The sequence below is a fragment of the Eurosta solidaginis genome, chromosome 3, assembly GCF_040869045.1.
Source record: "Eurosta solidaginis isolate ZX-2024a chromosome 3, ASM4086904v1, whole genome shotgun sequence".
NCBI classification, from domain to species: Eukaryota; Metazoa; Arthropoda; class Insecta; order Diptera; family Tephritidae; genus Eurosta; species Eurosta solidaginis.
This window is the reverse complement of record NC_090321.1, coordinates 22,051,345-22,123,433: the sequence shown is the minus strand read 5'-3', so window position 1 is coordinate 22,123,433 and position 72,089 is coordinate 22,051,345. Positions and strand designations below refer to the sequence as shown.

Sequence of the window (72,089 nt, the reverse complement as noted above, 5' to 3'; positions counted from 1 at the left end):
TATGCAGGTTTAATAATTTTTACCTCCACTGTACATAAAAGGCATTCCTGTCATATAATTAGTTATATGTCATGGAAGGCGAACACATTTAGAGCATTACAGCAAAATAAGAACGAATTGCATACAATTTTAAAAGTGACGCCTGATTAACGTTTGCTTAGACTCAAGCATTTTGTTCGAAGTCGTGCCAAAGAACACATCTTAGTGTAAGAAGTTTCAATAAATAATATATTCTAAAGTGGAAAGTTTTTAAAGTGCACAAGTAAAATTTTTTAAATTGTTTGCAAGCAAACAAACGCTATATATATTCCAAAAAGGAAGTACAAATAAAGTGGCGTTAAGTAATTTTCAGCCGAATATGGCCAACTCCCTTATGAGGGTGGTTCGCTGAAGAAGGTGCTCCAATTCAGCCAAATTTAGTGGCTTCACCTACCATATATGTACTTTTTCCTCACAATAACTCGTGCATTGTACAATACCTTCTTGGATTATCTACAAGTTACCTCAGCTGAATACTTAGCTTTACAACTATACACATCTGCATCAGTTTAAACCATAGCAATACCTAACTTACAATACGGATTTCCAAAATTATTCACGTATTTATTTACAGCTATATTGACTACCAATTTACAACCAGACATACAACATAAATCTCCGGCATTTCATCATACTTATATTTCTATATTTCTTCATTTTTATAAAATTACGTACATAGTATCAACGTAGATACATATATGTACATGTATCTATTTCTGTAAGAATTAATCTTTCTAAAATAATTTTTTTTATGTTCGTAATGTAAAAACGCCTTTGCGTAATTTTTTTTGGAATAAGCTCAAACAAATTTCGAGTTCGGCTCTTTAGTCTTTTTTTTTTTTTTTTTTTTTTTTTTTATTTTAAATTCTTGAATATTTTTGCCTAAAAAGTACATAAGTATATTCACAATTGTCATGGTGTAAAGCGGGAATATAGCGTATACATAACAAAATTCCACCAAATTTCCAGTGAGGACCTGCTGTTTGCGCAAACAACGTGGGATCATCAAGGGTTAATAAAGGTACGTACATAAGGGTTATAAGACTGGTTGTGGTGTATGTGTGTTTTGCAAAATACAAAATCTCTTTGCTGAGTTTTCATTGCCTCTGTCGTATCGCTGTATATTTGGCGTGTTTGTTTTTGTTGTCGTTTGTTCCTTTTGGTAAGTGAACTGATTGATTTTGCACATCCATACATATACTTCAATAAAATTGTTCGAAAGTGTTATAAACGGTTTTATTCTCGCTTGCTCTTCGGTAATTTTCCTGTATTTAATTTGCATGTGTAAGTTCGTTTACACATATGTGTTCGAGTTCGTTAAATGTTTGAATTCGTTTTGCTTAAGTGTTAGTGCATTGAGAGAGAATATTAAACGATTCCTCTCACTGCAAACAAAATACTTTGTTATGTAACGATAATGAATTTTAATTAAAATGAATAAAGTGTAAGTGGTATAAAACTATGTGATCTCAGGCGCTGATTCTTATATTAGGTTGGGACGGGAGAGATGGTGTACTCTCGTAGAATGGTTGGGAAGGGAGAGAGCGGAGACTGAATAACATCTGAGTCTCCATGATGCAGTTCCATTCTTGTCGTTCTGTTGTCGTCTTGTTTCGCTACAATTTACGTTCCCCGTAGGAAACAATTTTCCATGCGTCCGTCCGCTTATCTGGTATTCTGTGTTGTCTGTGATTATTGTCCGACGTGTAATTTGCTGTTGTTTATATTAGGATTTTATATTAAAAGAAAATCAAGTGCATGAAAATTATGTTTATGTATGTATGCAGTGTGAATAGTTTATACAAGTATCCACCCCAGCCGAAGAGCTTAGACCAGGTCCAACTAGCATGCACGCCCGTATAACATTGCACTGCCGCTGTAACATCTGGCGATCCGACATGGTACATTACAGGGTGTAACCGAACATTACATACTCAGTTGAGAGCTATGGTGACAACATAAGGGAAAATAAGCAAGTAGGAAAATGCACCGAGGGTAACCCTGGAATGTGTTTGTATGACATGTGTATCAAATGAATGGCATTAAAGAGTATTTTATGAGGGAGTGGGCCATAGTTCTATAGGTGGACACCATTTAGGGATATAACCATAAAGGTGGATCAGGGTTGACTCTAGAATGCGTTTGTACGATATGGGTATCAAATTAAAGGTATTAATGAGAGTTTTAAAAGGGAGTGGTGGTAGTTATATATGTGAAGGCGTTTTCCAGATATCGACCAAAATGTGGACCAGGGTGACCCAGAACATCATCTGTTGGATACCGCTAATTTATTTATATATGTAATACCTGCCAAGATTTTAAGGGTTTTTATTTCGCCCTGCGGAACTTTTTCATTTTCTTCTACTTAATATGGCAGGTGTCACAACCATTTTATAAAGTTTTTTCTAAAGTTATATTTCGCGTCAATAAAACAATCCAATTACCTCACCATGTTGCATCCCTTTTTTCGTATTTGGTATAGAATTAAGGCATTTTTTTCATTTTTCGTAATTTTCGATATCAAAAAAGTGGGCGTGATCATAGTCGGATTTCGTTCATTTTTCATACCAAGATAAAGTGAGTTCAAGTAAGCACGTGAACTAAGTTCATTAAAGATATGTCGATTTTTGCTCAAGTTATCGTGTTAACGGCAATGCGGAAAGACAGACGGACGACTGTGTATAAACACTGGGCGTGGCATCAACCGATTTCGCCCATTTTCACAGAAAACCGTTAGCGTCATAAAATCTATGCCCCTACCAAATTTTAAAAGGATTGGTTAATTTTTGTTCGACTTATGGCGTTAAAAGTATCGTAGACAAATTAAATGAAAAAGGGCGGAGCCACGCCCATTTTGAAATTTTCTTTTATTTTTGTATTTTGTTGCACCATATCATTACTGGAGTTGAATGTTGACAAAATTTACTTATATACTGTAAAGATATTAACTTTTCTTTTAAAATTTGAATTAAAAAAATTTTTTTTTTAAAAAGTGGTTGTGGTCGTTCTCCGATTTTGCTAATTTTTATTAAGCAGACATATAGTAATAAGAGTAACGTTCCTGCCAAATTTCATCATGATATCTTCAACGACTGTCAAATTACAGCTTGCAAAATTTTTAAATTACCTTCTTTTAAAAGTGGGCGGTGCCACGCCCATTGTCCAAAATTTTACTAGTTTTCTATTCTGCAGCATAAGTTCAGCTCATCTACCAAGTTTCGTCGCTTTATCTGTCTTTCGTAATGAATTTTCGCACTTTTTCGGTTTTTCGAAATTTTCGATATCGAAAAAGTGGGCGTGGTTATAGTCCAATATCGTTCATTTTAAATAGCGATCTGAGATGAGTGCTCAGGAACCTACATACCAAATTGAATCAAGATACCTCAAAATTTACTCAAGTTAACGTGTTAACGGACGGACGGACGGACGGACGGACATGGCTCAATCAAATTTTTTTTCGATCCTGATTATTTTGATATATGGAAGTCTATATCTATCTCGATTCCTTTATATATGTACAACCACCCGTTATCCAATCAAACTTAATATACTCTGTGAGCTCTGCTCAACTGAGTATAAAAAAGAGTTTTAGTTGAGCTCGAAGTGATGAAAAATACTAAAGAAATCTTCTGAAAAAGTTCTAAGAGTACTTTTACTTATAATGTTTATTTACAATTTTTCATTTTCAATTAAGTAGATCCTACAGGCTGCCAGATAACTGCAGTGTCTTTCAGGCAGAAATTGTAGCCGTGAATAAAGCAGCAGATATTCTTGAGAAAGCGTCTTAAAAACTTCAGTCGCATCAATATATACATATTGATAACCAGGCGGCGGGCAAGGTAATAATATCACACAGTACTTCATCAGGGAGTATCTTGGAATGCGAAGAAGTATTAGAGGGACTTCGTTCCGGCTGGACCCTACATCCATACTGTGTTCCCGGCCACAAAGGGATAGGTAACGAAGGGAAGGCAACGAAAAGCCGATGCTTTGGCGAAGGAAGGTGCAGCACTCCATAAGTCCACGGTGTATGTACCAATTCGTTTGAGAGAAATCAAAAATAGACAGAAATTGCATCTGATCCATCAAACAGGAAAGGCGCGAGCGCGGACGGCGCTATTAAGCTTGGTTCTAGAAAACTTTTAGTATTCGCCAAGAGAATAAGGTCGAACACCTTGAAGTATTCAGAAGAAATCAGTCTTCCGTAAAAAGAGAGTAAGTAGACTGTCTGCTTTAGATGTATATGCTGGTCAGATTGAGGTGGACACTGTTGAAGATTATTTTAACGGTAGGAAGATCGTTGCCTCCAACTATTGAGTGAGTGAACGCAGAAATAATCGAACAACTAAGGGCGGCTAAGACTTGTAGAAAGCAGCGAGAAATATCTGGAAAGGTGGATGACAATATGATAAAGAAAAGCACCACTTGACTAGCGCGGCGACCAATAGCGACGGAGAATACCACTTACGGAGTCAGAGCGAAGAAAATTTTGGTTATGAAGCAGAAGCTCCTTTCCGTTATGTTTTAACTTTTACGGTGGTTTCTCCTCTTCGAGTTTTAATAGGTACATACACGTTCAGCGAGGTGGTCATCTGAAAAATTGAATTGCAGGGACTCAAGTTAGTACTGACTCGTTCGCAAGATATTTCCGGGCGTTAATTGAAAACGGCATTCTACGGCGACTTCGTAGGCTGAGGGAAAATGTACGAACAACTGTTGCCCATTGGGCTCACTGATGCATCGGTCCACGGTCGAAGTCAGAAATGAAGAGAAGGAGTTGTGTTGTCTCCAAAATAATGCGCTCTTCTACAGCCTAGCAGGGCTGCTAAATAGCGACTGATAAATATCTTAAATAATAAATATCTTTGACAAATATCTTTAGCATTCCCGAGGGCATTTCCTTTCACCGGCTCACCAAGCGAACTAGCTTTGTTGATGAACACTTCCAACCACACGTATCGTCCGAAATATATTATGTGTCAGCATGGCAAGCCTTGATCAATTAGGTCCGTTCGCAAAGTGAACGAGGCATTGTGTCTGAAGGGCACAGCTTTTTGTGCTAACTCATACGAAACGGCCGAAGCCAGAGCTCAGTGAAAGGGGCCATATGGTAATAAAACCAGCGAGACCTCTTTATTTTCTTAGAGGGCGACCCAAATTAGTTGTGACCGTCTTCGTGACCGTACATCTACCACTCAGCTATTTAGCATGAAAAAAATATGCTTGCCGCAAAGGTATTTACTTGCGGGGACTGCAGTTCCGTGAATTTACTTTGGCTGCTCGCCATCAGCTGATGCTTGCTCTGCTCAGCTGTTTGTTGCGGCACGCTGATCAGCTGGTTTATGTTTGTCATGCTGCTGCATTATGGTGTAATTTTAGGCGCAGGTAAAGTTACATTGAAGGTTTAACGCTATATTACATATGGTATTTCAGATACATCCCAGACTAATCGCATTTTTTACAGGGATATGCAGTTATGCATGGGTGCTAGTAAATATTTGCAACATTTTCAACGTAAAGTCGATGTATTTGAGAATTGATTTAAGTGAAGCTAAATTGCCAAATTGAGTTAGCCAGTAGTGGCCAGTGCAAATATTGTGCTTGTTGAAGGATTTAGGACAAACCAATGATGGTTGTGCACATGTTTCAGAGTACATAACTACATGTATATAATGAAAAGCAATGTAAAGAACAAACTGGCAAGTCAATGACCGATGTGAGATATTCGATTGCGATTGCTTAAGTTTTAGCTAGCTTTTAGGCGCACGTGCTTAGGTGTAATAAATTGATTTGCTTAAATACAAAATAAACGTGTACATAAGTTCATCTGTGAGATTATATATCTATTTATGTACATCGTTCTTATAATTTGAACTTGCATCCCGCAACTCTAGTTTTTAGCTTTCGCTAAACGAACTGCTGCAATTAGCTTTTCAGTAGAAAGTTACGAAAAAAAAAAACACATAGATGCATTGCTGCAACTATTCATCAAATACAGGAAAGCACGCGTTCTAGGATTTCACTAGAAGTGCTAGTATGTAAGTACAGTGATATTCTTACATATTTTTCAATTTTGTTTCACTTTGTCGCTTATTCTCGCCTTTTTTTATTAGATTTTTTTAGCTTTGCTTTAAATTTTTGCAATTTTTTGGTTACTTAGTTTTTGGAACTCTTTACTTTTTTTGCATTTTGTCTCTCCTGCTCTTGTTTATTTTTTTGTTTAAATTCTTTTTAATGAAATATTGCCAAACGCCTGCCTGTATACGCTTCAAATACTGACAGGAATGCCTATTTTACGCATCACTTAGTTGCAAATATTTTGGCACTCAACTGTTAATTTATTCTCTTCAACTTTGTTTGTATTTTTGGTATTTGTTTTTTGTTTACGAAATGGGAAATAGTAATATTTTTTATGTGTTAGGGAGGTTTTGATTGTTTTAGCTATTAAAAAGAGTTATGATACATTGAATCCTGGTATACATTTAGGCGTTTTTTTTTTTTTTATACTCAGTTGAGCAGAGCTCACAGAGTATATTAAGTTTGATTGGATAACGGTTGGTTGTACATATATAAAGGAATCGAGATAGATATAGACTTCCATATATCAAAATAATCAGGATCGAAAAAAAATTTGATTGAGCCATGTCCGTCCGTCCGTCCGTCCGTCCGTCCGTCCGTCCGTTAACACGATAACTTGAGTAAATTTTGAGGTATCTTGATGAAATTTGGTATGTAGGTTCCTGAGCACTCATCTCACATCGCTATTTAAAATGAACGATATCGGACTATAACCACGCCCACTTTTTCGATATCGAAAATTTCGAAAAACCGAAAAAATGCGATAATTCATTGCCAAAGGCGGTTAAAGCGATGAAACTTGGTAGATGGGTTGAAGTTATGACGCAGAATAGAAAACTAGTAAGATTTTGGACAATGGGCGTGGCACCGCCCACTTTTACAAGAAGGTAATTTAAAAGTTTTGCAAGCTGTAATTTGGCAGTCGTTGAAGATATCATGATGAAATTTGGCAGGAACGTTACTACTATTACTATATATGTGCTGAATAAAAATTAGCAAAATTGGATGAAGAACACGCCCACTTTTTAAAAAAAATTTTTTTTAAATTCAAATTTTAACAAAAAAGTTAATATCTTTACTGTATATAAGTAAATTAAGTCAAAATTCAACTCCAGTAATGATATGATGCAACAAAATCCAAAAATAAAAGAAAATTTCAAAATGGGCGTGGCTCCGCCCATTTTAATTTAGTTTGTATAGAATACTTTTAATGCCATAAGTCGAACAAAAATTTACCAATCCTTCTCAAATTTGGTAGGAGCATAGATTCTGTGACGGTAACTGTTCTCTGTGAAAATGGGCGAAATCGGTGGAAGCCACGCCCAGTTTTTATACACAGTCCACCGTCTGTCCTTCCGCTCGGCCGTTAACACAATAACTTGAGCAAAAACCGATATATATTTACTAAACTTAGCCCACGTACTTATCTGAACTCACTTTATCTTGGTATAAAAAACTTTATCGATATCGAAAATTACGAAAAATGAAAAAAATGCCATAATTCTATACCAACTACGAAAAAAGGGATGAAACATGGTAACTGGATCGGTTTATTGACGCAAAATATAACTTTGGAAAAAACTTTGTAAAATGGGTGTGACACCTACCATATTAAGTAGAAGAAAATGAAAAAGTTCTACAAGGCGAAATCAACAGCCCTTGGAATCTTGGCAGGAATACTGTTAGTGGTATTGCATACATAAATAAATTAGCAGTACCCGACAGATGATTTTCTGGATCACCTGGTCCACATTTTGGTCGATATCGCTAGAACGCCTTCACATATACATCTAAGGGCCACTCGCTTTTAAAACCCTCATTAATACTTTTAATTTGATATCCATATCGTACAAACACATTCTAGAATCACCCTGGCCCACCCTAATGGCGATATCTCGAAATGGCGTCCACCTATAGACCAAATGCCCACTCCCTCTTAAAATGCTCAGTAACACCTTTCGTTTGATACCCATATCGTACAAACATTCTAGAGTCACCCCTGGCCCACCCTAATGGCGATATCTCGAAAAGGCGACCACCTATATACCTAATGTCCACTCCCTCTTAAAATGCTCAGTAACACCTTTCGTTTGATACCCATATCGTACAAACATTCTAGAGTCACCCCTGGCCCACCCTAATGGCGATATCTCGAAAAGGCGTCCACCTATAGACCTAATGCCCACTCCCTCTTAAAATGCTCAGTAACACCTTTCGTTTGATCCCATATCGTACAAACATTCTAGAGTCACCCCTGGCCCACCCTAATGGCGATATCTCGAAAAGGCGTCCACATATATACCTAATGCCCACTCCCTCTTAAAATGCTCAGTAACACCTTTCGTTTGATGCCCATATCGTACAAACATTGTAGAGTCACCCTTGGTCCACCTTTATGGCGATATCTCGAAAAGGCGTCCACCTATAGAACTAAGGATTACTCCCTTTTAAAATACTCATTATCACCTTTCATTTGATACCCATATCGTACAAACACATTCTAGAGTCACCCTGGCCCACCCTAATGGCGATATCTCGAAAAGGCGTCCACCTATAGACCTAATGCCCACTCCCTCTTAAAATGCTCAGTAACACCTTTCGTTTGATACCCATATCGTACAAACATTCTAGAGTCACCCCTGGCCCACCCTAATGGCGATATCTCGAAAAAGCGTCCACCTATAGACCTAATGCCCACTCCCTTTTAAAATGCTCAGTAACACCTTTCGTTTGATATCCATATCGTACAAACATTCTAGAGTCACCCTTGGTCCACCTTTATGGCGATATCTCGAAAAGGCGTCCACCTATAGAACTAAGGATTACTCCCTTTTAAAATACTCATTACCACCTTTCATTTGATACCTATATCGTACAAAAACATTCTAGAGTCACCCCTTTCCCACCCTAATGGCGATATCTCGAAAAGGCGTCCACCTATAGACCTAATGCCCACTCCCTCTTAAAATGCTCAGTAACACATTTCGTTTTATACCCATATCGTACAAACATTCTAGAGTCACCCCTGGCTCACCCTAATGGCGATATCTCGAAAAGGCGTCCAACTATAGACCTAATGCCCACTCCATCTTAAAATGATCAGTAACACCTTTCGTTTGATACCCATATCGTACAAACACATTCTAGAGTCACCCCTGGCCCACCCTAATGACGATACCTCGAAAAGGCGTCCACCTATAGACCTCATGCCCACTTCCTCTTAAAATGCTCAGTAGCACCTTTCGTTTGATACCCATATCGTACAAACATTCTAGAGTCACCATTGGTCCACCTTTATGGCGATATCTCGAAAAGGCGTCCACCTATAGAACTAAGGATTACTCCCTTTTAAAATACTCATTACCATCTTTCATTTGATACCCATATCATACAAACACATTCTAGAGTCACCCCTGGCCCACCCTAATGGCGACATTTCGAAAAGGCGTGCACCTATAGACCTAATGCCCACTCCCTCTTAAAATGCTCAGTAACACCTTTCGTTTGATTCCCATATCGTACAACTAGAGACACCCCTGGTCCACCTTTATGGCGATATCTCGAAACGGCGTCCACCTATGGAACTAAGGATCACTGCTTTTCAAAATATTCATTAACAGCTTTCATTTGATACCCATATCGTACAAACATATTCTAGAGTCAGCCCTGGTCCACCTTTATGGCGATTTCTCGAAAAGGCGTTCACCTATAGAACTAAAGCCCAATCCCTTTTAAAATACTCATTATCACCTTTCATTTGATACCCATATCGTACAAACACATTCTAGAGTCAGCCCTGGTCCACCTTTATGGCGATATCCCTAAATGGCGTCCATCCATAGAACTATGGCCTACTCTCTCTTAAAATACTCTTTAATACCTTCCATTTGATACACATGTCATACAACCACATTCCAGGGTTACCCTAGGTTCATTTTCCTACATGGTAATTTTCCTTATTTTGTCTCCATAGCTCTCAACTGAGTATGTAATGTTCGGTTACACCCGAACTTAGCCTTCCTTACTTGTTTTTTTTTGATTTTATATTTATGAAGCAACATTTTTTTAAGCCACCATAAAAAATAATGCGGGAGATTTTAGGCCGAGCTTCACTTCTAATTTGCGTTATGCTCCTTTTTTTCAATTTTTCATACAAATTGGCGGGCCGGGACCTACTTTTTTTATGTCGACTCCGAACGGCAGATGAGTTTTCACGGCAGAAATACACTTGGAGTGCTTGCCAAATACCGCCGAAAAATTTTCTTATAATTGAAAAAACTTGTTTCTAAAATTTTGGTGTTGTTTTGCGCGGGGCGTGAACCCGGGATCTTGGGTGTGGTAGGCGGAGCACGCTACCATCACAACACGCTGGCTGTTAATACTTGAATGTTAAAATCCAGATTCGTGCATTTCAAAATTTGATCTACAAGTGCTTGAGAAGAGTGGATGATAATCTATAGATGGGCCCCACAGGCACACTCAACTTTATTTCGCTAAGTAGAAATGGGCTATTCACCATCCCTTTCAATAACTTCACCATGAACAGCACACCTAGAATTTCACTGCGGTTGGCAAGAGAAGGTAGGTTTATAAGCTTCAGTATTGTAGGATGGAAGATTTCTTGTCGGATCTCATAATAAATGACTCAACTCCAAAAACATGAATGGGTTTTGAACATATTCCACTTTGTCACGATAAATCTGATATCGCGGGTTCCAAACGTTTGATGCATATTCTAATATCGGCCTTACTTGGGCAGTAAAGTGTGATTTCGCGAGGTAAGGGCCATACAATTCTTTTGATCACTGTTGAATGAAGGCTTAAACACGGCTAGATCGAGTTAAGCAAGCTTCAATATGAAATTTGAAGTCGACTTTAGAATCCATTGTAACACCGAAGTTGATGAAGCTAGTGACTTGCTCAAGGCGATAATCTCCAATCATAAAATTATGGAGCTGATATGATGTTCTAGTGAAACTCATAAATTTGCTTTTACTTAGGTTTGAGGTCATATCATTGACATTCCACTATCTAACTAAGCTATCTAGGTCATTCTGAAGAATAAATCTGTCTTTAGGAACTCAAATAGGTCTAAAAAGCTTGATGAACCTAGTGACTTGCTCAAGGCGATAATCACCAATCATAAAATTATGGAGCTGATATGATTTTATAGTGAAACTCATAAATTTGCTTTTACATAGATTTGAGATCATATCATTGACATTCCACTATCTAACTAAGCTATCTAGGTCATTCTGAAGAATAAATCTGTCTTTAGGAACTCAAATAGGTCTAAAAAGCTTGATGAACCTAGTGAATTGCTCAAAGCGATAATCACCAATCATAAAATTATGGAGCTGATATGATTTTATAGTGAAACTCATAAATTTGCTTTTACTTAGGTTTGAGGTCATATCGTGGACATTGCACTATTTAACTAAGCTATCTAGGTCATTCTGAAGAATAAATCTATCTTTAGGAACTCAAATAGGTCTAAAAAGCTTTACATCATCTGCGTTCTCTAAAATCTTGGAGTGAGTAAGCGTACTTGGAAGATTATAAATTAACAAAAAAAAAAAAAAGAAATAATTGCGGCTTAAGATGGCTTCCTTGAGGTACGCTAACGTAACACTGATGCATTGAGATAAATATAACTTTTTGCTTCCTTCATATTAAGTACGAGGAAATCCATCTTAGAAGTGTTGTTGAAAATACCATACATTCAATCTTACGAACAAGCATTTTAAGGGAGACTTTATCAAAAGCCTTGCTCAAATCCGTGTAGATTACATCAGTTTGAAGGTTATTTCTAAAGTTCCTAGACACCTGCGTGGTGAGCTCCAGCAAGTCTGATTCGGTAGATTTAACTGTGCAGAACCCATTGCTAATCCTCAGTAGTCCGTGAAGCACGATTTATTTTGTATAGCGGTATTTTAAAGGTTCCTTTCCAGAAATTAAGAAATACTTATTGCTTAGAGAGGCGCTAAATATATTAGTCAAGAGCACCTTCCTTTTGTTAACTTCACTTTTCTGACTTCACTCCAACTTCTTCTAGTTTTTCTTACCATTTTCGTTTCTCATTTTTCATGTTCATGTTTGCAATGCCTTTTTCCACACATTCCATTACTAAATTAGTAAAAAATAGTACAAAGAATTTTCTCTGCCTATACTTCAAAGTTCATTACCGAACCGACCCTCATAGGCCCTTACAATTTTTATCGTTGTATTACTTACTTCACCTGCGTGGTTATATTTCGGATTTGAAGCTAGGAAACATGATAGGGTATATGAAAGTAATAAACAAATTCGTAGGAAATCCCACATTACCACTGCGTGACGTAATGTCGCCTAAGCTCAGAATCTCACCGATCTTTGAAGTGTCCATTGTGGATAGAATTCACTGGGAAACGGGGAATCCATAAAAGGACCCCGATTCAGAGGTCTGGTTAACAGATGGATCGAAATTCGATGACGGAAAAACGGGAGCTGGCATCCATGGGCCGAACTTCAAGAAATCTATACAAATGGGATGCTACCTCACCATATTTCCGGCAGAAAACTATGCAATAGTATTCTGTGGTAGAGAATGTCTATGGAGAGGCTCATCTTCGAAGAGCATTTACATTGCTTTGCAAACGTACACAATTACATTTGAGTTAGTGAATGGCTGCTTTGAAATCCTTAATGACTTGGGAGCCAAAAACAAGATTTTGTTAAGATGGGTTCGCATACATCGGGGCCATGTAGCCAATGAACATTACCTAGGAAATCAGGGTACTATAGCAACATTCTAAGGTCTAGAACCCTTTTGTGGACTCACAAAAGCACACGCCAGAGAAACAATAAGTAATTGGCAAACAAAACAATTCAGACGTCACTGAATTAACTGCCCAACGGAAAGACAGGCCAAACTGTTTACACCTCCGGAAGTGAAAGTATAAGCCACGAACTCTCATTGGGTACTATACGAGACACTGTGGTCTACGATATCACCTAAGTAAGTTAGATCTATCCGATACTTAAATTTTCGTTGTGAGCTGGAGGATGAAACGCCGCTTCACATTCTCTGCGAATGCATCGCTCTGGCAAGGCAGAGACTTTCCCATCTAGGTGCTGTGACTCTTAGTTCACATGTGATTTTAACACATCTCCCGAGTGTGGTGAATTTATCGATGCATGGATGATAACTTTCATTAGCCCAGTTTTCAAGAGCGGTAATAAAAATAACGTCGCCAATTATAGACCCATAGCAAAGTTGCCGACTATTTCTAAACTTTTTTAGTATATTGTGAAAAAAAAAATATAAATTTTGCGGTAAAACCTTAAATCAGTAACAATTAGCATAATTTCATGTCCGGTCGATCCACTGGGAAAAATTTAGCAATTTTTTCTGACTATTGCCTATCCGCGTTTAATAATCGCTTACAAGTCGATACTGTATACACTGATTTCTCAAAAGCATTTGATAAAGTTAGTCACTCAATCCTAATTTCTAAATTGATTTCTTTGGGTTTCCACTCAACATTTCTTTCCTGGATAAGGTCATATCTTCAAGAGCGATGTTGTGTTGTCGTAATTGATAATACTCACTCTAACTCTTTTATTGCCACCTCCGGCGTGCCGCAAGGTAGTATTTTGGGGCCATTGCTTTTTGTAATCTTTATAAATGATATTTCGGGCTGCTTTCAGCACTCTAACTTTTTTTTGTACGCATATGATTTAAAGGTTTTTGGAAACAATGAACGAATGGCACTGACGCGGAAAGGATTTAATCTGATCTCGACAATGTCGCTGTGTGGTGTAATACCAATAATCTGCCGCTAAATGTTGGTAAATGCTTTCGTGTTACCTTCTCCAAAGCCCGCGATAATCTCCCCACCTCTTATTTTATTGGAGGCATCCGCCTCTCAACCCTTGTTGAGATAAAAGACTTAGGGGTAGTATTCGACTCGACATTTTCTTTCGCTACTCAGTTAAATGCTACCATTGCTAGGGCATATTCAGTGCTCGCCTTTATTCGGCACTTTAGCTCTGACTCTGAGATCTCTACACTTTAAAATTATTGTTCATTGCGCTTGTTCGCTCTAAGCTTGAATATGCTTGCTTTATTTGGCCATATCACGAGTGCCATATTAAGAGGCTCGAAAGTGTACAAAAACCTATTGTACGTTTCGTATTGCGATTGTTAAATTTCTCTGATCCGATTACCTCGTATGAAGACAGGTGTGCACTTACTAGCCTACAGCCTCTTCAATGTAGAAGAACCATTATCTCTCTTACTTTTGTCTATGACATTATTCGCGGAGCAGTTCACGCACCTTGCTTCCTCGCGAATATCCGTTTTTGTATCCCGAGCAGGCCGCTTCGTAACATAGTTACTTTTTATACGGACAATGCCAGGACCCTCTATGCCTCTAATGCACCTTTGTTTAGAGCCATGAACGGGTTTAATCTGTTCTCAAATTCTTTAACCATCGATTTTTCTTTGCCAAAGCACACTTTTAAATCAATACTCAGTGATATTTGCTCTGTGTAATCTGTAATTTTATTGCATTATAAGTGGTTTGTAATTATCTTAGTTTATCATTAGCAAAGCTAAAATCTGTTAAATAGTCTGTAAGGCCTGAAACACCATATACTGTAAATAAATAAATAAATAAATAAATAAATAAAAAGCCTGAAGGGGTAGTGAGATACATTAAAAGACTCCACATACGAAATTAGGGTCATTCACAATAATCTACACAAAGATCGCAGTGTTTCCAGGCCCAATAATAATAATAATATTGCGTCATGATACATGCCGCAGACATTTTTTTCTTTTCTCTACAATATGCAGTAATTACATCACATTTTTTTTATAAAATATCTTTACAATACATTTTATAAACGTCAAATTTACCTCATTATGACGCCATCTTTGAACCTAATGAACGTGTAACTGCCCGTATTTGTATTGCAATCAGCTGCTGCTCATTAAGGCTCTACGCTTTTCATGTTGAATACAGAAAAGATAGCATAGATTAATGATTACCAAAAAGGAAGTAAGTAAGGAAGATAATGAAAACGTCGTGAAGAAAAAACATAAATATTATGAAACAAGCCTTAAAGCTTTAATTAATATTAATTGCTAAATATTTATATACAATTTTATATAAGCTCTAATTTGGTTCGCATCTGTCTAACTGAATAATAATAAAGAAGATTAAGTTTTGTGCCACGCAGCTAATTGTTAGTGAAGTGTTAGCTAACGCAATTTTGCGCTTAAACAAATTCAAAAAACTCCCACTTTATCATGCAAAAATTATGGTTAAATTAAATTTATTTCTTTCATTCAGCAAAATTGTTTGCAAGTCATATATAAATTTTTACTTGAAACGCCCACAAAACATGAAAGCTCATTAAAGCTTCATTAATATCAATCTAACAAGCACAAGCGCACACATTCTAGCCAGAATTGTTGTAGCACGCAAAAGTATTGCGTAATTTTTAACGTAAACATGACATTTTGCATGCTTCACATATGCGCATAATGAAGCGTGAAATATATACAAACAGGCATTTAAATATATGCGTCTTATAAACACACAGCAAATAACTTGAGCTTTATATAACACTTATTGTCATATGGCCAAAAGCTTTATGGTATCAGGCCTTAATTCCATAAGGAATATTAATTGTATCCCGTATTTCTTATTATACTCTCTTATTTTTCTGTACCTACATATGTGATCAGGTATGAATAGTAATAGAACGATACGAGTACTGAGTAAGTAGTATCGATACTTTTCCAAAAAATACTCGAGTATTTCGTACTCGATACATTTTTCCAGAAGCGACAATTTGAGTATCAAAGTAAAGTATCGATACTTTGCCTCGATACTTTTCCCCGATACTTTACCAAGTGTCCATGGTCTACATGTTTGAGATCAACAAAGTTCAGTACATTAACACTCAGCATAAAATGAGATCGTCGACGATGCGATAAAAGCTCCGCACTCAATTTAAACCGATGGGGTAAAAGGAAAGTACGTGTTTATTGTCCAAAATCACTAGCCCTAAAAAAATAATAAAAAGCTGCTAGCTCTATAAAATTTCAATACATTTAAACTTGTCATGCAATAGAGCTTTTTCGTTCTTCTATGAAACTTTAGTGGATGGAGTTAGCAGCTTTTACAGCATAGTTGACGATATATTTGTATTGAAAGTGGTCGAAATCAGACTATATCCACGCCCACTTTGGGAAATGGAAAAAAGTAACAATGCTTTAACAAATACTGATGAAGTGGGGGAACTTGGCGAATAAAATACAAGTTACGAGGTACAATATAAGTTTATTACAATTTTGTAAAATGGGAGTGGCTCCGCTCTGATTATAAATAAATAAATGTAAGGCATGATAACCTCCGAAGAGATCTAAGGCCGAGCTTGTCTTCCAATTTGCGTCGTGCTCCTCTTGCTTTTTCCTACAAATTGGCCGGACGGGACCTACATGTTTTATGCCGACTCCGAACGGCATCTGCAAGGCAGATGAGTTTTCACTGAGAGCTTTTCATGGCAGAAATACGCCCGGAGCGCTTGCCAAACACTGCCGAGGGGCGACCCCGCTTAGAAAAATTTTCTTCTAATTGAAAAACCTTATTTCTAAAATTTTGATGTTGCTTTGCCCGGGGTGTGAACTCTGGGCATACGGTGTGGTAGGCAGAGCACGCTACCATCACACCACGGTGGCCGCTCTGATTAAGCAGAAGAAAATTTAAAAGTTTTAAAAGCCGTAAATCAAAACTATTGATATCTTTTTGCAATTTGAAGGAAATGTGATCCTTAGTATTATTATAGATCCGATCAAAAGCGGATAAGGACCGCGCCTACTTTGAAAAAGGGGGCTTATAGTTTTCATCTTAAAGAAATTTCAAATATATATATATATATATATTTGGTACATAACACTATCTCCAGTAGAGATATGGTAGTACAAATTACAAAAGTTAAACAAACAAAATCATTCACGCGATTTACCTCCGAGGAGAGCTAGACCCAATTTCTCCTACAATTTGCGTCGTACTATTCTTTATTTTTCTTACAAATTGAGAGGAAGAAACCCACAGATTTTATGTCGATTTCGAATGGCAGATGAATTTTCACATGGAAGCTTTTCATTGGAGAAATACATCGGAGTGCTTGCTTTTTCTAACTGTAAACATTTTTTTTGAATGCCTTAAGTCGATCAAAAATCTTTTAAATCATTTAAAGTTCTTATCGTTTATCTTTAAATGTTTCCTTAAAATATATGTAAGAGCACACAAATGGGTATATAATGTACGGTTTGGTCCAAACTTAAACTTCCTTACTTGTTTTCTACTAAATTCAAAACATACGATATTATTTAAAAAGGTTTTTCACCTTTGGTGAAAATTCCGAAGTACTTACTTGGATCGATTATACTCGATACTTATTACTGTGCAACAGTACCAGCATTGATACTATGATCCGAGTATTTTATATGAGTACCGGTATCGATACTTTTTTTTTAAAGTTCTATCACTAGATAGGAGAATTTTCTGAAAAATAACGTATAAAACTTATAGCTTATACAAAATAAGAATTACATAAGCAACCAGCCAGGCATCTGCACCAATCCAATTCAAGGAGTGGACGTTCCAGGTGCATGCCCTCAAATAATAGCCTCATTATAAGGTTCATGGATCAAATCAAATAAAACTTACATTATGCCTTATTATAGGGCACTGCTTGCTGTATTAGGACGTATTATGTAAGACTTATAACCCACTAAAAATCAGTCTTATATAAGGCGCTAATTAAGGCGTGATTTTAATAATATAAATGTGAAAGTTTGGATATCTGGATGTGTGGATGTCCAGACATTTGTCCTTGTGACTCAATCACGCAAGAACCGCTAAAAGGAGTCAGAAAAATTTATCACACATATAGCCAATAATCTAGAAGGATCTACTAGCTATATGTTTCTGAAAAAGGGGGGGGGGGGGGGGGGTCAACGCCTCCTAGGAAACACGGGTTTTGATAAAATTTTGGACACATATAGAGAATAGTCTACTGGCAAATTTTTTTTTCGAAAATGGAGAAGGGGTCCCACGATCCCTTCGAACATTACTTTTTAAAAATTTTTACACATAACTTTAAATATACTGACCTTCACCAATACTACAAATTCAATGGGTCAAATAAGTCGAGGGCTTAGAAAGTGAGCAGTAACATCCTATATTTCCTGGATGGTGTTCGGGATCTGTTTAGGTTCCCCGCGTCGTCATTACCAGACTTTTTCGGTACTGTTCCGGAATCATTTGGAGACCTTTCGGGGAGCATTTCTGGATGGTTTTCGGGATCTGTCCGCGATACCGTCGGGAAAATTTCTTGGCCTTTTCCGGATGATTTCGGGATCATTTGGGATCAGCTTATCAGCTCATTTAGTTCTTTTTTTTAATCTATTACAAATATAAAATACATTAGACAGAAAAAATTTTTTAAACAGATAACTTGATAAGCAAGATAACGTGAATAGCCCATATATTTTATTTTCTCCTTGCGGACGGGGCCACGGGTAAAAGCTAGTAAGGTAATAAATCCAGTAGAATAACCTGAATATAAGGTTTATGAAGCCAGTAGCATAAGGAATAGTACGCCATAAGAAAAATAAAAAGAAAATCCAGTTTCCTTAAAAATATTAAGGAAAAATTTCGACTACAGCTTAATTATATTTATAATTTTTTATATTTTGGTTTACCTTATAATTAAGAGGCTTATTTATAGCGCAAATTAGCCTAAAATAAGGCGTTACTATTTAGCGTATTTTTTGCTGGGCATATCCATACAATATATCCACACTCACTATATGCAGGCATATCGTAAAAAAGATAGATTTGTCAAAGTGTTGGAAGCCAAATAGCTCTAATTAATAACATGACATTTAATAAATCTTCGCAATCTGCCTTTTATAGATCAGCAATAAGGTAAATGCTATTATTAGCTTGTTGTGGTGGGAGAACTGTCGGTGATACATCAGTTACAGATTTATTTGAGCGTAAAAGATAGTCAAGCCTATGTCGTTTAGTAACATCTATTCGATTTTTGCTTCTTATCGAAAGTTATATTCACCTTCATTCCTCACCTACTTTTCTGTATGCTTATGAGTAGGTAATAACATCCAATATGGCGGAAGCATTAGCAAGTGTACATCTACATTGGAAACGCAAAATAATCTTAGAACAAGTGCAAATTTTATTCAAATCTAAACCCCATTAGGATAATAAATTACACTTCGATTGGGGGTACAGAATTTTGTTCAGCGCACCTTTTTTTTCGTTCTTCATCATCCGTATCTGTTTCATAACTTACACTTGAGTCGAAGGTAACAAATCGCTAACAGATTTCAATAAAAAATCGATAGAACCCCGATAAAAAATTGATAATACCGATACAAATCGATAACAAGTTGGTAACATTTCGATAACAAATTAATACTTTTTTGATAACATATCCATACATTTATGATTAATTATCGGTAAATTTCGATTAGAATTTTCGATAACATATCCACTACTTTTTGATATTAAATAGACAACAAATAGATAGATAGCTTTTCAATACCAAATGCGATACACTCAAATAAATTTTCGTTACCAAATCGATCAACTTTTTCATAGTCAAAAATAAATACTGCGCGCGATTTTCCTCCGAGGAGATTTAGACCGAGATAAGCTCTTCATATTTGTATCGTGCTTTTTTTAATTTTTTCTACAAACTGACGTAACGGGATCTACGTGTTTTTGCCAATTCCGAAGGAGAATTTTTTGACTGAGAAGCTCTTAATGACTGAAATACATTTGGAATGTTTGGCAAATTAGTGTCGAGAGGCGAACCTGCTTAGAGAAACTTTTTTCTAATGAAACAATTTTTTTCAAGATTTTCGATGTTGCTTTGCCCAGGACTTGAACTTAGGTAAGCGGAGTACGCTACCACCACACCACGTCGGGTTTTCGATAATATATCGATAAATTACTGTATTTTAGTGGACCTCGAAGCCAACGGCGGTGCAGTGGTTTTTTTTCTGCCCTGAAAAGCTTCTCAGAGAAACTGTATCTGCTTACTGATGCCGTTAGTAGTCGGCATAAAATACTGAGGTCTCATCCCAACAATTTGTGGAAACAATTAAAAAGGAGCGCGACAAAAATTGAAATAGAAGCTCGGTTCAAAGCTCTCCGGAGGTATATCGTGCGTTTTATTTTTAATAAGATCTAGTTCTGTTTAGAGAAGATCTAAGATGCTTGGCTTAAGGGTATATTCGTTCAGGTGAGTAGCGCCGGAAAGTAATATTAGCTAATTTACTGACAGCTTTATGTGGATGATCGTGCTAAAGAGGTCTCAACTGCTTCTTATATGGGGGCTTTAGCTTTTCTTAAAGGTTAGTACGTTGGTTATCAGATGCTAATATATGTTTAGCGCAGAAACTCTGGCGCTGCTGGAAGGCTAAAATCTGTAGAAAAGTCTGATTTAGTTGGGATAACGGAGATCTTTGCATGACGTCCACTTAGGGCTGTTACCTGCTTCTAGCCTTGCCATTATTTCAAAGATAAGGGTTTATTCTTGGCCCTTGAATGATTTCGAATAGAGTTTTTTATGTGCAGTGCAATCTACCAGGTCAAGCGCTTGCCACTCTTAAGTAGCAAATTGAACTTGGCTGACCTCTTTAGTGATTTCTAAAAATTTACAATATTATTTAGTGATTTTTTGATAGTCATAGAACCACGTAGCAAGTAAAGCAATGGGCTAAAAAATGATGTGGCTGAGGCTTGTCTGGGAATCACTGACCTTGATTTCGATTATTTCCTACTATTTTAGGATGGATTTTACTCGGGCAACTATCTTTCGAAGACTTGAGATCAGGCACGGGTCAGTGATGGTTGGCAGGCGTATAGTTGAACTCAATGATTTCGCTAAGCATAATTCATACCAGGTGGTTGGTTTTTAACGTCGTTATTTTAGTACATATGGTGTGACTCAATCTTCTGGGAAATCCTTCTTTCGGCAACTGCTTGATTGCTAGGTTTCACCAGTGAAGTGCAAACGTACATCAGATCGGCTCCCTCTACTCTATGAAGGACTTACTCAAGGGAATTATATTTTCGTAAGGGAGCGATTGGTTTATTTTTATTATAAAATCATACATTTATGCTCTCCAAGTTAGATTCTTCAACTTTATTCCGCAACTTGCAATAATGTGGGAAAAGTTTCAATTTTCCTATATGCAAAACAGATTTTCTCAGCATGAAAAACCTAGTAAAAGTAAAGCGTCATATTTACACACTACCTCACAGTAAAATGTAAGGACAAAAGAAAATAAAAGCTCCTCCGACCTAAAAGCAGTGAAAAGAAATTATCTAACATTACAAATATGTAGTAGTATGTGTTATTCAAATTTTATGCGCCAGCTTAGTCTACGCGCTTATATAAATCAACAAACATATATAACCTTTCAAAAAAATCGTGCTAATAATCCGTAAGAAGAGCGGTCTCTGATTGATCTCTTTTGTCCACATTGGGGTATAATTGATCCCTTCTAGTCCCTTTTAAGTATATTTGGCACCAGTCAGTTTGAAATTTATGTAGCCAATTGAAAAACAAGTAAGGAAGGCTAAGTTCGGGTGTAACCGAACATTACATACTCAGCTGCCAAATTACAGCTTGCAAAACTTTTAAATTATCTTCTTTTAAAAGTGGGTCGCCCCACGCCCATTGTCCAACATTTTACTAATTTTCTATTCTGCGTTATAAGGTCAACCCAACTACCAAGTTTCGTTGCTTTATCCGTCTTTGGTAATGAATTATCGCAATTTTTCTGTTTTTCGAAATTGTCGATATCGAAAAAGTGGGCGTGATTTTAGTCCGATTTCTTCCATTTTAAATAGCGATCTGAGATGAGTGCCGAGGAGCTTACATACCTAATTTCAATAAGATACCTCAAAATTTAATCAATTATCGTGTTTACGGACAGACGAACGGACGGACGGACATGGCTAAATGAATTTCTTTTTCCGCCCTGATCATTTTGATATATAGAAGTCTATAACTATCTCGATTAGTTTATGCCGTTACGGGGTACCATTATGCGAATAAAATTAATATACTCTCTGAGCTCTGCTCAGCTGAGTATAAAACAAAATTGAGAATATTGTATTATAGTTTAAAAAAATTTTAAATCCTTACGCGTAGAATGAGCACTTGTACGCCAGTACCCATAGGCGAACGAAAGAGACTTGGTTGACTCTGGTTGTAGAGACACATAGAGAATATGTCCGACACTACCCGTATGGAGACAAAAAGGGTCTGTTGGACACTTCCCATAGGGGTACAGAGAGGAAGTGTCGAACAGTATAGAAAATATCTGTCTGACAGTACCCGTAGGAGTACAAAGAAACCCAAAGGGGTACAAAGAGGAAGTGTCCAACATAACAAAAAGGATCTGTCCGAAAGTACCCGTAGGGGTATAAAGGAGACCAGTCCAACACGACCCGTTCAGGCATAAACACGTACAATTATTATCTCCATAGGACATGCTCAAACAAAAGCGAGCACTCCAACCCATATAAAGAGATCACAACATACTATAGTTGCATACTCCTTTGTGACTCATACCGGATTCATCCTAGACTAGTCGCATGTTTTGCAGGAAAACTACTCGTATTTTAATAAGTATTTACTTATGTATGTGTGCACGTGTTAACAAAAATTGGCTGACTTTAATACTTTGACTACTTAGCATCTACTATGAGCTTAAAATATATGCCTGCTACGTTGTATATATTACAAACATGTGGCAAGTATGTTACGTAACTATTTGCCCCATTTGCCTACTTTTAGGCGCTCGCACAGGTCGTTCACATATGCTGCAATAAATTTGGCTTAATATTTTTGTTGACTATGAATTTGCGCCTAAAAGCGCGCACATAAAATACATAAAGACTTGGTTTTTTTAGAAAATAAAGATTTTGAACTCGTGAAAATTAAACAAAAAATAAACTGCTGGCAAATTTGAACCTCCTCGCAATTTCTGAGCTCATTGTTCCCTCGCATGGTGTTTTTTTTTTGTGGTACACACTGATTACTTATACATTCATAAAATATGTGAATGAAAGGAAAATATAAGAGCAGGAAAATGAAAGTGCAGTAAGATATAAACATTTTTTGCTTGCTCGCTTGATTTGATGTTGAATGGATATGTGTATGTATATACAGATATATAAATACACATGTTTAGAAAAATATGCGTATGTGTGTGTGTCTACTGGCATTCAATTGACGGATTTTTTAATGTGCTGGCAGCTAATGCTGGCTACAAATGTTTAATGAAGCAAAGTAGAAAGGTGGGCATGAACTTTCGAGTAATCGAAAACTTATGGAACTTATGAAATCTTCATATATTTTGTTGGTACATACATCAAAATACTTATGCAATTTATTTATTATGTCAAAATGGTTTTTTAAATATTGTGCTCAATCAATTAAGTTGAATGTGCGTGTAGCAACTAAATTTCATAACAAAAGCAGCTGTTTTGGCAGCAAAGTTATACGAAAAAGTTATATTATGGCTATAGAAAAATTCAACTTTGTGGGTGAATGTTACATTTAAAGAGTCTTTACGTAACATTTTAGGGTCATTGTGTAAGAGCAAATTGGTCAAAGAAGACCTAGATTCTTGAAGAAAACCCTTCTTATTTTTTACTTTCTTAGTTTACATTTTTTAAGGTTTTATTAAATTTAAAATATGCTTTGTTTTGAGTGTTTGCAGAACCAGCGAGAAAGTGCAAAAATTAATATTACGAAAAAAACTTCAAACATTTGTTTTGTACAAAAAAAAAAAAAAAAATTATAATAAAAGCAAGGCGCGATAACCTCCAAAGAGAGGTTTTCTTCCAATTTGCTTCGTTTTTTGTTTTTCTAAAAATTGGCGGCATGGGAGATGCAAGGCAGATGTCTTTTCACTGAGAAGCTTTTCATGGCAGAAATTCACTCGGAGTGTTTGTCAAATAACTAAATATTTGATGTTCCCTTCCCCGGGGCGTGAGCGCAGTATCTTCGGTGTTGTAGGCGAATCACGCTCTTTAATATACCATACTAACCAGCGGAATAGGGGGTTCACCTACCCCTGGCTAATCCTGTTTCTTTAAAAGCTTAGGAACTGGCTATCCTAATTTCCTCATGGATCTGGAGGTTGGGAGGGTGGGATGGCCTAGAAGCTTTCATGTGGTCATACGAAATCGTTCCCGAGATAGTCCGGCTAGAACCTTAATGGTGCTTGCTACCGGAACGTCCCGGATGTGCATCCAGCAAAGGGATAACAACATACATAATTACCCCTGAGTTTTGGGGTTTAGTCTTCGAATATACTCGCCTGTTGTAAGATGGGGAAAATACCCAAATGATAAAAGGTGCTGTGCAGCTCAACTCTTTCAAGGGGCTTCCAGCATAATTTGTAGCCTTTGCAACACAATTTTCCGTTACTCAATTTTCTCTTTATTCAGTAATTACAAGGACATATGTCTTAATTACAAATTTGACGTCACTTAGCTTTTAGGTTCCATGTTGCGAACCTACGTACCTCAAGTCGTGTTGGTGTTGAAACAAGTTAGCCGCTCAGTCATATGACTGTCCCGCTGTTAGTTTTGGGAATTTGTCAATAAGTATTGCTCATTTTTAACACGCTTTTATTACCTTGGCCTTTATCTATGTGACGGAATCTTTGAGCTAATTTTCACCGGTTTCTAGAAGTCTGATTATTTTGAAACTTTGCACATTATCAAGGCTCGATGACAATGCATTAATGTGATGGTGTGGTGACATAAGGTCAACGGTAATAAGGTCAATTGGCCTTATTACCACTTTGAATGGCCATAACTTTGATTGAAACTTTGCACACGTATCAAGGCTCGATGACAATGCATTATTGTGATGGTGTGGTGACATAAAGTTAACGGACATAAGGTCAATTGAACTTATGACCACCCTAAATGGCCATAGATTTGAAACCTTGCACATAATGCGAAAAACGTATTCCTTTATTAATGATAGAAGTGGATGCATGGCACATCTACGAAAGAGCATACCGGAGCCCTGTTTAACACGCTTTTATTAGCTCGGCCTGTATCTATCTATGTATCTATGTATCCATGTATGTATGTAACGGAATCTGGAGTGGAGTCGAGAGCCCCGGTAATGCAAAGCTCCGAACTCCGTTGCACCTTTTGAAGCATTTTAAGATAGGTACTTTTAGCTAGTGCAGGCCACCAGACCAAGGAACCATAAAGAAGAATCGGGAGCACAATGGCTGTGTAAATACAGTAGGTCACTTTAGGGGAGAATCCTCAGGAGGTGCCAATTGCCCTCTTGCAGGTGAACAGCTCTGCTGCTGCCTTCTTGGATCGCTCCACTATACAGTCACTCCATAATAGCTTCCTATCCAGAATGACTCCCAAATACTTCACTTGATCGCTGAATGCTAAGAACGTACCCCCAATTCTTGGCGGTGTAAGATTTGGTACTTTGTACCTCCTCGTGAAGAGAACAAGCTCGGTTTTATCCGGGTTGACTTCCAAACCTGTGGCGGGTTGTACTCCTGAAGTAGCTCCAGGATGTCAGCTGGATCCGTTGGCGTCACTGGAACCCAGGCTGTAGCCCTTGGTCTTGAGGGGATTTCACGCGCCTCCACTACCTTGAGGCGCACGCCCGGATATACCACCCCTATCAGCGTGACGGTGGCTCTATAGAGGTTTACCGATCTGTCGTCGTCACAGGCAATTAGCTTGACATTGCCCTGGAACCACCGTGCATCGGTGTAAGATGGCGGTGGACCAGGGTTGTTTTTCTTAACCTTAACGGCCACTGTAACGAGCGCGGGCTCGATCCACTTCCACTGTTTTTTCGGGATCCTGCCATCTTCGCTGCTCTCGTCTATAATGCCAATGATCTGCCGACCCTTGGCAATTTCGGCGAAAGACCGCGTCCAGCCTCCCTGCGTCTTGGCCCTTTTCGGTGCCGTGGGGTTGGATTCATCCATGGACCGCTGGCGTTTCGAGGTTTCATCACTCTTACTTTTAAAATTACTAGAACTAAAATATTAAAAATAAATAACAGTTAAAAAAAAACTAAAGGAGCACGCTTTTATAGCAAACCGAACTAAAAAATAGAAAATAGTTTTCAATTAATATAACAGTAGTAGAAGGTCAAACAATCGTTTATAGTTAATCACCTCAAAAAAAATTTTGTTATTAACAGAATAATTTAATTCAGATTAAAAAGCGTGGGGTGCATTCGACTACATTTCATATCTTTCCTCTCAGATAGTTGCCAATAGAATGATTGTAACATTCAAATTCAAGCACCCCACGCTTTTTACTGTGAATTAAATTATTCTGTTAATAACTTAAATTTTATTTTGTGGTGATTAACTATAAACGATTGTTTGACCTTCTACTACTATTATATAAACTCTTTTTAATTGAAAATTATTTTCTATTTTTTAGTTCGGTTTGCTATAAAAGCGTGTTTTTTTTAGTTTTTTTAAACTATTATTTATTCTATCGTAATATCAAAATATATTTATAAATAAAATGTTATATTCGAATAATCAACAATGAAAGATAGGTGGAAATAACATAACGTACAACGGGAGAGTCAAATGGAGCAGTAGGTATTTTGGTCTCTTCCCGGGAATACTTACATAGTAATTACCCAGCAGCGAATACGTGAGATAAAGACGCAAATTAATAGCTTCGAACTGCAGGGTTAATGACTACTTCCGAACTGGTTCTAATCGGATGCAGAAGAGGACAGTTATTAGCCACATTTATAAAAACAACGTTGAAGTCTGAGGTATTTGTATTTAAGTTAATAATGCAAAGACTGCGAATATTTTGAAATCATCTAAACGTCGGAAAAAACGATGAAACAGATATTTCGTAGGACATCACAATATTAAAAGTATCAGCGTAGTTCTGGGTAAGTTTCTCTATAAGCTTTATTCTCATTAGCTACGCTTTAGACTTATAGGCACAAAGCAACTGCAGGCAAGTTGTAATCCTTGCAAATATACGCTGCCAACAGCAAGTTGTCAAAAGCTAACTTACTAAAAGTCATCTCAGATATCTTGAAAATCATATACCCAGTGATCCATTTTTAGCTGGATACGTAGACTGCACAGCCGAATTGCTGCTCTTAACAAAAAAACACATACAAACCTTCCTGGAAATTCCGAAAGGCATCTGCTAGCAAATGAATTTTCGCTGAGAAGCTTTTGAAGGCAGAAATATACTTGTAGTGTTTGCCAAACAACTGGCGAGGGGCGACCTGGCTCAGAAAATTTTCTTCTAATTGAGAAAGAAAAACCTTTCTCAAAGGATTGTCATGTTAAATTTCACTGACCTTGATCACAGGACTTTCGGTGTGACAGGCGAGTACGCTGCCACCAAATTGCAAGTCCAGCAAGCGATAGACAACGTATCTAAAAAGGTATTGCTTTCAAACAGTTTGATGATATAATCGGAGGAAAAAGCTTTCGATAGAATAGCTACTGTAAACGAACTATAAAACCTCTAGTTATCGCAGCCTATCAGAACAAGTCGTACATAGGATAGCCAAAGATATACATATTTAAAATGCAAAAGGTTGAAGACCCCATATGCGTTTGTCCTGAAACATATGAGACTGACGCTTAATAAATTTACTTAAATGCGCTTTGTGAACTCGAAGTGTTTGTCAAACCACTGGCGAGGGGCGACCATGCTTGGAAAACTTTCTACTAATTGAAAAAAAACAACATTTTTTTTAAGATTTTGATGTTGCTTTCCCAGGACCGTCGATGTTTTAGAATAGTATGCTACTACAAGTTCAGCATGCATAAGACAAAAGAGGTATTTCTTCTTAACAGATTGATGGTAGGTGAGATACTCGGAGGATAAAGCTCTCAATAGAAATGCTGCTATAAACTGTAAACATTGCAACAAACTATTGAAAACACCCTTTGGGAGAAAATCTCTAATTATCGCACCCTATCAGCGCATACCGTACCGATTTCCTTGGATCTGTTAGCACTGGACAGTAGAAACCTGTAGGTAGAAGATCCCAGACGTATCAAGGAGGCATAAAAGCCTAAAAGGGAAGAATGCAAGGAAGATTATTTTAGGATGTGGTAAGACCGTAACCACAGGTGTTAAAATATGAACCAACTGAATCTTCGACTAGTAAACTACTACGACTTCCAAAAAAAAAAAAAATAATAATGCATATATCAAATGGAAAAGGTTGAAGATCCGATGTGTGCTTGTTGTGAAATAGGTGAGGGTGACGCTGCACAAATTCCTTCAATTGCGCTTGGTGAACCCAGAGACGACACATCCTTCTACAAAGTGCTATCCAAATAAAAGTCAACAATATTATCGAAAAAATGCAGGGGAGGGCGCAGAGCAGCGGCGAAGTATCAGTAATTTCGTAGAAGGCGCGCTTAGAGAAAAAATGGGTCCTGGAAACAGGGAAATAGAAGTCTTTTAAAACATTAGATATAGGCAATACGTAAGCGGTCCCGGGGTGTGCGATGATTCCAAAAAGTAAGTGCTTTCAAGTTCGCGTGCATAGAGTTGGTGCATTTTTCTATACCAGGCGCGTCTAGTTTGAACATAGCTGAAGAGTTTCTTTGGTAAATTAATTCATCAAATAATTTTTGAGGATACATTGGATTTCTAGGCATCTCGCGAATTCCACTTGATGCCGATTTTCAAAATTATTTAATAATTTGGGAAAAACTTAAACAACGTGACATCAGTATGGACAAAGCGACAGTTCTTTCTATTATACCTTGTAAATATCTTCAAAGTTTTTACTACCGGAAGTGGGATTTGAACTCCCACTCCTACGATGGTTGAAGTATTAAAAATGCATGCCTTATTTGTTGTAAACTTTATCCCAATTGCCTGATGATGTCTTTAGCTGCTCTACAGAATTATTTCTCCTAAAGCTTTACAATACCTAATCTAAGAACGCTTCTCGCTTCAACATGATTTTTTAAATTCTTGTTTAATTATTCCCAAAACTCTAAAAAAATGTCAAGACAAGTTTTAGCTGAGAATGCACAACGAATTTTTGATTACCCTTCAAGAGTTTATATAGGTCTTTTATGTGGAACAAAATCGTTGTTGGACTTGGTGTAGTTTCATAAAAAACTGTAGTATGTTTTTTTTATCTAAAGACTTGAATGCATGACATAAGTCATATCTTATAAAAACTTAAACAATATGTGAAATCATGACTGTTTATATCTGAATTTTTTTATGCGATATTTTAGTTATATTTTTAATTTTGTTACATTTTAGTTCACTTAAAAATACGCAAAAATCGTTTTTCTAAATAGAAAATGAAAATAAACCGTATATTCATGCTTACGCTAAATCGCTTGGGCAACACGATACGACTGAATTTAAGGAATTTCGAAAAATTGCTGTTAATGTGACTCTGTTGGTCGTATGTTAAATGCCTTTATGCTGGCTGGAATACTCTTGAATGAGAGAGACATCTTCTGTGAATATGTAATGAAAGGATATATTTGAAGCAGGAGCAAGTTCTTATTCGAAGTATCTTTCGAACTGTAAAAATTACGATATCAAAGTTTATAACGCTGTTAGTGTTTCGAAATTAAAGCTGTATGTAACATACCATTCAACTCACCACACATCTATCGTTTGCGAAGTCAACTAATTACGATATTCGCGTATTTGTTTTGCGAGTTGCAACATTTTGTTGGCATACCCAGTCTATAATGCAGATTTATACATATAATTCTTAGGACCACTTGCAGAACGGCAAGTTATCTTTTTAATGCAGAGTTAATTCAAAAATAAGTCATGAGAAGCCTGTTGCAATAAATAGTAGTATAAACAATAACGAAATTTCTGTTTTTTTTTTCAATACGGAGAAGTAAAAATGAATAAAAAATGACATGTTCGACATATTGCAATGAATTTTGTGGAATTCCTGATAATTATGCACATTCTGCAAGCGTTCGAATCGCTGAGCTGTCGAATAAATAACTCCAATATTCAATATTGCAAAATGGTATTTTTTTGGCCTACTTTAGGAGTAGTAAAATTATAATTCAATATCAAGTACTTCACAAAAGCGTACTTAAATCAAACTAATTAGTTATTCCTCAGCTTGTGCTACTTTTATACTCTCTGTTGCCTCATTCGCATATTTCTCCTAAGGCTTCACCTTCTAGAACAGTTGTATCTCCTGCTTGGTTATTTAGTTATATGCGTGTGTATGTTTGAGTACGAATTTTGGCTGATGACTACATGTGCGCGTGTGAGATATCTCTTCACTTCGAGCTGCTGCTTATGTTTGTGAAATATTCTTCGTGGCCTTGTACATAAGTGTGGCTGCTTGCCGTTTTTGTTGTTTTGATTATTTACTAACAGAATAGTGATGTCAACATTCGCCACAATATTGATGGTTTATCCAAAGCTAACTGACGCTTTAGCGCCTAGTCGATTTTTGCCGTTGCATACAAAGTCACGCCAGCTATATCCCTATTTCAAGATAACTGACGCCAATCCGGAACAACAAGGACGATCTAGTCTTCCTCCATCTGACTCTTAGAACAAAGTGGATGTCGCAGTCTTCCTCTGGTTTCAAATGGCGGTATCTCTTGCAATACTTTCATGCCATGAGTTTTTTTGTGTATTCGCACACCATGTTTTTGGGCTTTTATTCGCTGCATTATCTGCATATATATATATATGCATAGAGTCCATACAGACTATGCCTATATCTTCTTTGATACTCGGCGTCGCCATCACGGACAGAACTATTCATCTTCTGAAGAAATTTTTGTTCGAACAGCCCAAGGGCTACCTCATCTTCTTTCAATACTGTCCATAATCCTGGGCCATGCATCAGGACGTGTATGATGAGAGACTTATAGAACGTGATTTTTATTCGTCTAAAGAGGACTTTAATTTTAAAGTACCTATTTAGTCAATAGTAGGACTTTTTGGTAAAAGTGATCCCATCCGGAGGAGACAGAACTTATGGAGGCGAGCAATATCAGTGTCATTAGCATACGCCAGCAATTACAAGAGATCGCACCCCCTCGATTTATATATGTGACCCGGCCTATGAAAAGGTGGCTTATGGCTCAAAAAAAGAAAACTACTAAGAAACTGAAGAAATGCATAGTTTATCTTTAACAGCTATATCCCCGCAACTTCTTTTTTGAGTAATAAGCCACTTTTCATAGGCCGGGTCACATATGTAGCTAGAGTTATCTTCTGCTGCATTTGGTTAAATGATGCGCAGGTCGGCTTGCTTGAAACCTCGTTTGTTTTCAAATGGCTCGGTTAGATCCTTGCCAATTCTTACGAATATTGTGTGGTTGCTCGGTAAAATTTTCGTTAGCTTTGCTGAGAGCCTTAATTAGTAGATTTACCAAGTCTGAAGTTGCACTGGTAATATCCAACAAGATTGTTGGATTCAGACTTCAGTCCTTCGCACAGTACGCTATATAGAATCACGCTGATCACACTCAAACTCCAATCTGGAGGCATGCACTCGTTCGACCATATTTTGCACATGAGTTGATGCATTCTCTTTACCAACTCTTTTCCTCCGTGTTTGAACAGCTCTGCGGGTAGCTGTTCGTTACTCGGCGCCTTGTTATTCTATATACGGAATACTGCCGCTCCCACTTCATCATAGCCGGAACGTGTTTTCCATCATCGTCGATTAGGATATCGGGTTCGTTTTCTCCCCAGCTAGTTAGCAATGAGGAGGAGTGCTCGCTCCATAACTTAAACGCACTCTGTACTTGAGTAACCGAGTCGTCCTTAATTTTTCTGCAGAAAAATATCCCGGTACTTAAACCCTTCGTCATCCGCAATATGTTTCGGTTGAACTTTAAGGCATTATTCATATCAGCCAGCATCTTAAGCTCTTCACACTCACGCCGTTCTGCCTCTCGTTTTTTCATTCTAAATAGGCGTTGCTCTTTCATCTTCGCCTCCCGATACCTCTTCAATATACCACGCGTTGTCGCGCCCATAAGTAGCGTGGCCCTCAATGTAGTACCATTTTCAAATCGCGATAACCGCCGAAGTGTTTTGGGGCGAGTTTATCTTACAATTTGCAACGTGCTCCTTTTAGTTTTTCCTACAAATTGGCGGGACGGAACCGACATGTTTTATGCCGGCTCAGAACGGTATCTGCAAAGCAGCTGAGTTTTCACTGACAAGTTTTTCATGGCAGAAATACACTCTGAGTGCTTGCCAAATAACTGCCGAGTGGTGACCCCGCTTAGGAAATCTTTCTTCTAATTGAAAAAAACTTGTTTCTTTCTTCTTGTTTTTGTGACGGAGAAGTGAACCTAAGATCTTCGTTGAGGTAGGCGGAGCACACAACACCACGTCAGCCGCCAGGGAAACCAATGCAGCTCCCAGAAAATCTATGATACATAGACATTTTTAATATGAATAAATTAAGCCAAAAAGGAGCTGAAACACCCCCACAGAGGGAGTACCATGCGATACGATGACTGATAAAAGGATATGATGCCTTGCACCACTCACTTCGTTTGAGATATGTGGTTTATAAAGCTTCAGACATCTTTTGAAAGCTAAGATAAGCTAGGTGAGTTGACCTTTAAGGTACGTAGCAGTGAGCTGCAATTATTCATGTTTTAAGGTTATTAGTGGACTAACCAAAAAATTAGTATTAGTGCGTACACAAACAAAGAATATCAAACACTTATATCCACTAAAACACATTTACATAGCCATGCTTCGTAAAATGAATAACCGCTCATAGGCCACGAAGCAGTTCAGTATTCAATTGTCTTATTGAGCAAGAAATTCAACTGTGTTATACGAAAACACTAATTTGAATCAGTATGACTAACAGTACAATAAAATGAATATAGTCATATGAGTCTTCTGACGCTAGCAACACAACGATGTACACGAAACAAAACTGAATACAGCGCTAAAGAAAAACCGATAATAAACGAAGTATACAGTACACGAAACCAACATGCTACTGAGTTAACGCGACTATGATTTCAGTTTGTACTCAACAATGTCATATATGTATGGGACATATGTGTTGCGGGGCACTCGTATGTATTTTCTATTTTATGTGCTAGTCACTCATAGTATTTGTCTGTACTTGACTAAGTACACATTTAGACACAATTTTTTGGCTCATGACTAAGTGCACTAATTTTATTAGTACTCAAAGCAGACCTCTGGTACGTAGTGGTAAAAAAAAAATTATTCGAAGAACTGCTTTCCATTTCACTGTGAATAACAATTTTGACTAAACTTCGCCAAAAATCAACAAAACACAATTCTGAAAACTCTCGCCGTGCTCTTAATTTTTTATGCTGAGGCACTCAAAGCCTATTTTGTATTTGCTTCTTTTCCACAAATTATCATTGAGCTATTAACCCTAATTCGGAGTATGTAAATTTGTGCGCCACAGCATCGTCGCTTTTCGATTATCAAATGTCTATTAATAATAAAAACAATTAAACGGCGCTATTAATCTAAAAATAACAACAACACAAACTTATAGAATCAGCTGAACAGTCACGCTTCAAGTAGCCGGCCGGCAAACAAAGACGCTTATCAGTGTCTGCAATGTTGTGACATAAGAACGTACAAAAACAAATATCAATATCATGCAGCCTCAGAGTACAAGCTAATATTTGATTGGTAGCATAAGAGCGCCACAAGATCAGTAAAAAATCTCTATGAAAAGAAAACAAAAATATTCTTAAATTGTAGAATGGAGAATATCATTAAATGTAGAAAACATAAAACATAACAAGTAAGAAAGTCTAAGTTCGGATGAAACCGATCATTGCATACCCAGCGGTATATTTTAAGCCACTCGCTTGGGTCACCTCTGCACTTGAAACGCTGTTCGTCTATTCTGAACTCATTTTAGAAAAAGTAAAAAGGATACAGAAGCTACCACTAATGAATTTGAGCGGGCAAAAATGCAGTTTAACAATTGTAGCTATGAAAAAAATGTTTATGCCAAATTTCGTTCGGTATGGGAGATTTTTGTTCGACTTATGGCATTAAAAGTATTGTGGCGAATATTAGTATCACTATGCTGTTTGTAAATAATCACAACAACAAAATCAGCAAGTAGCCGCACTTATGTGCAAGGCAACGAAGAATATTCCATACACATAACCAGACAGCTAAGAAGAAAAGCATAAACTACAAATATACATGTATATAGCTAAATAACCAAGCATGAGATACAACTTTTCTAGGAGGCATGTGCGTGAAACGTCTAGACCTAAAAAGAAATATGCGAACGAGGTAACAGAGTGTAAAAAATCATCGCAAGCTGCGGAATAACTAATCAGTTTGATTTAAAACCACTATTACTGAAGTAGAATTGTGAAGTACTACTCCCAAAGTAGTCTAAATGAAGACCATTTTGCAATAATGAATATTGAAGTTATTTATTCGATTGTTCAGCGATTCAAAGAAGGTGTATATTAATCGAAATCCCCCAAAATTCAATACACTATTTTGAAAAGAGTAACAAAAAAAAAAGGGGGGATCACGCCCATTTTTAAAATTTATTCTTAGCTCAACCATGCAACTACGATGGTAGCATATTAGTTAAGTGTAGCTAAATATCATCGAGTTATTCCAAACTTTGTTAAGGTTAGACCTTTAGGAAAAGTGGGCATGGTTTTTAACCGATTTTGATTTTCTTCACTCAGTCTATATAATTTGCCAGGAATAGTGTCTCTGCCAAATTTCAATGTAATATTAATATCTTTAATGGCTCGTTAAACTTCCATATTTTCTTCTTCTAAATGTGGGTGATGCCACGCCTATATACCGACATCGAATTATGCTTTGCGTCATAAAAACAATCCACCTACTAAATTTTATTAGCTTAGCGATATTAATTTTTTAATTATATAATTTTTCCGATATCGAAAAAGTGGGCATGTTTATGGTCCGATTTCGCTCACCTTCAATACCAACTTATTCTTGGTACAGATAAGCCCGCTTGCCGAATTTAGTGAAGATATCTTAATTCCGCCAGTGGGTTAGGGGGGCTAGAATATACCCGCGGTAGGTATGCCTGTCGTAAGAGGCGACTAAACTATCAAATTGATGCAAGGCGTTGTACAGTGCAATATATAGCTTCTCCAACCCAATTGTCAACCTTACCTACCCGTGACGGTCCTGTTTCATTAACAGTCGAGGCTCTGGCGACGCCAATCTGCTGATGGATCTAGGGCTAAAATGTTTTATGTGGTCATACCAAATCGTTCCCGAGATGGTCGGGCTAGTACCTTTATGGTGCTTGTTAACGCAACGTACCGAATCTGCATCTGGCAAAGGACCATCAACATCGATAACACTCTCCAAGGCCTTCGGGGGTTGTCCTTACCACAACAACAACAACAATATATCTCAATATTTGCTCAAGATATCGTGTGAACGGCTGGACGGACAGACGGACATGGCTTAATCACATTTTTTTTTCAATATTGATGATTTTGTTATATGGAAGTCTATATCTATTTCGATTCCTTCATACCTGTACAACCAACCGTTATCCAATCAAAGTTATAATACCCTGTGTACAAATACAGCTGGGTATAGAAAATTATGTTCTCTCGTGCAAACTTTCAATTAAAGTTTATGATCAACGCATCCCAGCTGTTGCTCTTATACGCTGAACTGAACTTATACATTGCGTTAGTAGTGGTGGCCTATAGAGTATTGCACGGCTGATAACTCTAGCTTTCTTGCGTTCAAGACTTTATATTTGATTTTTTTATTTCTATTTTTTTCTAAAATTTTTTTTGTTTAACGTCAAAAACTATAAAAAGCCAAGCGCGTCTTGAGAATGCTTCAGTTCATTTGATTTTCATTTGGTTAACATTTGGTTTTCGGGTAAGAAGTAGTGCAGGTTATTTGTGTGCGCAAAGTGTAAGTGTAAAATGTGTAGAACGGAAGTGCAGGGCAGCTTAAACTAGAAAAAAGGGGCCAGTAGGCCAAGTTGTAGTAATTGATTGCAGAGTATCATAAACAAAAAAGGATACTGTGGAATGTCTGCAGGATATTAAATAAAATCTGATGTGCTGATATGAAAATTGTTGTGGAAATTGAAAAATAATTAATACTTAGTACAAAAAAAAAATATTAAAATTAGCACCGGAAATGCTGCTATAAATAGAGCACACATAAATTGTTATGCATACATAGTTCTGGTATGTGCTTGTGTGTGCGTGCGTTTGTATGTGTGTGTATAGATATGTGCAAAACAAATGATTATATAAAAGCAAATATAACACCGAACGGATATTAGATTTGTGGTTTTGTGATTTGAAATATGTAATTATTTTTATACTCAGCGTGCTTTGCACACAGAGTATATTTACTTTGATTGGATAACGGTTGGTTGTACAGGTATAAAGAAATCGAGATGGATATAGACTTCCCTAATATATCAAAATTATCAGTATCGTAAAAAAATTTGATTGAGCCATGTCCGCCCGTCCGTCCGTCCGTCTGCCCGTTAACACAATAACTTGAGTAAGTATTGGGATATCTTCACCAAATTGAGCACACGAGCTTATCTGGACCCAGAATAGATTTGTATTGAAAATGAGCGAAATCGGATGATAACCACGCCCACTTTTCATATATAAAAATTTGAAAAACACAAAAAACCTGATTATTTAGTAAATAATACACCTAGAATGTTGAAATTTCACGTGTGGACTGATATTGAGACTCTTGATAAAAATTTGGAAATAGGTGTGGCACCGCCCACTTGTGATAAAATCAATTTTACAAATATTATTAATCATAAATCAAAAATCGTTAAACCTATTGTAACAAAATTCGGAAGGGTGGGTGCCTTTACTATAAGGAATGCTCTGAAGAAAAATTAACGAAATCGGTTAAGGACCAAGCCCACTTTTATATAAAATGGTATTTCATTTCCCAAGTGGATTTATAACAATAAATAGGAAAACTTCAAATTAAAAAAAATGGGCGTGGCACCGCCCCTTTTATGACTAAGCAATTTTCTATGTTTCGGGAGCCATAACTCGAGGAAAAATGAACGGATCGTAAGAAAATAAGGTACACAAATTTTCCCTATAGCAGGAAATATTTCTAGAAAAAATGGACGAGATCAGTTAAAGAACACGCCCGCTTTTATATAAAACATTTTTAAAAGGGTCGTAGACGAAAATAATAAGCTATAACTTAGCAAAAAATAGTTTCGAATCAATGATATTTCACTTATCAAGTATTATTGTACGAGGAAATGGGGAGATTTTTTTATTTAAACGGGCAGCGCCACGTGTTATGTAGAAAAGTAATTTATCTGAAATGAAATGTGCAATTAATTGGAGCTCACGCTGAGTATATAATATTCGGTTATGCCCGAACTTAGACACCTTTACTGGTTATGGTTGGATTTAAATGATTTCTCATTTGGTGTTATGAAATGTAAAGCAAACAACAAAAATCTTCTACATTAAAAACAAAAAAAAAAAAAAAATACTATAACTGTGACCGTATTAAAAGAATTTTTTTTTATAAAAATAGGTTTTTTTAAATTTCGTAAATATTTCTCAATTATACGTTGCGTTATACAATTTCGTGCAAGTATGATCATAGTGTGTGTAAAACCGCTTAAGTGACTAATATTGTAAAACAAGGTGAACCAGGGCTGACTCTAGAATGTGTTCATACTATATGGGAATCAGATGAAAGGTGTTAATGAGTATTTTAAAAGGGAGTGGGCCTTAGTTCTATAGGTGGATCCCTTTTCTAGATATCGCCATAAAGGTGGACCAGGAGCGAAGCTTCGCTAAGGCCGTACTATACATATGTACTGGGTGCCCGATCATAAAGTGAAGAAGGTAATGAAAAGGCCTATGATTTGGCAAAGGAAGGTGCGGCACTCGCTGAACTGACGGTAAACGTCCCAATCCATTTCAGAGAAATAAAAAGAAGATGGGAATTGCCTATGAACCATCAAGAAGGAAGGGCGTGGCCAAAAGCGCGGGGCTGCAAAATTTCTAAAATCATGTGCAAATCCTACGATAGTAGACCCACAAAACAGCTCATACCTCTGTGGAGAAAAGACTTTGGACACACAATTGACATACTGCCTTATGTAGTCACATGCTTATAAGTAAGGCCCCGTCAGCAACAGCAGATGTTAGGAAGTGCGAGCTGCAGGTGGAATTGGTTGCGCACGTTCTGTCCTATACAACTTCTAGTATTTGCCAATAGGACGGAGTTGTTCTATAACATAAGCTCTGGCACCTGATTGTGGTTCTTACGCTTGGTCGTCAAACAAACTCTAGTAACACTATGGACACATTCAGTCTAGGTAAGTCTTATTAACCGGGCAGTTCAACATAACCTAACCTTACAGTTCTGAGGCCATCATATATTTAAATGAATACTGTTATTCACAAAAAACATTTGGAGTCAAAAAAGTGTCAGGAAGAAGTACTAATTCGGATCCTTTACACTCATTATGAGCTCATTTATTAGTCCCTTCTTGCGATGATCGCCCGATATGAGCCTTTCTTCATACATATGTGAGCCTAAATAGTAGTCCGATCAGACTACCATTACGTTCATAAACAGCTCATAATTTTCTTCTTATATGACTCTTTTCGGAGTCATTTATGTGCTTTATTTTAGGGATTAGGATTGACCAGATCATGGAGGATTTTCGACGCATGACATTAAAAATATGGAAGCATATCCTCAGTATTGGCTCGGACGCAGGAATTTCGAAGGAAATCCATACAATCCTCCATACGGAGGCAGTTTTGTGGTTACAATGAAAAATAACGAAATAATTCCATTGTTGCAATGCTGACATGTAATAAATTATGAAAGATAAATTGTTTCAAAATGAAATATAACATTTGTTCCAAAGTTGCCTTGTTTGCTGTACGAGAGTGTACAGCTCATAATTTTCATCATATTGGAGTCAGAAAAGACTCTTATATGATCATATTTCTGATGCTCATATTTTTCAGATATTTAGGACTTATATCGGATACCTAAATTATGAGCTCTTCGAGAATGTTTGAGGGGTTGTGTGAACTGAACAAATCGAAACAGCTGTCGCCTTGCCTGTCCTGATGTCATGATGTTTAAATTTTTCCCAAATTATTAAATCTATATATATAAAAGAAAGTGGTGTTAGTTACACTACGCATAACTCAAGAACGTATGAACCGATTTGGCTGAAAATTGGTGGAGAGGTAGCTTAGAACCAGTGAACGGACATAGGAAACTTTTTATCCCGTTCTGGCTAGGGTCGTGAGATTAAAACGTGGACCTGGGTAATGCTGGGATGTATTTGTACAATATGGATATCAAATGGAAGCTGTTTATGAGTACTTTGATACTGGGTATTTTTCGTCCCCCTGGGTGACTAGGGTCTCGAGATATAGGCCAAAACGTGGACTCGGGCACCCCTTGAATATGTTTATACTTTAAGGATATCAAATGAAAGCTGTTGATGAGTGCTTTACTACAGGGTAATTTTTATATCTATTTGTGACTAGGGTCTCGAGATATAGGGCAAAACGTGGACCCGAACACCCCTAGAATGTGTACGTAATATGGATATCAAATGAAAGCTGTTGCTGTTAAAGTAATTTTCATTGTGATATTCGATTTAGTCGCATCAACCTGGCAAAACTGATCAATATGCATGCCAAGCTGAAATAAAGACATGAACTAATAATACCCACATACCTCTTTACATACGTCCTTTTGAGATTTGCCTGAAATTAGGTATATAAATTTGCCTATATACTTTTTTCCGGGATGGAGACCAGAGACGGACTGGGACTGGGATCAGGACTAGGACTGGGACTGAGACGCGGAATGGGACGGGAACAAAATACATACCACCCTCTGGGACTGGCAATAAGGGATGAAGAGGAATGAGAAGAACTTGAGAGAAGAGAGAAGGAGACTGCGAAAGAGATAGAATGAGACGAGACGGAGAAAGGGGTGAATAAAATGTTTAGGAAAAAGTGAAGAGGACAGAGTCATACGGAAAAAGGTTATTAAAATATATGCAGATAGACCAAATTTAGGGCAGAAAAACGTCTGCTGGGTCTGCTAGTAAATTATAAATTAAAAATTGCTTCAAATAAATATTTTCTTACATTTAAAAGTAATAAGGGCAACCCCCGCTTAACTTACGCAAAATTGCTGTTAAAATGTTTGATGCTTATTTTGTGATAGTAAAATAATTTATTTACATTTAAAATTCCGAAAACAAGCGAAAAACCTAACAATATTTATTTAAGAAAAATAGTAATGTAAGTATTTAAATATTTTTGTTTTCTTTTTTTGCTTGCGCTAGATAAGATTTGCTTCGGTTATTATAGCTAAGTAAATAATGTTCAATCAAGACAGCGATAAACACACTTTGATGGGCCTTTAAATATTGAATCATCTGAAAAAAAAAAAAACAGCTGGGTTGAACAGCGCAAAGAGTTCTACGGTACTTAGCCAGTGGTAAAACTGACATTTCTTCATATACCTTTGAACGCTAAACAATTTAGCTAGAAGCATTTCAATATATCAACTTTTTAATTGCTACGCCTGAAACCCCTTGGAGACTCAATACTGGAAAAGGCAAATCATTTTTTTTATTAGTCCGTAAATTCGACTGAACAAGCGCTTTCTGTATTCGGTTCTTACTATTTAAATGTCCACTTTTTTATGCACCAACTTGCTACACTCAGCAGTTAACCGGAAACATTTCAAAATTATCACAATAAAACTTTAAGCTTTTTATTTGTAACTTAATTTAAAATTAATGGCAATGATTTTGCAACAGACCAACAATTAACGCACACAAATAAGTTTTTAATCGGGAACAAACAAACAAAAACTTTGGTCATTAAAAGTGTCGTACCAGCATAAAATTTCAACAGACCAAAAAAAAAAAACAAGTAAGGAAGGTTAAGTTCGGGTGTAACGGAACATTACATACTCAGTTGAGAGCTTTGGTGGCAACTTAAGGGAAAATAACCATGTAGGAAAATGAACCGAGGGTAACCCTGGAATATGTTTGTATGACATGTGTATCAAATGAAAGGTATTAAAGAGAATTTTAAGAGGGAGTAGGCTATAGTTCTATAGGTGGACACCATTTAGGGATATCGCCATAAAGGTGGATCAGGGTTGACTCTAGAATTTTTTTGTACGATATCGGTATCAAATTAAAGGTATTAATGAGGCTTTTAAAAGGGAGTGTTGATAGTTGTATAGGAGGTCGCCTTTTCGACCAGGTGGACCAGGGGTGACTCTAGAATGCGTCTGAACAATATGGGTATCAAACAAAAGGTATTAATGAGTATTTTAAAAGGGAGTGGGCCTTAGTTCTATAGGTGGGCGCCTTCTCGAGATATAGCCATAAATGTGTACCAGGGGTGACTCTAGAATATGTTTGTACGATATGGGTATCAAACGAAAGATGTTAAGGAGTATTTTAAAAGGGCGTGGGCCTTAGTTCTATAGGTGGACGCCTTTTCGAGATATCGCCATAAAGGTAGACCAGGGGTGACTCTAGAATTTGTTTGTACGATATGGGTATCAAATTAAAGGTATTAATGAGGGTTTTAAAAGGGAGTGGTGGTAGTTGTATATATGAAGGCGTTTTCCAGATATCGACCAAAATGTGGACCAGGGTAACCCAGAACATCATCTGTTGGATACCGCTAATTTATTTATATATGTAATTCCTGCCAAGATTTCAAGGGTTTTTATTTCGCCCTGAAGAACTTTTTCGTTTCATTCTACTTAATATGGTAGGTGTCACACCCATTTTACAAAGTTTTTTTCTAAAGTCATATTTTGCGTCAATTAACTAATCCAAATACCATGTTTCATCCCTTTTTTCGTATTTTGTATAGAATTATGGCATTTTTTTCGTTTTTCGTAATTTTCGATATCGAAAAAGTGGGCTTGTTCATAGTCGGATTTCGACCATTTTTTACACCAATACAAAGTGAGTTCAGATAAGTGCGTGAACTGAGTTTTGTAAAAATATATCGATTTTTGCTCAAGTTATCGTGTTAGCGGCCGAGCGGAAGGACAGACGGTCGACTGTGTATAAAAATTGGGTGTGGCTTCAACCGATTTCGCCCTTTTTCACAGAAATACGTTATCGTCCCAGAATCTAAGCCCCTACCAAATTTGACAAGGATTGGTAAATTTTTCTTCGACTTATGGAATTAAAAGTATCATAGATAAATTAAATGAAAAAGGGTGGAGCCACGCCTATTTTGAAATTTTCTTTTATTTTTGCATTTTGTTCCACCATATCATTACTGGACTTGAATGTTGACATAATTTACTTATATACTGTAAAGATATTAAATTTTTTGTTAAAATTTGACTTTAATAAAATTTTTTTTTTAAAAGTGGGCGTGGTCGTTCTCCGATTTTGCTAATTTTTATTAAGCATATATATAGTAATAAAAGTAACGTTCCTGCCAAATTTCATCATGATATCTTCAACGACTGCCAAATTACAGCTTGCAAAATTTTTAAATTACCTTCTTTTAAAAGTGGGCGGTGCCACGCCCATTGTCCAAAATTTTACTAATTTTGTATTCTGCATCATAAATTCAACTCACCTACCAAGTTTCATTGCTTTATTCGTCTTTGGTAATGAATTATCGTGGTTATAGTCCGATATTGTTCATTTTAAATAGCGATCTGAGATGAGTGCTCAGGAACCTACATACCAAATTTCATCAAGATACCTCAAAATTTACTCAAGTTATCGTGTTAATGGACGAACGGACGGACGGACATGGCTCAATAATTTTTTTTTCGATCCTGATGATTTTGATATATGGAAGTCTATATCTATCTCGATTCCTTTATACCTGTACAACCAACCGTTATCCAATCAAACTTAATATACTCTGTGAGCTCTGCTCAACTGAGTATAAAAATACAAAAAAAAAAAATTAAATAAACATTTAAAATAGTGAGAAAGTATGAGTTTGTCAGGAATTTAACATTATATACGCCCTTTCATTTTTTCTCAGCCAAGGAAAAACTTAACTTATTACGCTTTTCGTATCAACCAAGAGGTAAAAGCAGATTAAGAGAGAAATAGAATAAGGGGTAGAGGTAGATGGTAGGGTAGAGGTTGAGGTAGAAGTAAAGTTATAGGTGAAGGTAGAGGTAGAGAGATAGAGGTGAACGCTGAAGTCAGCCCTAGGGGGTCACTGGCAACACCGACCACGAGCACCCAGCGGGACGAATTTGGTTTAAATGGTTTCACATACCCTGTGAACTACCAGTAATAGGGCGCCGAATAATTGGTAGCAATTTAATCAAGAAATCAAACATCACCGGCGGTGTCTCTCAGGGATCTGTTATAGGTCCAACGCTATGGAATGTGGTGTGCTACAAATCGACCTTCCCGATGACACGGAAATTGTCGGCAATGCAGATGATATTGTCGTAGTAGCAGTGTCCAAGAAACTTGATCTGCTCCAAGCATTATGTAGTGACGCCGTGGGAAGAATAAAGGAATGGCTGAAGAACATGGGGTTGGAGATGGCTAGCAATAAGACATAAGTGGTTTTGGTGAGCTCAACGCGACTGTGGATGACTTAGTTCCAACCATAGGAGACTCTCAAATAAAATAAAAGCCTTTCTTGAAATATCTATGAGTAAACTATAATTCAAAACTAACTTTTAAGGAGCACTTCAGGGCAGTAAGGGAGAAAGTTTCTAGAGTTAGTGGAGCCCTTACGCTAATAGTGGCCAACATCTGCGGCCCAGAGAAGCTACCAGTCAGCATTATTCAACGTAAGCAGCTCGATAATATTATATGCAGCAACGGTATTGCACGGATCAAAAATGGTCCACCAAAAAGATATACTATCAGCCTACAGTATTACCGCCATACGAATAGCATGCACTTATCGGACGATGCGATCCATGTTTTATCCAGGAAAATCCCAGTAGATCAACTGTCAGGTGAAATGGCCGATCTATATGGCATTGGAATCAGCCGACCATCTGAAGATGCGCAAGGTCACGAACATTAGTTAGGTGGCAAGAACGGTGGGTAGAATCGAGAAAAGGGCGCTGGACCTTCATGCTAGTCCGGAATATAGCGGAGTGGTACGAGCGAAAACATGGCGAACTAAATTACCACCTCACACAGATATTGAGCGGGAACGGCGGTTTAATGGAATATCTATATAAGCGTGGAATAGATGAGAATCCCTTCTGTCCATACTGTTCCTTCGAATTGGAAAGCGCAGAACACGTAATGTTTCACTGCCCTTGTTTTCATGACGAAAGACTCTCTGTACACAGATTTTTTCGCGAGGAGCCTATCATTAGGAATTTAGTTCCCCGAATATGCAGACAAATATATTGTTGGACTGTTGCGAAGAAGATAACTTTTATAGTTATGACGCAATTGATGCATACTGCAAAGGAGCGCAAAGAAATGCGCATGCGAAGTAGTGGTGAATAATCGTCTTCCTCCCCCGGTAACATATTAAGACTGAGGTCTTTTTGTTAAGATTAACTGAAACTAACGTTTTGAATACGTAGGTTGCCTTGCTCTTTATAATAGTTTGGCCCATTGGCCGTAGGCCAAAATGTTTGTTCACTCAAGGGGATAAAACGGTGCGGTAGTCAAAGTCATGCAAGGAGTATTTCCAGCTGTTACTGCAAGGAAAAGACAGGAGCACTGCGACAGCAAGGCTTAAAGAGGCGCTCGTACATTAAGTGACCTTATAAAGAAGGCAACGGCAAACTTTCAAAATGCTCAGCCCCCGGGAGGGAACATAAGCTCAGTAGTTGACGAAAATCAGAAGGTTAAATTAGTGAGTCGATAAATGATTTTATTGAGTTCTCTAAATTGCGTTGGGTTGGTTAAATTGGTTGGTCAATAAAGACCTCATATAGACTGAATGTATCCATAGTGTAGCTAGAATTTGTTTGACGACCAATTGAAAAACACTTATTAGGCACGATGACTTATATTATCGAGGACTTATATTATTTAATAACTCCGCCCTCTTGGCAAATATTAGATGTTGTCTAAGACCTAGTTTAGTTGCTGCCTCAGGATCTGACACCTTTACCGCCCCTAAAAGCCGAAGACTTGATTTCGCGACGTAGGAAATGAACAACTCACGTGCTCAATAGTTTCTTCCAGCGCTTACTACATCTGCAGTTTCCAGTAAATATGCCTATCATGAGCCATAAGTTATCGTTCTTTAGGGAAATTACCAACTTTGTAAGTTTGGTGTCCTACCTCCTTTCGATTTCTTCAAAGGGGATTGGATGTCCACTGTCGATCTAGTGCAGGCCCTTCTTTGCAAACCCATCAGCCATTTCGTTACGTCTAATCTTTTTATGACTTACAACCAAGTATAGATGTATGGTCCGGTCTGAGCGAAGTCTCTCTAATGCTTCCTTGCATTCCAGCACACTTCTTGATGAAGTATTGTGTGAGGTTAGCGTCTAATGGCTGTCTGACTATCAATATATATATTGACGCGACGCAGCTTAGAAACGCTTCCCTAGAATTCATGTTGCTTTCACCACGCGTGGAAAATTCCACCCAAAATAGACTTCAGTGATTTGGGATTCTCTAGGATCTACTTGATGGCTGAACAGTTTACTCTGCATCTGGTATGTGTTCCGGGCATAGGGACATACCAGGTAATGAAATGACGGATGAGCTTGCAAGAATGAGTACCTCCCTTCCACTTTTACCATCCTGGAAGAAGTTGGGCATGCCGCTATCCACCTGCAAGCTCAAGATAAAGGACGCTCTAATGATGGAAGCGGGAGCCAGGTGAAAGCACCATGATGGATGGCAAACGGCAAAACGCACATGACCGGAATGGAATGAGAAGAGATCGCGTGAGCTTCTCACCCTCGGTGCGAGGGATTTTTCCTTAGTTGTGGGTCTTCTCACTGGTCAGGTTTGTATTGGACCGTATACGGAAAGGATTGGCGCTCCACTTAATGATTATTGTACAAGCTGCGGCAATGAAGAAGAGGTTGAAATTGTTAGGCATCTAATCTGCGAATGTCCAGCGCTCGGTAGAAGAAGGCAACGTTTTTTGGGCCAGATCTTTCTCGAAGATCTGACTGATATAGCTGAGCTCAACACACGACGCTTAGTTAGCTTCACAAACTCAACGAAGTGGTTTAATTAGGAGGGTAGGAACCAACTCGTGTGGTTTCACAATGGGCCTATAAAGACCGAGGTGTGCTGCTCCGACGCGGACGGCAGCCACTTGAATCTAACTTCTGTATTGACACAGTAAACAGCAGACCCAACCTTTTCAGATAATTTGGAACAATTCAACTCTATTAAGGCCCCAAGATCTCTCTGGACGCTCAGGCACGGGGCCATGTGGTCTGTTCGATCCATATTATATGGTATTGTACTGCTAGAACCATACGGGCTATGCTGAAGCTGTTCCGAGTAAGAAAAAAGTATAATTGAGGCAGAAAAGTTAGGGAGAGAGGAAGGGTGGAAGAGAAGAGACAGATGCAATTGGAAAGTGAGTGAGGAGGAGAGGGAGTGGTTGAAAGAGAAGCAGTATCATGGGGAAAACTTATCGAACAATTCCAAACTTCTTTGTAGGCCCAAAATATGCATAATACCGCGCCACAACTGGGTATAAAAAGGCAGTGAATAAAAACACGAGGCTTGATAACGATTTCTACTGACCATGCTACTCGAATGAATACGGACGCACACACTAACATGGGTAATAGGAATGAATGCACAATTTAAAAAAAAAAATAAATAAAATTGAAAAACACAAAAATAACTCCAAAAAAAATCAGAAAACTTTTCGGCCAAACCCAGCAACAACAATAAACTTTTACGTGCTCTATTAGTTAATTTTGTGAGTGTTTGTATGTAGATATGTGTTTTTTTTGTTTTGTTCTATCAATCCAAGTTGATGACCTCGCCTAAAATAAAGTGAGATTACTGCATGTTTATTGGCTGAATGAATGAAAAAAAAAAAAAAAAATATTGAGTCAAACCTTGTTGCGATGGGGATGTGTCGCATTCAAAAAACGTTTTTAGCTGAATAAACTCGCATGAACACAAACACACACACACAAAGCCAAAAGCATGATTTGTTTGAAACAAAAAATCACGAGTGTACTATCTGCTATGAGTATGTCCACATTTGTTGTGCGTGTAGTGGTGACGTGCTCCACTCTATCCGACCTCAAAGCCTGTTGACCCACTCTTCCTACACATTGCTGCAACAAAATCGTAATCGAAGCTACGTACGTACCTTGAAACTAAATTTTGTTTGACTTGCATAACGGATTTCGGCTTTTAGATTTCACTTTTACTGATGTTAGTGCTTCTTTTATGCTTTGCAATTTTTGTGTTGCGCAATCTGTTTCGATTTTGAGTTTGTTTTTCGATAAATCTTAATATTTTATAAATAAAACTAAAAACGTGAGTTTTTTTCTAATATTTTTTTTTTTCTTATTTGGCACAGTTTATAATGCAACAAATGGACACGTCATCTAAAGTATTTTGATTTTTTGAATTTATTTTTATAATTCAATAAAATCAACGAATCACGAAAAAAAGTTAAAGCAATGAAATTTAAACAAGCTCACCTCCTTTGCTACGCTTTTGTTCTATGCGTTTTGCTGGAGTACGCTTGGGCAGACGATTCTGATCATGTGGGCAAACGAAAATCGCGTACGAAAAAAGTGAAAAAACATCGCAAAACCTTGAGTGAACGACCGCAAGCGGAAGAACCACAACCGGAAGCAGATTTGCCAGGTGCAGATGAATTTGATGCATACGATTACAACAACTACGATGATGTCGATGTGGGTGAGTATAGTAAAGTGGTGGCAGAGATTAGCAAGTTAGAAAATAACATGAATGTATGTGTGCGTGTGTGGTGTTACCTGAAAGCTAAAGAGATTTTGGTTTTCATTGAAATTTGAGCGCAACTGGTTTCAGCGCACAAATAAACCATTTGATGAGCATTTCAATGAGTGTGGAGAGAATTTAACGCATTTATCCGATTTTAAGTTTTTTTTTTTTTAATTTTGTCTGTTAAATACACTTTGTAGCTCAGTCAGTGAAACTGGTATATGTTGAAGGCAGATAAACGAGATGCAAACGCAAAGAAGAATTTTTTTGTATGGATTATTTCTCGTATGTTCTTTTTGAAGTTTTTAATAACTTATCTATAAGGAATATTAGCGAGATTTAAATTGATTCACAGGCGTAAGCATCCGAAAACATAAAGGCAGTCTGCGACTTTATCAGGCATTCCGACCGGAGATAGACTGGGCAAAAGGCTCTAGGTATGTTGCTGTTTGTTCGGAAAGTCTGAGCCTTCGCTGCGAAATATATTCTTGCATGATTGGGAAGTGCATTGTGAGCTGTTGAAGAGGTAATTTTTGCAATTCTTATACTGTGCTGATCCGGAAATAAAAATATTCTACAAGCTACATAGCAAAGCATCTAAAAGTATGTTAGATTGTAAGCGATCCCTGGAAAGAATCGGGACGAGGGAAAGCATACATCTATATTGGCTCCGGGGGCATAAGGGAATAGACGGGAATGAAAAAGCGGATGAATTACCTAAAAAGGATGCATCCCTTCAAGCTAGCTTCGTAGAAGTCCCAATTACATTGGGCGATATTAAGAGAAGGCGAGAGGTGCACATGATCGGCCAAGCGAGAAAGGCGTCAGTGCAAGCGCGTGGCTGTAAATTGTGAAGATAATGTGTACGCCTTACAACCGTAGACTAACAAAGTTGCTACTATCATTAAAAATAAATAATAGTTAAAAAAAAACTAAAAAAACACGCTTTTATAGCAAATAAATAAAAAAAAAAAATGAATTAAATTATTCTGTTAATAACTTAAATTTTATTATAATTTTATTTTGAGGTGATTAATTATAAACGATTGTTTGACCTTCTACTACTGTTATATAACCTCTTTTTAATTGAAAATTATTTTCTATTTTTTAGTTCGGTTTGCTATAAAAGCGTGTTTTTTTAGTTTTTTTAAACTATTATTTATTTTTAATTTTTTAGTTCAAGTAATTTTAAAAGTTTTAGTCTAGAGTGATGAAACCTCGAAACGCCAGCGGTCCATGGATGAATCCAACCCCACGGCACCGAAAAGGCCAAGAAGCAGGGAGGCTGGACGCGGTCTTTCGCCGAAATTGCCAAGGCTGGGCAGATCATTGGCATTATAGACGAGAGCAGCGAAGATGGCAGGATCCCGAAACAACAGTGGAAGTGGATCGAGGCCGCGCTCGCTACGGTGGCCGTTAAGGTTAAAAAGACAACCCTGGTCCACCGCCATCTTATACCGATGCAGGGTGGTTCCAGGGCAATATCAAGCTAATTGCCTGTGACGTCGCCAGGTCGGTCAACCTCTATAGGGCCGCCGTCACGCTGATAGGGGTGGTATATCCGGGCGCGCGCCTCAAGGTAGTGGATATCCCCTCACGCCCAAGGGCTAGAGCCTGGGTTCCAGTGACGCCAACGGACCCAGCTGATATCGTGGAGCTGCTCCAGGAGTACAACCCGCCACAGGTTTGGAAGTCAACCCGGATAAAACCGAGCTTGTTCTCTTCACGAGGAGGTACAAAGTACCAAATCTTACATCACCAAGAATTGGGCGTACGTTCTTGGCGTTTAGCGATCAAATCAAGAATTTGGGAGTCATTCTGGATAGGAAGCTATTATGGAGTGACCATATAGGGAGCAATCCAAGAAGGCAGCAGCAGAGCTGTTCACCGTGCAAGAGGACAATTGGCACCTCCTGGGGATTCTCCCTTAATGTGACCTACTGTATTTACACAGCAACTGTGCGCCCGATTCTTCTTTATGGTGCCTTGGTCTGGTGGCCTGCACTAGCTAAAGTACCTATCTTAAAATGCTTCAAAAGTTGCAACGGAGCTCGGAGCTCTGCATTACCGGGTCTCTCGGCTCCACTCCAGATTCCGTTACATACATACATGGATACATAGAGACATAGATAGATACAGGTCTAGCTAATAAAAGCGTGTTAAACAGGGCTCCAGTATGCTCTTTCGTAGATGTACTATGCATCCACTTCTATCATTAATAAAGGAATGCGTTTTTCGCATTATGTGCAACGTTTCAAATTTATGGCCATTTGGGGTGGTCACAAGTTCAATTGACCCTATGTCCGTTAACCTTATGTGACCCCACCATCACATTATTCCATTTCCATCGAGCCTTGATACGTGTGCGAAGTTTCAATCAAATGTATGGCCATTTAAAGTGGTAATAAGGCCAATTGACTTTATGGCCTTTGACCTTATGTCACCACACCATCACCTTAATGCATTGTCATCGAGCCTTGATACGTGTGCAAAGTTTCAATCAAACTGATGGCCATTCAAAGTGGTAATAAGGCCAATTGACCTTATGGCCGTTGATCTTATGTCACCACACCACCACATTAATGCATTGTCATCGGTCCCTGATACGTATGCAAAGTTTTAAATTAATAAGACTTCTAGAAACCGGTGAAAATTAAGCTCAAAGATTCCGTTACATAGATACAGGCCAAGCTAATAAAAGCGTGTGAAAAAAGGGCTCCAGTATGCTCTTTCGTTGATGTGCCATGCATCCACTTCTATCATTAATAAAGGAATACGTTTTTCGCATTATGTGCAAGGTTTCAAATCTATGGCCATTTGGGGTGGTCATAAGTTCAATTGACCTTATGTCCGTTAACTGTATGTCACCCCACCATCACATTAATGCATTGTTATCGAGCCTTGATACGTGTGCGAAGTTTCAATCAAACAAACTACGTTGACCTTATGTCACCGCACCATCACATTAAAGCATTGTCATTGAGCCTTGATAAGTGTGCAGAGTTTCAATCAAACCTATGGCCATTCAAACTGGTAATAAGGCCAATTGACCTTATGTCCGTTGACCTTATGTCACCACACCACCACATTAATGCATTGTCATCGGTCCCTGATACGTATGCAAAGTTTAAAATTAATCAGACTTCTAGAAACCGGTGAAAATTAAGCTCAAAGATTCCGTTACATACAGGCCAAGCTAATAAAAGCGTGTTAAAAACATACTACCGCCAAACATCAGCAGTCGATTGTATCCTTAAAATCCAAATGCAATATCAACAAATTCATTTTCCAATACATTTCATTTAACAAACTTAGATGGTGACATCTTTTTCATTGACGCCTGTCGAACTACATTAATTTATCTTCATACATTTGTTCAATACAAATAACATAACCGTTTGCTATGTAGCACTTACAAATAAATTCACACAAATTCATGCTTTTGCAAGTAAAAACATCTTCAATCATTTGCAACTGGTCGCCTTGGTTGCCCATTGATTTCCTTAAAAAAGAACCAAAATAAACAAGTAAGAAAGGCAAAGTTCGGGTGTAACCGAACATTACATACTCAGTTGAGAGCTATGGAGACAAAATAAGGGAAAATCACCATGTAGGAATATGAACCTAGGGTAACCCTGAATGTGTTGTTTGTACGATATGAAAGGTGTTAATGAGTATTTTAAAAGGGAGTGGGCCTTAGTTCTACAGGCGGACGACTTTTCGAGATATCGCCATAAAGGTGGATCAGGGGTGACTCTAGAATTTGTTTGTACGATATGGGTATCAAATGAAAGGTGTTAATGAGTATTTTAAAAGGGAGTGTGCCTTAGTTCTATAGGTGGACGCCTTTTCGATATATCGCCATAAAGGTGGACCAGGGGTGACTCTATAATGTGTTTGTACAATATGGGTGTCAAATTAAAGGTATTAATAAGAATTTTAAAAGGGAGTTGTGGTAGTTGTATATGTGAAGGCGTTTTCGAGATTTCGACCAAAATGTGGGCCAGGGTGACCCAGAACATCATCTGTCGGGTACCGCTAATTTATTTATATATGTAATACCACGAACAGTATTCCTGCCATGATTCCAAGGGCTTTCGATTTCGCCTTGCAGAACTTTTTCATTTTCTTCTACTTAATATGGTAGGTGTCACGCCCATTTTACAAAGTTTTTTTCTAAAGTTATATATTGCGTCAATAAACCAATGCAGTTACCATGTTTCGTCCCTTTTTTCATATTTGGTATAGAATTATGGCATTTTTTTCATTTTTCGTAATTTTCAAAATCGAAAAAGTTGGCGTGGTCATAGTCGGATTTCGGCCATTTTTTATACCAATACAAAGTGTGTTCAGATAATAATGTGAACTGAGTTTAGTAAAGATATATCGATTTTTGCTCAAGTTATCGTGTTAACGGCCGAGCGGAAGGACAGACGGTGGACTGTGTATAAAAACTGGGCGTGGCTTCAACCGATTTCGCCCTTTTTCACAGAAAACAGTTATCGTCCAAGAATCTAAGCGCCTACCAAATATCGCGGAGCCACGCCCATTTTGAAATTTTCTTTTGTTTTTGTATTTTGTTGCACCATATCATTACTGGAGTTGAATGTTGACATAATTTACTTATATACTGTAAAGATATTAAATTTTTTGTTAAAATTTTACTTTAAAAAATTTTTTTTTTAAAAGTGGGCGTGGTCCTTCTCCGATTTTGCTAATTTTTATTAAGCATACATATAGTAATACAAGTAACGTTCCTGCCAAATTTCATCATGATATCTTCAACGACTCCCAAATTACAGCTTGCAAAACATCTAAATTACCTTCTTTTAAAAGTTGGCGGTGCCACGCCCATTGTCCAAAATTTTACTCATTTTCTATTCCGTGTCATAAGTTCAACCCACCGACCAAGTTTCATCGCTTTATTCGTCTTTGGTAATGAATTATCGCACTTTTTCGATTTTTCGAAATTTTCGATATCGAAAAAGTGGGCGTGGTTATGGTCCGATATCGTTCGTTTTAAATAGCGATCTGAGGTGAGTACCCAGGAACCTACATACCAAATTTGGTCAAGATACCTCAAAATGTACTCAATTTATCGTGTTAACGGACGGACGGACATGGCTCAATAAAATTTTTTTCGATACTGATGATTTTGATATATGGAAGTCTATATCTATCTCGATTCCTTTATACCTGTACAACCAACCGTTATCCAATCAAAGTTAATATACTCTGTGAGCTCTGCTCAACTGAGTATAAAAATGGATTAGCTCCAAAAGAATACTCACTATACTTTCTTCAAAATATTTATCGACAGCTGCGCGAATTATCACCCTATCTCGGCTCCAGTTTGAAGATGCAATATGCTAGAACTTTTCCAAAAACAGTTACAAAAACGTCCTATCTCACATCAAAATATATGAATATGTTAGCTAGTATAGAGTGTTTTTAAAACGAAAGCTTTCATAGATAGAGAGTTTTCATAACCTTAGCTGAGATAGGAACAGTGAGAGCATATCACTAAAGCACTTCATATCACCTCCGAAGCTAAAATTGGTTACCGGCGACCATGAAAAAGTAACCGGTACGATGAAGAATGCTGCGATGAAACCGCAAGAAAACACACAGCCTACAGGGCTATGTAAAAAAGAGCGCAATAAGAAGAGTAGATAAATTCTACCGGGAGCTGAAAAGGGAAGCGAGACGCCTTTTAAGGAAGAATAAATCAGAGCAGAAAGGCGTAAGTGTGAGGAGCTTGAGCTGCTGGCCACAAGGAATAACGCCGGCAAAGTTTACAAAAAATTTTGAAGACAGACTGAAGGTTTTAAGTCCGGGGGAAAGCTGTGTAGGAACGAGAATGGCGATATTGTAATTGATGTCCAGAGTACATAGATTATGGAGCAAAAACTTCTCTGCTCTCCTTAATGGAGGCAGCGATGTAACGCATAGGGGTGATGAACCAGATCCTGCAAGCTATGATGATAGAGTCAATATCACCCACCTGATTATGACGAAATCATGATAGCAACAACTATATTAAAAAAAGAAAAACAAAGGCTACGGGAGCTGATGTATTGCCAGCGAAGCTATTCAAATACGGCGGCGAGGAATTGGTAAGCCTAATGCATCAGCTTCTTTGCAAAATATGGTCGGTCGAGTGCATTCCCCACGATAGGAATCTAGGTGTCCTTTGCACCGTCCACAAGAAAGGGGATCTTGTCGCATAAAAAATCCTGCGAAGTGTATTGTGCGAAGGATTAAAGCCCACCTTGATTCGACATTATCAGTGCGGCTTCAAACTTGGTAAATTTACCATCGGCCATATTTTCACAACGCACCAAATCTTGGAAAAAAAGCCACAAAAAAATAATTGACACGCATCATCTTCTCGTCAAGTTTAAAGCCACATTCGACGGCACGAAAAGAAGCTGCCTATATACCGTTACATCTGAATTTGGTTTCCCCGCAAAACGTATACGGCTGTACGAAATGACGTTGAGCAACACCATTAGAATTGTGAAGGATTTCGCTAAACCGTTCAAAGCTTTATACAGGGTGACCCCTATCGAAAAAAAGACGAAGTACCTGCTGGTATCGAGCAAAAAGTAAGCGCATTTGCGCCTTGGCTACACGCTACTGTTGGCAGCTATTATTTCGAAATAGTAAAAGAACCAGCATTAACACAAACAACAACATCAGCTTTGAAATCTAGCGAAGATATACTTTTGCCAATAAATGCTACTTCGGACTAGCTAGGCAATTGAAAAGTAAAGTCCTTTCTCGGCAAATGAAAATCATTTAATCATAAGTCATTTATCGTACCCATCTTGCTATATGGTGCAGAGGCATGGGACATGACAACATCAGTTCAAACGTCTCCGGGAGTGTTGGAGAGAAAAGTTCTTCGAAAATTTACCGGACCTCAACGCGTTGGCTACGGCGAGTACCGAAGAAGGTTTAATGATGAGCTTTATCCAGACATCAAGAAAATCCAGCGAATTAAAACGCAGCGGCTACGCTGGCTAGGTCATTATATTCAAATGACTACGAAGTTATTTTTGTCGGAACCCCCATATGAAAGCAGAGGAAGAGGGTGGCCCCACTCCGCTGCAAAGACCAGGTGGAAAACGATTCAAATTTTGTCGGTGTGATCAGTTGGCCCCAGTAAGCAGAGCGAGGAAGCGAGTGGTGCATTCAAAAGTCCCTCCTCATATATTTGTTTTTACTTAACGACGACGGTTAAACCACATTTTTAAACGGTTTTATTTATTTTATTTATTATTTGTTTGACTCTGTTTATTTTTTATTTGACTCTGTGTAGCGGCCGGCCGTTGTTTACGAATTTTGTACTTAAAATTATTGCAGCTTCCCGATAGGCTACAGTTTGAGCTTGGAATATAGTTCAGAACACGATGACAATGCAATAATAAGAAGAAAAAAAATCCGATAGGTGGCGCATGGATCGAAATATTTAAAAAAATCGTATTTATGGTCCGATTTGTCTCATATTTGGAACAGGTAGTACATACATGAATAGAAAGCGACCTATAAAAAATCGCCGCTAGGTGGCGCAAGGATCGAGATATTAAAAATGTTCGTATTTCTGGTCCGATTTGGCTCATATTTGGAACAAATATTACATACAGTCCGGTAGAAGTGACATCAAAATACTTTGGAGTTCGACGAGGAACAAGCATACGTGGCGCCGAGTCGAGTAAAGTCTTTGGAAGGATTATGTATTGAGGGCTTAGATTGTAGCAAACTTGTCAGGAAGAGTTCTTGTAATAATGAGTCACTAAATATAATGAGAAATAATATGCAATTAAATATAGTCTAAAAACCGAAAAAAAAAGAAATTTATGTTAAACGGTTTTATTGAAAACAATACTTACATTAAGTAATAATAATAATTAAAGCTAGAAAATAATTAGGTATGTCCTAGGTACTAGTCATCACACTCCTTATCAATTTAGGGCGTTGAAAGCGTTGGGCGCGTGAAATTTCTAAAAATGTGTGGCGTAGCATAACCTGATTAAGGTTCAGTTGGTCTTACTTCTGACTATCAATAGAAATTCGAGGCGTCGAACGCTTTTATTTAATTGTCTGAAAAATGTCCTAGATTGATGAGGAGTGTGATGACTAGTACCTAGGACATATCTAATTATTTTCTAGCTTTTAATATTAAGCCGGACCCGTGCGCACCTTGCGCTACCAATATAAAAGTCCCTTATCAAATAACAAAAGAAATCAGCTGTTCTATCAATCATTTAAAACTTACAACTTGCGCTGCCATCTAGCGTATAGTAGCAACTGCCGTTAATGCAGTGCAAACATTCACAATAGTGCCATTACAACAAATCGATTTCTTTGTGTGCTCGCAATCGTTTATTTTTAACAAATTATTTTAATAAAATATAGCTAAAAAAAGGAACTACGAACAAAATTGTCCAAGGTCGCTAATAGCCCGAATCTCCATCTTTACAAACGAAACTTTATTTATAGATTTGAATTCCAAATAAGAGCGAAGAAGAGACCCGTACATAAAAACAGCAATTAGAAATAATATATATTATTATTATTTAATGTAAGTATTGTTTTCAATAAAACCGTTTAACTTTTATGTTGAACTTTAGCTGGCTGCAAAGGAGTATCCTTGAGAACGGTTATCGCGGAATAACCTAAATATATTGGATTAAATTATTCAAAAAACCCTGTGGTTTTAATAAAAAAAGTTTTATTGACCTCGAACCAGCTAAAGTTCAATATATCTTAATATATATAAAACACGTGTCACAACATTTTTGGGCGCGATGGACTCCTAAACTACTGAACAGATTGTGAATTTGTTTTGCACGCCATGTGTAGTTTGATCTAACTTGAGAGACAGGATAGGTTATATCTCAGTTTATAGACGCAATATTATTTTATTGCACATTTTTTATTTGTTAATACGTAATAATAAAATGTTACATATACGCAGTGGTAATCATATTTTCAAGTGGTGCGCATATACTTCCGTGTAATTTCTTGGTGTTTAATTAAACAACCTGCTTATCAATAAAAAATATTATAGCGAATGATATCAAGTATAGCACATCTCCAGGCCCGCCGAGAGGGGAAGGAGAGTGGGAAGGTTTCTTAAGGGGCCCGCGATTTAGAGGTACTATAACATTTTTTTTAATTCAGGAGAGTCTTTAGTTGTGTAGTGTGTAAGTTTCCTACCCCTGGGTGACTAGGGTCCCGAGATATAGCCCAAAACGTGGGCCAGTGAATGCCTAGACAGTGTTTATACAATATGGATATCAAATGAAAGCTGTTGATGAGTGCTTTAGTACAGAGGAATATATTATCGAGAGACGGACTGGGACTGGGATTAGGACTAGGACTGAGACTGAGACTCGGAGTGGGACTGGGACTGAGACTCGGAGTGGGACTGGGACTGGGACTGGAATAAAATACATACCACCCTCTGGGACAGGCAATAAGGGATGCAGAAGAATGAGAAGGCATTGAGAGAAAAGAAAAGAGAGAAGGAGATTGAGAAAGAGATAGAATGAGATGAAGATGGAGATAGATGAAGCGAAAAAGACGGAGGGAGGAGTGAACAAAAGGATTAGGAAAAAGTGAAGAGGGAGGAGGGCAGAGTCAGACGGAGAAAGCTTATTAAAATGTATACAGATAGGCCAAATTTAGGGCAGGACAACGTCTGCCGGTTCTTCTAGTTTACATATAAAAAGGTCGCTAAAAAGATTCAGTTAAAAATTTTTTTAAATTATTTTATTGGTGCAAAAATTATGTACTATTTTGCTTTTTTAAACAAAATAATATGCAACTCTAATTTAATACTATTTTTAACGCAAAACCTTGGCAACTTTATGACACGCTTGACAATCTCGTTTGTCTCCAATTGGAGCGTAATAAACGTTTATGTTTGTTGCATGTTAAAGTGAGCAATTCAATTTGCAACTTTTTTGAGAAAATGAAAAAAACAAAAACAATCAATGCAATGCAAGAAAATCAATGTGATTGTAATAAAAATGTATGTCAACTACGGGAATAGCACATCTGCAAATCATAAATGAATAGATATTGTAAAATAAGTTCATTGATGCAAGTCCATTGAAGTGAGTGTGAAATCGATTAAGGGCATTTGATGATTTGCGATGAAAGAACAGCGAATGCATTAAAATTGATTTGAATGACGTGATGATGTATGTATGTATGTATATGATGTTGTTGCCTTTATGTAGCGTATGAATATTTCTATATAATTTTTTATCCATGTTGTCATGTACGTACATATGTGATGTTTGGACAGATTATTTGAAAAGATAAGCTATTCATGGGCATGTCATGTACTTACATCCATATATATATACTTAAATGCATGTGGTGTGCAATAAAAATGTTTAACATTTTAAAATTTAGTTTTTGGAAATTGTATTGCAATTGAATGTAGGATACATTTTTCTATAATCTATACCTATTTTTAGTATTCGTGCATAGAAAGTTTACAAGATTACTGAATTCATAACACTAATGAGTTAGAAGCAGATATACATATATTTATATTGCGGCGAATATTAGCATCACTATACTGTTAATAAATAATCACAACAACAAATACATACAGCAAGCAGCCCCACTTATACATGCACATACATAACCAGCAGCTCGAAGTGAAGAGATATCTCACATACACACATATAGTCAACACATTGCAAAAAATGCGATTAGTTTAGGATGAGTAGCAATCAATTTTGAGGCTATATCGGGATCATTTTAATATTATTTTTTGATAGTTTCGTGATTGTGCTCGTGATAGTTTTTCAGTTATTTTATCATCATATCGAGACTATTTGGAATTGTTCCGAAGATTATTTCAATTCAGAATCATTCCGGGACTGTATCCAGTATGGGATTTAACACATTTTTCGGAATTATTTCGGTGATCTTTAAAAATGATGTCCGTGCTGTTTATGGATGGTTTTCGGAATCGAAAAAAGCATTTGCACGTTCTACGCTAAGTACCTGCTATGAATTTAAAAAAACGGACCAACGCTAAGAGGCCACCTGTTGCGTTTATTGTGCTAACATTATATCACACACCAACAAATGCACGAGCTATGTCAGTGTCCTTTTTTCTCTCTTTCCAAATGTGGGCACTTGTTTTATCACATAAACTTGTAGAGTTTTCAAATTAATCAACACTCATTACATTTGCATGATTTACAAGTGATGAAATGGAAATTTCTAATAAACAAATGACATTTCGTGCAGGTGCTAATATTTGCGTATATGTGTGTGTGTGTATGTATGTATGTGCAGAAAAAGAAACGTTTGACTCGAGTTGCCTTAGATACTCAGTTTGTTGACAAACAAACAGATAACAGAGTTGTTAAATTCATAACATTTGTAATTGCTTAATAGAGATAAAGCATATAAATGAGCAGAATGTATGTATGTATGTATGCGTGCAAGTGTCTAGGCTTATTCTTAATGGAAGGTGCAAGAGCAGCACAAATAAATTGGACTTTGCATAAGTGGAACATATGTATGACAGTTAATACATATCATTTAATATTATCTAGGAACGATTGTAACAAAGTATGAATGTATGTAAAATTTGTTGCTGTACAATATTTGAAGTTAACATTACATACACACATACTCATACCCGTACAATAGCCATATTTACTTGAAGTCAAATTCAACGATTATTTTGAATCTCGAACCAAACTAGTCTGCTGTTGTTTTATACAAGGAAGTATTTATTAATGTGTAAATATCTTCGCTCACTTTATGGGAGAAGTCAGAATGCAAGCTTAAGGTAAGCGTAAGCGTAAGTGAAGTAGAATTTGTTGTTTTTGTAGCGATAAGGACGCCCCCGAAGATTTTGGGGAGTGTTATTATTGTTGATTATCCTTTGTCGGATGCAGATCCGCTACGTTCCGTTAACAGGCACCATTAAGGTACTAGCCCAATTTAGTATGACCGCATGAATCCTTCTAGGCCATACTAAATCATTCCCAAGATGATCGGTCCATCCCGGCCTTCCACCCCCTATATCCATGAGGAACTTGGCATCACCAGAACCTCGGCTGTTAAAGAAACAGCATTCGCCACGGGTATGTGAGGTTGAAAATTTGGTTGAAGAACCTCTGAATCAATTTGCTATTTCAGTCGCCTCTGACAACAGGCATACCTGCCGTGGAAATAATCTAAGCCCCCTAACCCGCTGGAGGATTACGGATATGAGGGCGTAAGTGTAGTTACTACAATGTAGCATAATATAAGAACAATGCACGTGGTAGAGTGAATATCAACTCTGGAACCAGCAAGGCAAGTAAAGTTATCGATATAATATGAAAAAAAAATATTGATTTGTTTTCGGCGTGTTTCAAAATTTATCGAAAATATCGATTTGTTACCAAAAAGTTAGCGATTTGTTATCAAAAAGTTATCGGTTTTCTATAGAAAAATGATCAGCGGCCGTCCACACCGAAGATCCTGGGTTCACGCCCCGGGCACAGCAACATCAAAATTTTAGAAACAAGCAAGCACTCCGAGTGAATTTCTGCCATGTAAAGCTCTCAGAGAAAACTCATCTGCCTTGTAGATGCCGTTCGGAGTCGGCATAAAACAAGTAGACCCGTCCCGCCAATTTGTATGAAAAATTAAAAGGAGCACAACACAAATTGGAATAGAAGCACGACCTTAAATCTCTTCTGAGGTTATCGCGCCTTTCATTTATTTATTTTATTTTAATCAAAAAAAGCAAATCTATAGCTATCGAAGAGTTATCGATTTACCATTAAAAAAATATCAATAAATTCATCAACATTTTTTCGCTATATTATCAAAGTGATACCGATTTGTTGTCGAAAAGATAACGATTTGTCATTGGAATGTGACCAATTTTTAAAAAGCGTGTTATCAATTTGTTAACGACGACTCAGCAGTTTGTTATGAAACGGATACCGATAATACCAAAGCGATAAAAAACCAATAATCAATAACAAGCCGATGTTACCAAACCGATAACAAACGCATTACCCGACGATAATAATTCGCTATCAACAATAAGCCTACGAAGCTTTTCTCATAAAGGCAGAAGTTATTGTGTTCCTGGTAAAGTTGCCTCTTTTGTGGTTTAACTCCAACCGCTAAGCGAGCTCAAAAACATGAGTTTTCTAGACATACACCTGTGCGAGATAATAATAGAGGTCCCATTTCAATTAAAAATATACCGTTCAATAGCAAGTCTCTTTGTAAAATATGACACCCTAGTATAGGATAATATCTAGATGGTGCAATTGGTTCCCGCTGTGGTCGCGGCCTAGCCCTGCTCCAAATAGGCCGATTTCTTTATTAATCGTCGACTGAATTATCAAATGCAGTCAAGGCTGAAAGCCAAAAGTTGCGAAAAGATTGATCTAGTAATTCTGATGAGGATTTTACAAGATGTTTTACAGGACTACCGGGACATGGGGTGCTGGTCTAACAAAACTTTCTGGACATGGCAAGGAACACGAAACTGCTGGTCTCCCTATAAAGGACAGTGGTGTGTTTTATCAACGGTGTTCTTTTAACAACACCCTCCTTGATTACAAATGCACATCTACTGGAAATTGCTTTCAGAAGCTTGAGCGTTGGTAAAGCTTTGTTATATGGAGACTACGGCATTCTTATCAACTTCGATCTTATTACAGACAGGGCGTACTATTACTATTATGCGAGGCGACAACGGTTCCCTTTGCTGGTTTTAACATCTTAATAGAAAAAAGGCGGAGGAGCTAAAAATAAGGAAGATGACAATTTAACTTGTTTTTGGGTTGGTCGAAGTTGGAAAGGTTGGTCCGTGGCAGTATTTTCTGTCAGGACCTCGATGTAAGGCACGAGTTAGAGTTGTTTCATCACTAAAGGGCCTTTCAGTGTACTACGATTAGAGAATGTAATATCTACTTAATCAATCATGCGCCAATTAATGCCGTGAGCTCGACTGTGGTCTGGGGGATGCCCGACCTCTTTTGCGATTGACTCTAATTATTCATAACATAAGAGTCATCTGGATTCTGGATCATAGCTTTAACCTGGCTAATTTTCACGCGCATCTTAGCCAGAATGCGTAAAATTGAGCCGGCCGCAGCGTATTACCTGGAAATCGGCGTTTCGCTATTCTACTGTTATTTGCTTTTAGACAGATGGGCTAAGGTTTCCCTGAGTAAATACTGGGCAAGCACTACCTTCTGCTGAAAATCTGGATACTTCGCCTATGATGACACACAGGCTTCAAAATCATTGAGATTTTTAAGCCCGTTCATCCTTGGTTCTGAGGGGAACTCTCAAGTTTAATATGGGACGACCCCTTCTACTCCATCAAGAATGGCAAAGTGGATGCATATATTACGGAGTGGCCTGTTTAACACGTCGGAATTGAGCTAACGTTTTTCCGACTTAACCTTACGGGATCGTTCTAAGATTTATCCAGGGTTGAGGACAGTCAATTTCGAAACTCCAACTACCTTTAATATAGCTAAGTGTAGTCCATTTGAGCTTCTCCTACAGGGAAAGCTACTTCTTTACCTAACCTTACATAGTTTTTCGCCATACCAAAGGTGTTAAGCTCAATTCTGGTTAAAACAATTATTTTGAATCTATATCGGCCATCCGCAGTGGTCTTATAATTTCTTGGAATGTGTTTCCGGTATAAAAAGCTTTCCAACGAAAGCTTGTGTGCTTTAGCAGATTGCGACGCTTTCTAATCTAGTACCTCACATATCGTAATAAGAGGACGGCATGACTCTCCATAGTGTCTCCATAGATAGCCCTGCCAGCTTGACACATATTTTGGAGAGCTGAAGAGCAAGGCGAGTCAAACCAACGGTGCAAGTAGTCAAATAAATAATTCCTCCGACAGTCGGACTAATCATAAAATGTCCTAGTACCAGAGCCGAATAGCACGAAGAGATTGTGGCACATTTTTAACAGCTTTATCGGGGTCGGCTATGAAAATTCTTCTTTTTGAATCATTTGCGTTTCATTTCACTGGATAAAGCTAATAGCGTAAAGAAGATCGAGAAACTTCAGGAAGTCTAGGCTCTCATTAACCTCAGAAAGTATTTTAAACTACACTGATCTTAGAGGAAGTGATTTCTTGACACTAGATCTTATAGTTTTCTCAGACTGCAAGTAGAAGTTCACATGCATTAACTATCATTTCTACAAATACATATGGCTATACTTTTCTCATTTTTCTTTACAGATGTCGATGGCAATGGTGGTGGTCCTAACGGTTATGACACACATGAAGAAGGTACAATGATTTTTTACTCACCTTACACGTCCGCGGCCTAAGTTTCTTTGACATTTGAATGTATTTTACAGTTCACAAACCGCACACTCGATCACGTTCTCAAAATCCGGCAAATGTTGTTGGTGCCTTTTCATGTCACTACGAAGGCAATTGGTATCGCGATGGTGATGAGTTTAGTAGCGAAAGTAATGGCTGCATACATTCTTGCAGTTGCATAGAGGGCAAGGTTATCTGTCGTGAACCAGAAAATTGCACAACTGAACTTCAACCCCCATTTCAATTTCCACCCACTACAACAACTACTTCTACAACTACTACAACGACAGAGCGTAATGTTGAACCCAGCGGTGGAGATAATGCGTATGCTGGCGTTGCTACTGGCCCACGTGGGCTACCTGGTTATCCCGGCGCACAAGGTCGTACTGGGGAAGTTGGTATACCTGGTTCGGCAGGTAATCCAGGTGTGCCGGGTAATCCAGGCGCTCCAGGTCCAATACCAGATATGAGTTTTTATCATCAACAATTAGCGGCTGAATATGCGAATTCCGATAAAGGACCGAGTTCTCCAGCATTTGTGCCTGAGTTTCAATATCTACAATCTTCTGTTGGGCCGGTTGGACCACGTGGCCCGCCTGGAAACTCTGGGCCTTCTGGGCCACAAGGATTTCAAGGAATGCGCGGTGAGCCTGGCGAGCCTGGACCGCAGGGCCCACCTGGTTTGATGGGACCACGCGGTTTGCCTGGAGCACCCGGTAAGGATGGTATGCCTGGTGAGGATGGCGAAGCTGGTATGCAAGGTGCTGCGGGCACACCGGGACCGAGAGGTTTACCTGGTATGCCGGGTATTCCTGGCTTAAAAGGACATCACGGTTTGCCTGGTATTGATGGTTCGAAAGGTGATCAAGGTGCACCTGGTGAGAAGGGTAGCACTGGACCAGTGGGTGGCGTTGGTCCTACGGGACCACAGGTAAGTGTCGTTTGGAAGTATGCTTTGCTAACAAAATTTCATATATTATTTGTTATGTGACAGGGTCCAGCTGGTCCACGAGGAGAGCGCGGACGTGAAGGAGCGCCCGGTCCTCCGGGTGCGCGAGGTTTGGATGGCAGTCCAGGAACTGCAGGTCAACCCGGTTCAATTGGCAAACCTGGTCCACCCGGTTTTCCTGGCAGCCAAGGTGCTAAAGGCGATTGGGGACATCCAGGCCCCAAAGGGGATCAAGGACTGCAGGGTCCGCGAGGTGAAGCTGGTCGACCTGGTGTTGCTGGTGAACCTGGCACGCCAGGACCTCCGGGTAAAGATGGTTTACTTGGTGAGAAAGGTTCAATGGGTGCACCTGGCATAGCAGGGCCTCAAGGTTTTCCTGGACCTCGCGGTCCTGATGGCATAACCGGAAGTCCAGGAGAGGCAGGCATAAAAGGTACACCCGGTCAACCAGGCGAGCGTGGCTATAAAGGTAAGATATTAAAGATTTTTTGGGTAACACACTGTTTAAACCAAAATGTATTTAACAGGTGATCAAGGTATTAAAGGCGAAGGTGGACAACCAGGCCCACGTGGCTTACCAGGCACCGTAGGGCCAGAAGGTAAACGTGGAAAACGAGGTATGCGCGGACCAACTGGCCCATCAGGACCGACTGGCGAAAGAGGGCCGCAAGGCTTGACTGGCGTGCCTGGTCCCGAGGGACCTATTGGACCCAAAGGTACAACAGGAGATCGAGGTATTCAAGGTCCACACGGCATAAAAGGAAGCACTGGTGATGTTGGCCAACCTGGTACACCCGGACTTCAAGGCTTACGTGGATTGCCTGGACGAATCGGACCACCAGGAAAAACTGGACCAGTGGGTGAGAGGGGAATAGCTGGAGCTGATGGCAAGCCTGGTGAACAAGGACCGCAAGGTTTACAGGGATTGCCTGGACCAATGGGTATTCCTGGTGACAAAGGTTTTACAGGTGAGTCTGGAAAGAATGGTGAGCCAGGTCCACCCGGGCCCCAGGGGCCCCATGGTGATAGCGGAAAAGATGGCCTGCCTGGGGCGCAAGGCCCACGTGGACCACCTGGACAAGATGGTGAACGTGGTGAGCCAGGTACTGCTGGCCCAAGAGGTTTTCAAGGACTTCCTGGTGTAGCTGGTACTCCAGGCGCTCCTGGAAAGGATGGATCAGCGGGACCCCCCGGGCCCCAAGGCCTTTTAGGACCAATTGGAATTCGTGGCGAACGTGGCTATCCTGGAGAAAGGGGACCAGTCGGCCAACCAGGCACACCGGGCGAACGTGGTGAACCAGGTTTACCTGGACATGATGGACCACCAGTAAGTTAACAAAACAAAATTCTTGCGTTTTTTTACAAACAACTATTTGTTTTTTTTTTTTTATATTTTTTTAGGGCGCTCCTGGGCAAGCCGGTTCGAAAGGACATATTGGAGCACCAGGAATGTTAGGACTTCCGGGACCAAGGGGATTATCGGGTTTGCCTGGCGTGAAGGGAGAACGAGGTAGCAATGGGCCCTTAGGACTAGAGGGTCCACCAGGTCGTCCTGGTGACCGGGGCCCTCAGGGAATTGTGGGCCCACCTGGAGCACCAGGTGAGTCTGGAGAACGAGGTGAACAAGGAAATGCCGGACCGCCAGGTGAACAAGGTGCAGCAGGTGGACCTGGTGAAAGGGGACCAGCAGGATTACAAGGACCACCAGGTTTTCCAGGAGCACCAGGCTTAGCAGGTTTGCCAGGAGCTAAAGGTGATCGTGGGTTGATGGGAATAAAAGGTGAACAAGGCAATACAGGGCCACATGGAGCACCCGGTGAGCAAGGTCCACAAGGTCCGGTTGGCTTGAGTGGTTCGAAGGGTGCACGTGGTGAACCAGGTTTAAGAGGAGAGCCAGGTCTAAGTGGTCTACCTGGACGCCCCGGTGATCAAGGGCAACCAGTAAGTTTTCCGAAGTTCACACTATAGAAAATATTAAGTTGTTATTTTATAGGGACAACCAGGAGGCCAAGGCTTACCAGGAGTAGCAGGGTTCCCGGGAGCAAAGGGAAATGCTGGAGAGCCTGGTCGACCAGGAAATCCAGGATCGCCAGGTTTGCAAGGTGCGCAGGGATTAGAGGGGCAGAAAGGTGATACAGGAAATGATGGACCGGCTGGACCAGCAGGTAATCCAGGTCCACCTGGAAATGTTGGCGAACGTGGAATGCCAGGTTTACCTGGCCCTCCAGGAGCAGCAGGTTTACGTGGTCTTAGAGGAGCAGTAGGCGAGGCGGGACCACAAGGGAAGCCAGGAAAGGATGGTGTACCCGGACCGCAGGGCTTACAAGGTATGGTTGAAGTTTGTCGAATTGATAGAATGCACTCTCTTCATAACTAGTGTTTTCGTAATTTTATTTATTGCAGGACAGCAAGGCGCACCAGGACCAATGGGAGAGTCTGGACCTGAGGGTCCAGCTGGAAAACCTGGACCACAGGGTATTGCTGGACGTACTGGTGATAAGGGACCACAAGGACAACAAGGAAATCCAGGCCCACCAGGTAATCCTGGCCTACCAGGGCCACCAGGTACAATGGGACCAATGGGTGTACAAGGAGAACATGGACTTAAAGGAGATACAGGTTTACCAGGAGTAGAAGGACCGCAAGGATTACGAGGAAAACCTGGGCCACCAGGTGTAGAGGGAGCCAAGGGTGACACTGGTGAAGCTGGTCCTAAAGGTGTCAAAGGTCATCGTGGTCTAATCGGTCTGCAGGGTATGCCAGGTCAGGCAGGTCTTAAGGGTGACGTAGGTCCACCAGGTATACCCGGCCAACCTGGAAAGTTAGGAGAGATGGGCATGCGTGGTCCACAAGGACGCGACGGCAATCCGGGACAACCGGGTCCACCAGGGCCGGCTGGACCGCGTGGATTTAGTGGAAATGAAGGTCATCCAGGTCCCATTGGGCCAGCTGGGCCTCCTGGACCGCCAGGTCCACCTGGGGAATCGGTTGGCTATGATGTAGCAGCTCTTACTGCATTGCTTAATCACGGCCAAACAAAGGGGGTAGATGTACAAAGTGATCAACCAAATCTTTTACCTGATGGACTTTCCGAGGAAGAAAAAGAAGCAATGGTAATCAAAGCTTTTGAACACTTGAAGGCATCCTTTGAAAGATTACGCAGGCCTAACGGACAACAAACGGCGCCTGCCAAAACATGTCGTGATCTCTTTGCGGCATATCCTGACTACAAATCTGGTGAATATTGGATAGATCCGAATGAAGCTGATCCACGCGATGCTATTTTGGTTTATTGTGATCGTGAGACAAGAGCTTCTTGCATATTGGCCAAACCACAAGAAACGCCGGTGCTAAGTTATCAAGGAGACGAGAAAGAGACGTGGTTGAGTGAAATGCCTGGTGGTATGAAAATCAACTATAAAACAGACTCGCATCAATTGGGTTTCTTGCAATTGCTGTCGGCAAAGGCGACGCAAACGATCACTTTCAATTGCCGCAACACAATTGCCTATTTGGATGAGGACAAGTCGCAAGATCGGTAAGTGATCGAAATTTGTCTTTATTTTATGTGTGTTTTGTTGTTATACTTTCTTTGTAAAATTTACAGGAAAGGCTTGAAATTGTTGTCTTGGAATGATGCTGAGCTTACGCCAAAGGGGCCGCTGCGTTTGCGCTATGAGGCTGAAGTTGATGAGTGCAGGGTAGGTTCAAGTTGCAGTTATTCCAGTCTGCTATTTATTACTATTTTTTTAAACGGTTTTCTTTCTCTTTCTAGCATCGCTCAAAATCGTGGGCGAAAACGGTAATTACTTACAAAACTGAGAAGCCACAGAGGCTGCCAATTGTTGATGTTAAAATCAGAGATGCTGGCGAGGCTAATCAACAGTTCCGCATTGAATTGGGTCCAGTGTGTTTTTATAATTAATTTGCGAAATTATTCACTCTCTCCTAGTTTTAAGATATTCTTTAAATTGTTAAAAAATTTAGTACGGATTTTTAGTTTTTAACATTTTTTTAAGCAAGAGACTCTCAAAAGCATTTTTTCGTAAGTTTAAACATTTTTTTAAGCTCAATTTAAATGCTTATAGATTTCCTTATATGTAACTCTAAATTGTTCGTATATTTTTAAGATTAATACATATGTATCTTCTAATAAAAAAATGCAAATTTTTGAGGATTTTTTTTTATATATAGCGTACGCTATAAGATCATCCCACCTTCCAAAAAACATATTTTTTTGATGAGGAACACAGGCAAAGCAATAAAGAAGGGTTACAAGGGATAAATTGACATAAGATTAGCGGAAAAAACGTAAATTGACATTATGACTACTTCAAATGGCCATAAGATCAATTGACTTTATGGCCACTTCAAATCCTCACAAAGTCAATAGAACTTATTACCTTTCTTAATTTGCTTAATGCCAATTAGGGAATTTCCGTTTGACTTTATGACCATAGCCATATACAACAAGTAAGGAAGGCTAAGTTCGGATGTAACCGAACATTATATACTCAGCTCAGAGCTTTGGAGACAAAATAAGGGAAAATCACCACGTAGGAAAATTAACCTAGGGTAACCCTGGAATGTGTTTGAATGACATGGGTATAAAATGGAAGGTATTGAAGAGTATTTTAAAAGGGAGTGGCCCTTAGTTGCATATGTGAAGGCGTTTTCGAGATATGGACCAAAATGTAGACCAGGGTGACCACGAACAGTATTTCTGCCATGATTCCAAGGGCTTTTGATTTCGCCCTGCAGAACTTTTTCATTTTCTTCTACGTAATATGGTAAGTATCACACTCATTTTACACAGTTCTTTCCAAAGTTATATTTTGCATAAAAATAAAATAATTAAAAAAAAATTTTTTAGTTAAACGGTTTTATTGAAAACAATATTTACATGAAATAATAATAATACGAAAAGCTAGAAAATAATTAGGTAGGTCCTAGGTACTAGTCATCACACTCCTTATCAATCTAGGGCGTTGATCAGACAATTAAATAAAAGCGTTGGGCCATTGTACAAAATTTTACTAATTTTCTATTATGCGTCATATAGGTCAACCCACCTACCAAGTTTCATCGCTTTATCCATCTTGGGTAATGAATTATCGCACTTTTTCGGTTTTTCGAAATTTTCGATATCGAAAAGTGGGCGAGGTTGTAGTTCGATTTCGTTCATTTTAAATAGCGATCTGAGATGAGTGCCCAGGAAATTACATACCAGATTTCATTAAGATACCTCAAAATTTACTTAAGCTGTCCTGTTTACGGACAAACGGACGGACGGACATGGCTAAATGAATTTCTTTTTTCGTCCAGATCATTTTGATATATAGAAGTCTATATCTATCTCGATTAGTTTATGCCGTTACGGATTAACGTTATGTGAACAAAATTAATATACTCTGTGAGCTCTGCTCAGCTGAGTATAAAAATTTAAGATCAGCAAAAAACCTCTGTAGGATGGACGCACTGATAAGCCCGCCACAATTCAATGAGATACCGCTGAAGAAAATTTGATACAAAGAAAGACTGCAGACTAGACACAATGAACTTAAGTGCATATACTTGAATATTAACAGCATAGTATCAAACAAATGTGAACTGGAAGTGTTGGCTGAAGTACATACACCAAGTATCATATTATGTTCGGAAACGTGTACAACGAAAGATGTTGAAGACAGCGAATTAGAAATAGCATCGTATAATATGGTTAGATGCGACTCGCACAGCAGGCATACAGGAGGAGTACTAGTGTATGTTCATAGGACAGTGGAGATAAATGTAATTTATAATGCTAGTGTCAATATGAACTTATGGTGCATTATAATAAAATTGAAAAAGGTCGATAAAAAGTGGCAAATAGGGGTTCTGTATCATTCACCAAGCACAAGTGATGCAGCGTTTATCGAGTACCTAAATGAAATATTAATCGATAAATTTGAAAGAAGTAAATGTAATATACTAATCGGGGATTTTAATATAAACATGAACTACATATCAACATATAGTACAAAATTGAATGAGATATTTTCTGTGATGGGTATGACCCAAAAAGTAGAATTTAATACTCGAATTACAGATGCAAGTGCATCTAAAATTGATTTATTATATTCAAATTCAGATGAAATACAGTGCAATAATTTGCCTGCATACAAAATTTCAGATCACGAAACAATAATGTTCAATATTAAAACGGCTAAATCATACCAGATGAGAATGACCAAGAAAATCACAGCTTGGGATAAATATAATAGTGAAATTTTAATAAGCATCCTGAGATCATGTAACTTCAACATAAATGAAAACCTACTAATTGATGAGAAAGTCGAATTAGTGAACAACATAATAATGCAAGCAATGGAAAGTTTAACGTATGAAAAAGAAGTTCATATCAAGCTTATGAATAAATGGTACGACAGAGAACTGGCGCAAATGAATAAATGCAAATATAATAATTATAAGCTTGCGATACAAACAGGTGATTGGAACGAATATAAAAATATAAATCGTATCTACAAAAAGCTAGTAAAAATAAAGAAAGTTAAATATATGGAAAATAAAGTCGAAATGAATGAAAATAACGCTAGAGAAATGTGGAAACATCTTAAGCAAGCGGTTTGCTTAACGAGAGATAACGAAGGGATTAAAAAGGCGATAATAGATGGTATGATGGTAGAAAATGAAACTGAGCTGGCAAATGGTCTAAATAGGTTCTTTATAAATAGCGTAATAGAAATTAATAACATCATAGAACCTTGCCGTATAGCACTAAGTGATGTACAAGTCAATTCTAGATTAAAGTTTGCCAAAATAACAACAGATGAAGTTATTAATATTCTGAAAGAGTTCAAATATAAAATAGGCGGCAGAAAACTTATATCTGATGGAGTACTTAAAGATTGTATATCGTGTACAGGATATTTCTACGCACAAATAATCAATAACAGCCTAGAAGAGGGTCTTGTACCAGAAAAGTGGAAAACGTCAACGGTGATACCAGTGGAAAAAGTTTAAAAGACAGTAAAACCTGAAGAACTTAGACCCATAAACACCCTGCCTAGTGATTGTAAAATACTTGAAGCTTATGTTAAGAACCAGTTAACGAAATACCTTGAAGATAATAATATACTAGCCCACCAGCAGTCAGGCTTTAGAAAGAAACATTCATGTGAGACAGCTCTTAATTTGGTGATACATGACTGGAAAGAAGAGTTAAATAAAAAAAAAGTGAGACCTCAAACGAGCTTTTGAAACAGTGGATAGGGAGATCTTAATCAAAAAAATGGAACGTATTGGTATAACTGGTATAGAACTTGACTGGTTTCGCAGCTATTTGAAGCAGAGGAGACAGAAAACGGTTATAAATACCGTGATGTCTGATGAATTGGAAGTACCCATAGGGTTACCACAAGGCTCAGTTTTGGCACCGATACTGTTCTTAATTTATATTAATGATATAGTTAACGCTATTGAAGGTTGTGAAATTAAACTATTCGCTGATGATGCATTAATAATGATTAGTGAGAATAATATTAATTCTGCACTTTCTAAAATACAACATGAACTGAATAACCTGTATAAATGGTTGTGCGGAAATAGACTGAAACTTAA

At 38.2% G+C, this 72,089-nt stretch overlaps 1 protein-coding gene across 3 annotated transcripts; it reads left to right on the top strand.

Annotated features, from left to right (window-relative positions):
• The first annotated feature begins 36,093 nt into the window (after positions 1-36,093).
• On the top strand, positions 36,094-68,641 carry LOC137243439 (collagen alpha-1(II) chain-like). Of its 3 annotated transcripts, none has more exons than XM_067771213.1 (11): positions 36,094-36,164; positions 47,774-48,120; positions 63,434-63,484; positions 63,556-64,451; positions 64,515-64,938; positions 64,997-65,796; positions 65,871-66,410; positions 66,463-66,796; positions 66,873-68,007; positions 68,077-68,170; positions 68,245-68,641. In XM_067771213.1, exons 2-11 carry the CDS (start codon positions 47,877-47,879, stop codon positions 68,392-68,394), a joined length of 4,668 nt encoding a protein of 1,555 aa, XP_067627314.1. In that variant the 5' UTR covers positions 36,094-36,164; positions 47,774-47,876; the 3' UTR covers positions 68,395-68,641. The 3 variants fall into 3 exon arrangements, with proteins under 3 accessions (XP_067627314.1, XP_067627315.1, XP_067627316.1); XM_067771214.1 differs by having other exon boundaries at positions 36,095-36,128; XM_067771215.1 differs by having other exon boundaries at positions 36,136-36,220.
• The last annotated feature ends 3,448 nt before the right edge of the window (positions 68,642-72,089 follow it).

Bases quoted from the DNA above. Each gene is read 5' to 3' on its own strand.
- LOC137243439 (XM_067771213.1), top strand. From the start codon at position 47,877: ATGAAATTTAAACAAGCTCACCTCCTTTGCTACGCTTTTGTTCTATGC. The intron at 63,485-63,555 runs GTACAATGATTT...TGTATTTTACAG, and splicing joins TTATGACACACATGAAGAAG to TTCACAAACCGCACACTCGA. The intron at 65,797-65,870 runs GTAAGTTAACAA...ATATTTTTTTAG, and splicing joins CTGGACATGATGGACCACCA to GGCGCTCCTGGGCAAGCCGG.